General features: G+C 38.5%; 1 protein-coding gene and 1 long non-coding RNA gene across 2 annotated transcripts; both read left to right on the forward strand.

Moving 5' to 3' along the window:
• The first annotated feature begins 26,985 nt into the window (after window positions 1-26,985).
• On the forward strand, window positions 26,986-32,429 carry LOC149818668 (uncharacterized). The gene is made up of 4 exons (XM_089985099.1): window positions 26,986-27,497; window positions 29,175-30,627; window positions 30,979-31,673; window positions 31,799-32,429. Exons 1-3 carry the CDS (start codon window positions 27,120-27,122, stop codon window positions 31,218-31,220), a joined length of 2,073 nt encoding a protein of 690 aa, XP_089841225.1. The 5' UTR covers window positions 26,986-27,119; the 3' UTR covers window positions 31,221-31,673; window positions 31,799-32,429.
• Window positions 32,430-54,685: 22,256 nt separating this feature from the next.
• LOC149818669 (uncharacterized) lies at window positions 54,686-60,101 on the forward strand. The gene is made up of 3 exons (XR_016427426.1): window positions 54,686-54,776; window positions 54,876-54,965; window positions 59,932-60,101. It is a non-coding gene; the product is annotated as an uncharacterized LOC149818669 (long non-coding RNA).
• The last annotated feature ends 11,988 nt before the right edge of the window (window positions 60,102-72,089 follow it).

A 72,089-nucleotide genomic window follows, 5' to 3' on the forward strand; every position in this document is an offset into this window, starting at 1 on the left:
TGTTTATATAGGAAGAGAAGAATCATCGAGAAGGGGAGAGGTCGTTGGGGATCGGTGGCTGAGGCTGATGGATACCGATCAAATGGTGGATCGAGCGTGATCGGCCGTTGGAGAAGGTCGTTTGGAGGTTTTCCAAAAAACAAGGCTCTCTCTTAAAAAACTTTCTCAAAAAGGGGTTTTTTTAAACCATTTTTTGTATTTTTCCTTTTTGATTTGATTTTTTTCTTTTTCTTCATATTTTTTGTATTTTTTTTTGTTATTTTTTGAAATAAAATTCTAAAACTATGAGAAAATGAAGGATTTTAAACTATTTTTGCAAGATTTTAAAAATATTTACAAAAGGAGGGCTTTCTGAGAATTCAGGTTTGAATTTTAAAAATTTCTTCAAAAAAATGGGTTTGGATCCGGATTTTGAGGAAATATTCAAATTTTTAACCTCGAATCGAGAAATATAGGGGAGTGGATCCGAATAGACACCGGATCGATTGTCTGAACCTTTCAAAAATTCTTTTTTTTTTAACATTGAATAACGAGGCTCAAATTTGGATTTTTACAATGGATCTGAAATTGAGTTAGATATAGAAAATGGATTTAATTCCAGTAAATCCGAGAAATAAACTCGAATTTTGAGTAAAAATGACTCAATTTACTCAGAAAAATGGGGGCCAAGGGCAAAAAGGGAATATTTATCAATTTTTGAAAATTTTGGGGTGTTCACAGGGATATGCTCCACAGGGGGAGAATCTTGTGTATAAGTTACAGAAATCTCTGTATAGCTTGAAATAGTCACCACGAAATTGGTATCACAAACTCTCTAATGCTCTTGAAAGTTTCGGGTTTAAACAGTCTCATGCAGACCATTCGCTCTTTACTTATGATAAATGTCATGTCTTTGTGACAGTTTTAATATATGTGGATGACCTTGTCATCATAGGTACCAGTTCGGAAGAAATTGATAAGTTGAAGTTACATCTCTCTCGGCTATTTCACATGAAAGACTTAGGAGCTTTAAAGTATTTTTGGGGCATTGAGGTTGCTCGCTTAGATAAGGGAATTTACTTGTCTCAACAGAAGTATGCCTTGGATATTATAAGCGAGATGGGCCTTCTTGGTGCCAAACCCGCCTCTTTTCCCATGGAGCAAAAACACGGACTAAGTCCAGAACAGGGGAACCTTATACATAATCCTCTTTTTTATCGTCGTCTAGTTGGACGATTGATATATTTAAGTATCACACAATCGGATATACAATTTGCAGTACATGTTCTGAGTCGGTTCATGCAGCAACCGAGACTCCCACACTTTCAAGTTGCCCTTCAAGTGGTTCGGTACTTGAAGTCACAATTATCCGAACAAGGTATTTTACTGCAAAGCAATAATTCTCTTCATCTTACTGCATTCTATGACTCAGATTGGGCAGCCTGCCACAAACGCGGTGCTCCTTAAGCGGGTATTGTATATTCTTGGGTCCTACTCCTATCTCTTGAAAAACGAAGAAACAAACCACGGTTTCTCATTCGTTCGCTGAGTCAGAATATCGTGCCATGGCAAATGCTATGTGTGAGGTGGTCTGGCTTAAATTATTATTGAAAAATCTATGTGTTGTGCACACACAACCAGTCACTATATTTTGTGATAATCAAGTAGCTCTACATATTATCGCAAATCTGGTATATCATGAATGCACCAAACATATTGATATTGATTGTCATGTAGTGCGAGAAAAGTTGGCACAAGACATTATTCAGACATGCTATATTTGTAGTCAAGATCAATAGCAGACATTTTCACCAAGGCGTTAGGAAAGGAAGCTTTTGTTCATCTTCTCGACAAACTAGGTGTGTGCAATCTCCATGCACCTGTTTAAAGGGGAGTGTTAAGAGCAACGACTTATTTAGAATTTTGAACGTCATAGAGTACGGGTATATCAGAAGTTCAAATTTGTTATCAGAAGTTTGACTTATTAAGAGTTCTAAAGTTTGACTGGTTGGTTATTTTTATCATTATCAGAAGTCGTTGCTTATCTTATCAGAAAACATGTGGTGCTATCAGAAGTCGTTATCCTTATCAAAAAATGTGTGGTGCTGCAAGAGTTTAAGACGTGTGGTGCCTTGTAATTTTATTATAAATACCTGTGTGTAGAAGTCAGTTGTATCAAGTTCTTTTCTCTTTTCAATAATATATTCAATTTCTATATTCTTGCTCCTCTTCTCTTTGTGAGTCATTTTTCACACACCCAGCACAAAAAACACTAAGAAAAATGCTAAAACGCCCGTGTTTTAGTACAAATCGTTGTTAAAGTGGCAAATAGCACATTTTTGCCCTATTTTTGCATATTTTTTGTAGTCGTCCATCATGCCCTATAATGGACGGCCACATGCATTTCGTTGATAGTTGCACATCTAAGGGTTGCACAGTTACCATTCACTCCTCACTTAGATAGGTGTATGCACATGCACATGTATCATATCATGCATTTTTAGTATCAAACATATAACAATAATGTAAACAAGCATTTCAAATAGATACACAAAATAGTGAGTATAAATAATATAAATACTCGTTAATCTACTTACATAGACTTCAATATTGTCAATCTTATTTTGCTTTGTCTGTAATGGAGCTATTTCTTGATCTGCCTCATTGTGGGTTATGTGGATGTGAAACAAAGTTGAACAAATCCATATTAAAGCACTTTTATTTTTGGATAAGCAAGCGTGGGTTAGGCGTACCCAGAAGGAAGCCAATCTGGTGGCTTATCCTTCTAGAATTTATCACCACCTAAGTGTTAGAGAGAACAATCTAAATAACCAATCCAGATCTATTATCAAGAACCGTCCAGAAGATCAAGCCAATGAGGAAGTCCACACACACAAGAAGACCAATAAGGAAAGACTTGAAGGCTAAGAAAGAGATGACGTCTTGCCCTCTCAAAATAAAGGAAAGTCCTATCGGGACTCTTTGTCATGTGGGATTCACAAGGCGAGTCCTTTTGAAACTCTTGACATAAGTGATTGAGTTGCCTTTGGTCTCTATTGAGTCATGAAATATAGAAACTCTTGTAAAACATTGTAAATACATCAATAGAGACGTCCTCACCGTGTGAGTTTAGGATCATCAAGATCTGAACCACGTAAATCTTTTGTGTTATCCTGTGATTATGATTCATGTGATCTGTCTTGTATTATGCTCGTTTATGGTATCAATGCTCACACCTGGGCATGATAGTATCCTCAGTGTCTTCAAGCACAAGTTTAGAGCTAAGTTTTTGTATACCTACTCCATCTACTTTGCAATATTTTTAAGTACAAAGTCGTCGGCGACAACTACTTGATGTGGGAATCTCAATTCATCCCACTATTGATCTCATACAATCTATATAGATATATTGATGGATCAAAATTATGCCCAGTTAAGCACATCATTCAAGATAGAAAGAAAAATCTTAATTCAGATTTTGTTACATGGCAACCCCAAGACCAACATCTTCTCAACTGACTTATTTCCTCATTAACTAAACTTATTCACACAGGTTATCGGTCGGAGAACCTTATATGAGCTATGAGCAGCATTGAAAGTGACTTATGCTGCCCACACTCAATCGAGAGTGTTACAGTTAAAAGATAAAAACATTGATAAGTGGTTACAAAAAGCCAAGTCTATCATTCAACAACTTGTCATGGCTGACAAACCTATTTTAGATGAAGATTTTATCATGTTTATTTTTTGAACTCTTCTCTCTAAGTATGTTTCCTTTAGGGTCTCTATCCACTTGCTCAGACCCTATTTCAATAAGTCAACTTCATAGCCTTTTTTTTTATCAAAATAAGCTCATATTATTGAATCAATTGGAAGTAGTAATGATGTCACAACATAAGCAAAATTCAATCAGCATTCAAACAACAATTTTGGTCATGGACATGGTAGAAATTTTTAGCAAGGTGGTTGATTTAGAGATTGTGGTTGTAGGCACCAAGGTGAATTGTTCTTCAATCAACAGTGCAATCAGGTTGTCACTTGTTAGTATTGTGAAATACCCGACCACCCAACTTCAAAGAGAGAACCCTTCTTCTGATTCTTCACCTATGATCTACCATGCATCAACATATAACTATTTAGGTGAAGGATGGTTTCTGGATTCAGACACCTCTTATCATATGATACTAGATTTAAACTCTATGTTCCTTCACTCTGACTATCAAGGCGGCGACATTATCAAAGTTGGTAATGGGACATGTTTTCATATCTTACATATTGGTGATTCTATATTCTCTAATGCTGGAACTAATTTTTTTTTACGAGATATACTACATGTTTGTTAGATTAGTAAGCAACTATTATCTATTCAATGATTCATTAAAGATAACAATGTTATATTTGAGTTTCACCCATCTTATTGTTGTGTTAAGGATCTGGAAATGAGAAAAGAAATGCTTCGAGGAACTACCAAAAATAGGTTGTACCACATCAACCTCAACCCTAGTAAGGAGGCTCATGTATTAGAAAAAACTACTACATTTCAATGACATTATCCGTTGGTTCACAAGACACTAAGAATCGTCCAGCAAGTTATTTCTAAAGTTAGTTTATCTTTTATTAATCAAGTTGATTGTAAAGTGTGTGATGCTTGTCAAAGAGGAAAATGTCTTAAACTGCATTTTATTGATAGTTTGCATGAGATTTCTAAATTATTAGATTTAATATTTGATTATGTGTAGGGGCCTACCCCAACTTTTGGTACACAAGGTTTTAGATATTGCATTTTAAACTTATGAAAAACAAACCTGATGTGGCTGATATATTTTAAAAGTTTAAAATGCATGTTAAAAATATTGTTAACACCAAAATCAAGTTTTTTTCTAAACGGATAGTGGTGGAGAATTCAAGGGCTTTGACTCATTTCTAAAGGCCTCTAGGATTAGACATCATATTTCATGTCCTCACACCCAAAGAGCAAAATAGGACAACAGATCGAAAGCATTGACGCATTGTCGAAACTAGCCTCTCTCTTATGGTTCACGCTCATATACCTATTCAGTTTTAGCCTTATGATTTCTCAAACTCAGTCTACCAAATCAATTGTCCGCCTACACCCAACCTAGGTCAGAAGTCCCCTCTTAAAATCCTATTCAAGGAAAAACCGAATTACACCTTTCTAAAAGTTTTTGGATGTGTCTGTTATCCCTATCTCAAACTTTACTGACAACACAAATTTGATTCTAAAGAATCCCATCATGTATTCCTTGGTTATAGTCATAATCACCATGGTTACCTTTGCCTAAATTTCAGCAACCAAATGGTCATTATGTCTCGCCATGTTATTTTTGACAAAGTTTCCTTTCCTTTTAAAACTAATGAGTCTTTTCCTAACCTAGTTCGTCACCCCAACCAATTCATGTTCCAATTGCTATTGCCTCTCCTCTCTCTCTGACTTATGTGGCCTTTGAACCTCCCCCTGTCATATTGGTTCCCTCTTCCTCTTTGAGTGTGTCACCCTCCTCTCCCTCTTTCAGCATTAATCATGTTGTTGACTTGGGGACCCCACCTTTACCAATGCCTTAAATGTCCTCTCTTCCTCCTCCTCCTCCTCCTCCCCCTCAATGCACTCACCATATGGTTATACATGCCCAAGATGGAACCCTCAAACCAAGATTTTTCCAAGCCATCAAACATCTCTTATCTATTACTCCTTTCTGAAATATTTACCAATATTGAAATTACTACCTTTAAACAAGCTTAGTCTTAACCTCATTGGTGTGATGCTATGCAAACTGAGTTTTTGACCCTACTTAAGAATGACACGTGGACTCTTGTTCCTCCTGATTCATCCCAGAATCTTATTGGGTGCAAATGGATCTATTACATTAAACAAAAAGTTGATGGTTCTCTTGAGTAATATAAAACCTGACTAGTTGCTAAAGAATTTTATTAGGAAGAAGGGATTGACTACTTTGAAACTTTTAGTCCTCTCATCAAACCACAGAATATTCAGGCCATTCTCTCAATTGTTCTTAGTCAGTAATGGCTTATTCACCAACTTCATGTTCATAATGTCTTCTGGCATGGGTTCATTAATGAAGAAGTCAATATGGAGCAGCCATCTGGGTTTTATGATCCCTACTTTTCTCATCATGTATGCAAGCTTAATCGAGCTTTATGGTCTTAAATAGGCCCTCATGTGCATGGTACCAGCGATACTCTTTTGTCAAATGAGTTTATGAAATCATGGACAGATGCTTTCTCTCTTTATTTTGCGAAAACTACAATCCATTGTTTATATTCTGGTGTATGGTGATGATATACTTGTAACAGGAAGCCCTTTTTTGTTTGTTGAAGTTCTTATTCAGCACCTTAGTCAGAGTTTTGCATTCAAGGATCATAAGCCCCTTCACTAATTTTTTGGTATTAAAGTTGTTACACCTAGGATGGTCTCTTACTCTCATAACGCAAATATGTTTTTGATATTTTACACGAGACGTCTATGCTTAGGGCCAAGCTGATCAACACCCCTATGACACCTTATAGTCTGCTAACTTCTGATGGGTTATCCCTTCATGATCTTATACTTTATCGCAATATAGTAGGTGCTCTCCAATATGTGACACTTCTAGACTTGACCTAGCCTTTGTAGTAAAACAGGCATGTCAATATATGCACCAACCCACCACTGATCATTGGGGCACCGTGAAGTGTATTTTACGTTATCTCAAAGAGACTATTTATTATAGATTGCTAATTTGACCTTCCAAGTCAACCTCTCTTACAGTGTTTTAGTGTTTTCTGTTGATGATTGGGTTAGTTTTTTGGATGATCAAAAATCTATGTCTGGTTATGCAGTCTTCTTTGGTCTCAATATTATCTCCTAGAGTTTTAAGAAACATGTTGTGGCCCACTCCAGCGTAGAGGCCAAATATCGAGAATTGGGCTAATGCTGATATAGAAATTGTGGGTTCACTCTATTTCGAGAGCTTGGTGTTTATGCTTGTCCTCCACCAACTCTCTAGTGCAACAATGTCTCTGCCACTATCTTACTGCCAATCCCATTCTATAAAGTCGAAGCAAACACATCTAAATCAATGTTCACTTTGTTCATGATCATATTGCAAAAGGCAAACTTCAAGTTTCTCATATTTCATCATCATATCAGCTCACTGATGTGCTTACCAAACTACTTTCTGCTCCACGGTTCTAATATTTATGCACCAAACTCAACGTCTGTCATGGACCATTGTGTTTGAAGGGGGATGTTAGCGTACACAATCCAAATAACCAATCCATATCTATTCTCAAGAACCATCCAAAAGATCAAGTGAATAAGAAAGTCCACACACACAAGAAATACAACAAGGAAAGACTTAAGGCCAAGAAAGAGATGACGCCTTGCCCTCTCACAGGGAGAGTCCTATTGGGATTCTTGCCATACATGATTCACAGGGAGAGTCCATTTGGAACTTTTGTCATATGTGATTGAGTTGTCTTTGGTGTCTATTGAGTCATGCAATATAGAAACTCTTGTAAAACATTATAAATACATCAATAAAGACATCCTCACTTGTGAGAGTTTTTGGTGAGTTATCCAGTGGACGTAGGATCATCAAGATCTGAACCAAGTAAATATTTTGTGTTATCATATGATGTGATTTGTGTGATCTGTCTCATATTATGCTCGATTACTAAGACCCCTAACTTGATTAGGTTGGATGGTAGTTGACGCTTTTATTTAGATGTCCATATACATTCCAATTGATTAAAACTACTGAAAACATTCAATTTGTCCATATCAACCATTCTTCATTTGTATCTTCCTTCACGGTCTCAATTAAACATATTCACTACATCCTTCTATGAATTCTCTATTATGATGTGATTGCAGGAACAATCTCTAAGATTCTCTCTCCACCATTTTCACTCTCTAACTATAACCTCTTTCTGATTCAATATGCAACCTGGTTTTAACCTCACTATTTCTCAATGTGTATCCCAATCTCTAACTATGATAAAAACAGCTAAATACTACCCATCTTGAGGGTGGGAGATGCCATGCCACCTATTGGCATACAACATTTCAAATGCACAGGATGGCTTGAACTTTTTATGGAATAGAGAATGGAAAAGAGTCTCACACATTTTCTCATTATGGCTTATATATGAACCTTATATATAGTACATCATGAGATCCCTTGAATAGAGGGATGAAAAAGAAAGCAAACCCCTTGATTGTAGGGATACCACAACCAGAAAGATAATTGCAACAACTTCTATCTATATCACACACATTTGTAACATTTAAGATAATGACATACATGGAACACAATCCATGCATATCGTTAATTGTGATACTCCCCCTCAAATTGGGGGGTGCAGGTCCATAATGCCCAACTTGGTTATGAGAAATTGGAATTGATCCCTTTCAAGTGCTTTAGTAAAGAAGTCAGCTAATTGTATATGAGTGGGTACATGAGCGGTGGATATGATTCTTGCTTGAACTTTTTCTCAGATAATATGATAGTCCAATTCAATATCTTTGGTACGTTCATGGAATACTTGATTGGCTGCAATATGAATGGTAGCTTGATTATCACAATACAACTTCATGGGTGGTCGGTGATCATATCCAAGATCGGCCAAAAGTGCTCGCAACCATACCAATTCACAAGTGATGGCAGCTATCGAGCAATATTTTTCTCCAGCTGTTGAACAAGAAATTGTATGTTGTTTCTTTTTCTTCCATGATATTGGCCTTTATCCTAAAGGGGTAAGATATCCAATAACAGAGCATTGGGTCATGGGAAAATTGGCTCAATCTGAATCACAATAAGCAGTGAGCTGAAGTGCACTATTGGAGGGAAACAAAATACCTTTGTTTGGTGACAATTTTAAGTAATATAAGACTAGAATCGCTGGTTCATAATGAGGTACTTAAGGTTCTTGCATGAATTGGCTTAGAATGTGAACCGAATAAACAATGTAGGGTCCTATCACTATTAGATAAATGAGTCTACCAACAAGGTGGTGATAACATGTGAGCTCATTAAAAAGTTCTCCCATGTCTGTTGTAAGTCGTAACTTTTGATTCATGGAAAAGTCCACAGGTTTGTCCCCTAGGAGACCTGCATCTTTTAGTATATCAAGAGTATACCTTCTTTGGCTCAAGAAAATCCTTGGGGGGGAGTTGGATACTTTTATGCCTAAAAAGTATTTTAAGCACCCTAAGTCCTTGAAGTGGAACTTCGAATTGAGATACACCTTAAGGAAAGAAATACCTTGTGTATCATTGTTTGTGATCATGATGTCATCGACATAAACCAGGATAGCTATGATATTTGATCCAATCCTTCTAGTGAAAAGTGTCTAATCCACTTAGGACTATTTAAAATTGGTCTCCTTAAGGGTAGATATCAATTTGTTGAACAAATTCTTGGAAGATTGCTTGAGGCCATATATTGATTTGTTCAAATGATATACTTGATACTCCCCCTTACTCAGGAGTTCGGGTGCAAATTTCATATAAACCTCTTCATGGAGGTCTTCATGAAGAAAGGCATTACTGACATCTAATTGATAGAGAACCCAATTATTGATTTATGCAAAAGCCAATAAGCACCGCATAGTAGTAAGTTTGGCGATTGGGGCAAAGGTTTTGTGATAATCAAAACCTTCTATCTATGTATAATAATGTGCTACTAAGCGGGGTTTGTAGCACTCAATAGATCCATTTGCCCAGTGTTTCACCTTATAGATCCATTTGCAGCCTATGGGTCATTTGTTGGGAGGTAATGAAATTATGCTACATGTATTGTTGTCTTTCAAAGCCTTTAGCTCATAAGACATGGAGTCACTCTAATAAGAATGCTTAACCGCCTTATTGAAATTGCAGGGTTCAATGTCAGATAGGACAACAGATAGAAAGGCCACATGTGAGTGAGAAAAATGTGAAATGGGTAAAAAAATGGATGTGGGGTAAGGTGTATCAGTTGAGTGGTAACTAACAGTAAGGCTGGTGTGGGCATGGTGGAGACTGAAGAGCATACATAGTCAATCAAGTAAAGAGGCTTAGTGTGGGTTCTGGTGGACTGATGAAGAGTATGGGGAATGTCTTCTGAAGCCAAAGTTGTTCATCGACTATGGGTTGAGGAATAACAATTCTATTGAGTTTTTCATTTTGTTTTTGTTCTTGGAAAGGAAAATGATCCTCATGAAATATGACGTCTTGACTTGTAAAAATTGAATGAGTTTCAAGATCATAGAGATGATATCCCCCTTTATCAATTAGGTACCCAACAAACATACATTTTCTAGACTTAGAAAAAAAAATTGTTTGGCACTTTGATCATGGGCATAACATAGGCATCCAAAAACACGAAGATGTTGGTACTTGTGTTTGGTTTGAAAAAGGACTTCAGAGGGACTCTTGTTTTGTAAAATTGGTGTGGGTATCCGATTGATGAGATAAGTGGTTGTGAGAATGCATTCACCACAAAAAGAAATTGGTAAATGATTTTGAAATTGTGACACATGAGCAACTTTGAGAAGATATTCTTGTTTACGCTCGACTCTGCCATTCTGTTGGGGTGTTCCCACAAAGGTCCATTGGTGTTCAATTCTATTTTGATGAAAAATATTTGAGTGTTATGAGCCATGAATTCGGCACCATTATCATTGTGTATTTATTGAACCTGTCACTTGAATTGAGTTTGGACCATGGCACACAACTTGATTAAGAAAAAAATTTATATTTATATCTCATCAGGTATACCCATGTGCACCATAAAAATCATCAACAAGAGTCAACAAGTAATGTGCACCAGTTTGAGATGCAGTGACATAACCACCCCAAATATCACAATAAATTAATGTAAAAGGTTCAAAACTACTACTACTACTTATAGGAAATGGTGGATGAGTTTGCTTTGCACGATGGCAAGCATCAAACAATTTATTAAATTAACATAAATCACTGCTAAATTCTTTGGTAGTAGAAAGGGTACGCTCATGAGATGTTCTTTGGTATTATAAAGGGTACACTCATGAGATGGATGGTCGAGTTGCATATGCCAAATTTGAGGATCAAGATGGTGATGTGATGCATGGAAGGCTTGATGGTGTAGTTGCAGTGGTTCGAGGTCGTATAGCCCATCACAAAGCCTACCTGCTCCAATCAGCTTCTTTATTGTAAAGTCCTAAAAGACACAAAAGTTGAAGAAGAAAAATGCAACACAATTCAAGCTTTGGGTTAGTTTTCCAATTGATAACAAATTGTATTGGAAACAAGGGACATGAAGGACATTATTGAGGATAATTTCTTGTGATATCTAAATTTTTCCTATGTGGTAGTTAACCAAAACATCTTGGTCGTTTTATAGTTTTACTGGTTTGGGTTTCTCAATGAAGGTAATATCAAACAAGTCTAAATGATGGGTCATGTGGTCTAATGTCCTAGTGTCAACAATTCAAGAGTTTATGAAATGGGAGAGGTTATGAGACACGTTACCTGCAAAATTTGTCGAAGATCGTTTAGCATCCATATTGATTAGTGAAACATTCCACTTGAGTTGATCCTCTGTTAACTGTAAGATGATGGACCCTGAGTTCGGGTCCTAACAGTGGTATTAGGGCATCGTTCTTGAGAACCACACCGATCAGCCAACTATATTGGACAATGCAGTAAGGGCCCACACCCTTTATAATTTTTGTACAGGTTCGATTCGATGTTTGTATTTATCTTCTAAATCATACTTTATTCAGTTGCATCTGATTTTTATCATGTGTGGAGTTAGATCAGACACAACACTCATCTACCCTGAGTTTGGAGAATTTGGTTGTTTCACATCTCCTAGGATGTTTTCATGTCATTTAGAGCTGGAGGACAGTCCTAGCAACTCAATAGTCGTGTGGTTGAGTTTTTTATAGCCCGCACCAAGTTTGGATTCGTATTCGGGTGTAGCCTAGACACTTTTGAGAGGGTCTGACCAACCCAGGTGCTCGACAATTGTCCTGATACGTGTTTGCTTTGTGTATAGGAGCCACGCCTACCCAGTCGTGTGCACGCGCGGTGCTGCCAATACCGTTTATTGATCTCTACCTTGTTAGTTTGGTGTCTCTTCATCAAGGGCCCATGCCCATCTTGAATTCAATTCTGATCTGACACTTCATGGTGTCTTATCCATCACAGCCAGCAGTGACTTAGTCGTCATCTACAACTTTGAGATTAGATTATATGTTTTTAGCTCTTCCAAATTAAACTTAGAATCATTCGAATCCGGCCTTTGGTGACCCCTATCCGACTTTAAGAAGTCAAGCCAAATTTTTGCATGTTCTTGGGAAGGATTGGTACAGGCATGCATCTAAGTTTGGCTTTCAAAATTTTATCCTAGCCCTCTATCAATCCCAAAAAATCTCAAAAAATTATCATAGTTATCTCTACTTATCCTAGACCAAACCTAATTTATAGATCAAAAAAATCAAATATGGATCTATAAATATCCCCTTTTTACCGAAACTTGTTAAATCCATCATTAGATTCTGATGAACTAACATTTATTAAATTTCAAAAAAAAAATCCTAGGCTTGATCCTAAGCTCTAAAATCTTGAAGTTTTACCCTAAGAGTGTACATCTGTTATCTTTCAAACCCAATTTACAAATCTCAAAAATTCTTCTAGATCGTTAAGATCTGGTTCAATCTTTAGAACCTACCAAAACCTAGAAAGTTGACTGAACTTCTAATGCCCTGACCCATTACATAAATAAATGAATTTTGACCTTATAAAACCCTGAAAAGTTCCCAAAAAATATTTTTACATAGTTGATACCTCATATCAGATGACCAAACCCAAAGCCCCCCTAAAACCCTAACCTACCCCTCTGCACCAATCGAACTTCATACCAACAGCGTCTTTTCCGACAGGCAGGCAGCACTTGACTTGGAGGGTGCAAACAAGATGGATTCATTATGATGCAAGATAGATGATTCAATTAACAAGTAGAACAATAGAGTGACAACAGGCCCTCGTTGTCTCCTAGAGTCATTAGGCAACTTGTTTTGGTGGTTGGGTTTGCTTTGTATCACAATAAATGAGCTATCTCGGGAGCTCCATAGAAAAGCGAATGAATGTGCTCGAAAGGCCCATGAGTTGTTGCAAACACGAACCAGTGATGAATTTAGAACCGTGGAATTAGAGATTCTATGAGATGTTACATGGAAACTTCAATGTGTGCAGATGTGCACCAGTCTTTCCAGCAGACCATGAAGTCAAAAATCCTAGAGGAAGTCGAGTCGAATATAACGACATTGTACGGTGAGCTCAAGGGCAGACTCTGATGCAACCTCCAATCGGGGCCACCCAAAGAGGTTAACCATCAAGCTGAGCCACTGAGATTGGCTCTTCCTTTCCCTCCTTGTTCTTCCTCACAATTTATAATGCCCCAAAATTTTAACCTAAAAATATGTATTTTTTTTAAACACAGCAAAAAACATTTAACTTATTTTGGGTAAAAACTTCAGGTGGGTTACAAGTATTCAAACACATCACCATTCATCTATAAATTAATTTAAAATGTTCATCAAATAAATAAATTGTTTGTATAATCACTCTTAAATTTGTTAATCAATTAATCAAAATAAAGTCCTCAGGATTCAAATAGTTGGTTCACATGGCACCATCGCATCATCACGCAAGCACTCCAACTTGTTCACTAATTACCTATATATGTATAAAATATAGGGTTTAGACTTCAGCCAGTATCAATAAGAAATACACTAACAGAGCATGCATATATAGTAATAAACATACTTGAATTCAACATTAATTCAGAACAGGCACATGGATAATTACAACAGTTAAACTCAAGTAACGTATTGTCTGAACATGTCATTAATTAAACATCAATATCATTCATAGCATACTTCCAACACAGATATAACATGAATGAAACTGCATAATAGAAAAGTGTATCTACTCAACTAATGCATTGTTTATCTTGCTTATCAGTGGGTACTCGAAGGGTATCTCACGAACACAGACAAGACTACTCAGTAGTTTATTATGCTATGTATTGAGTCAGGTGCCCACAAGAGCCGTTCACGACTGAGAGAAGCTCCCCCAATGGTGCAAACCAAACAGTATGGATCCTATACTTAATAGGGTGAATTGAATAAGATAGTTGGATGTTCCTTAGAAAAAAAGATAGTTGGATGGTTCCTGCACTTGATTGGGTAACCTACACAAAAGATTAAGAGGCAGTTAAAGCAAAAAAAAAAAAAGTAGATCCACACAGGGCAACAACCTATACATTTGCCAAGTACCATAAAAATTTGTCACTCTTTGATATTGAAAAAAAAAATTATTTGTCACTCTCAGAGAAAAAAAGAACCCGTTTGGTTCCACCGAACTCAAAGTTGAGTACCACACTTTGAACAGTCAAAGAGTTATCACTTCTCACTAGTAGCTGGACTTTGGCAGCAAGCAACTAGCATCGAAGCACACCAACATCGTCGACAGCCTGACAGCCTTCAACCACCCTCAGTAGCAACAAGCTTTGGTGTGCCTACAGTCTACTTCATAACTCACTACACACACACAGTCTCACCTACTGACATACATTCGATGGTGTTGAAAGTCCGAGCAAGTTAGGAAGATTTCAAACACTCTGAGCCCAATCACCAAATAGGATGGCCACGATGTGGGCATGAGCAAAAACGCTCATGTTCAGCTTCCTGCATCAAGGGGGTGTTGAAATTCTTACTCCAGAAAGACAAATTTTGTTTGGTTTTCCTTATGAAAACTAGAAAAAAGTGTTCTTAGTATAAAGTGTGGTTGTTTCCTAACACTAAGCAACTCATGATGTGTTGTACGCATTTGGGTCAAGCACGTCAAACTACATATCCAATCGTGCACTTAACTTCATTCTTCTTGGTGCTTCCGACTGTCCAAGTCAAGATTTTCTTCCCTGCATGTTGTAAGGCTTAGTACAAAACTGGCTGAGCCCAACCAATATATAATCATAATCCTTGGACTACAAAACTGGCTGAGCCCAACCGGCAGAAAACTAGAAAATCTGACACGTCTAGCCAATCAACTTTTTTTGTTGGCAGTTTTGCCCTTTTGTCACCTAAAAGATCAGGTGATTTGGTCAAAACCACTTTGACTGGTGGTCCTAGTGCCTGATTTTTTCAGGTGAGAAACTAGAAAAGTGGTGTCGACCAAGGTGCCTAAGTTTTTAGGGGACAAAAGGGTAAATTTATCAAAAACTGCTGATTGGTCACATTTTGTTATATTTTTTAGTTTGGAGCCAATCTCAGTATTGTACCCAATAGCTAGTACCATCTAAGTCAATTTCAGTTAAAATAATAACAAACACTAATTGTAAAATAAAAAAGTTTGTTATTTGAATCTATTAGAGCTGTTGGGTTGGGTACCGGGTCCGCCCATGATGGGCGAGATCCGAACCCGGCCCACCACTTAAGGAGGGGACGGTTTTAGAAACCGATGCCTCCCTTCTTTTTTGGGCTCTCTCTCTCATTTTGAATACACAGAGAAGAAGTGCAAAAGAGGAAAATGGTTGTGCACATTTTTGCTGTGCAAAAGAAGAGAAAGTGTTGTTCACATTTGTTGTGTGCAAAAGAAGAGAAAGTATTGTTCACATTTGCTGTGTGCAAAAGAGCGAAAGTGTTGTGCACATTTTGCTGTGCAAAAGAGGAAAACGTTGTGCACATTTGCTGTGTAAAAGAGGCAACCAGCTGTGCACATTTGCTGTGTAAAAGAGGGAAACGGTTGTGCACATTTGCTGTGTGTGTACACAGTAGTTAAATGTGCACAATAGAAGAAAGAAGAAGCAACGGTGATAGTGAATCAGTGGGCATTTGGTCTGTGGATAATCGTCCTCTCCAAGTGAGAGCACGAACTCGTTGAGCAAAGCAAGCATCATCGATCCGCTGTTCTTTTTGCTTCCACAACAAACTGAAAGGTATGTATTCATATCTCTACATTGGTATCAGAGCAACAGGTTTTAGATGCTCGTTTTTGCTTGCGAATTTATTTTTTTGTTGATTCATGAAGAGGAACAAAAGAGGCATGGGCTGGGCATGAGCCAGCCCAACATGATGGGTCTGACCTGCAGTCAGAAGGGCTGCTAAATGCTGCAGCACAGGCCTGGTTTTGGACCAAATGCTGCAGCACAGGCCGCAGGCCTGCCCAGGACCTGTGGCGGCAATGGCTGCAATTTTTTTCTCAGCCTGCAGCATATGCCACAGGCTCAGTCCAACCTTACCCGGCCCTGTGGCACAGGCCGCAAGCTTTCTCATCTGACCTGACCTGGTTTTGCGGGTCAAACCGCAGACTTGTTTGCTCCTGGCCCTGCGGCATAGGCCGCCGGCTTAGCCCGGCATGACCGGCCTTGCGGCAAAGGCCGCAGGCCGAGTTCTTGGAACTGCAATGCGGGCTGGAAATTTTTTTTGAACCTTAGAAGGGCTAGGGTCCTTGTGGGTCGAGGCATTTTAGCTAAATGGTTGGAGCCACAAATGAGTCGGGCATTCATGAATCCATTTTTTATTATTTATTATATATTTTATTCATGTATGTGAATGAATATGATATAATCATATTGATTATACGATAAATTTTTAAGTACTTTGGAAGTACTTACTCTATGTTTTTTTTAAACAGTCATAATACAGTTTAGATAAATATAATTATCTTAGGGAAAGTGGGAGATGATTGTGAACATAGTGAGCTTTCGATTCCACGCCCTGTGAAAATTATATGTTATCTAATCGTGTGATTATGACTGCATATAGATGTGCTAATGATTAGATCATAACATGCTTGAATAACATTTTTTGCGCATTGTTTTATTCTTATCTGAAAGGACATGGCTGCACCAAGTAAATCAATAATGGACTTGGCACGAATTGAAAAACTGAATGGTGATAATTATGATATATGGCATAGAAAGATTCAGTTTACACTGGAGGAGGCTGAGGCCTTGGAGGCTCTCAACCATACTGTGGAACGACCTGAAATTGGTACTGGGGCACAATCTCGTAAGGATATGAAAACCTATGAGAAATGGAAGCGCATGAATACTGTTGCGCGTGTCACCATGCTATGTTCTATGCAGGATGACATCATGTGCCAATTTGAGCATTATAAGACTGCTCAACAGATGTGGATGACCCTTAAAAATAAGTTTGGGGGAACATCAGCCACAAAACTAAGGAGGCTGACCATCAGGTTCGATTCATACAGAAAATCCCCTCAGCACACCATGAGCCAGCATCTCAGGGAGATGGCAAACATGATTAGAGAGCTCAATAGTGCAGGGCATACTCTTACAGATGAACAACAGGTCCAGGTTGTGATTCGTTCTCTGCCACACAGTTGGGAACATATGAAAATTAATATGACTCATAACGAAAGTATTAAGACTTTCGATGATATCGCCCATCATGTAGAACTGGAAAATGATCACCTTGAAGCGACTCAACAATCTGGCATGAGGGCATATGTGGCAGAAAGTTCGAAAGAGAAAAAAATCTTTTAAGAAGAAATTCTATGGACCAAGAAGGTTCAAGAAGGGTAATAAGAAGGGACAAGACAAAGAGCAAGAAAAGAAGCCTTATCAGCGCTCTGGGAAGCGTGGAAGCAAGAAAAATAAGGCAAATGCAAAATGCTTTAAGTGTGGCAATTTGGGTCACTATGCTCGTGAATGTCATGAGCAGGAGAAGGTACATTCTCTTATGACTCCTATTTTTTGTACAAATGTTTGTAGTTGTGCACTAATTATTGAATCTAATCCTATGTGGATTGTAGACTCAGGAGCCACTGACCATGTGACCAAAGACCGCACAAACTTCGTCGAATATAGGAAGATGTCATCTGGTTTGAAGTGGTTGTTCCTGGAGAATAACACTAGAGCAGAAGTCAAAGGAATCGGGACTTGCAAATTGGATTTGCGAGGAAGACAATCTCTATTATTATATGATGTTTTGCATGTTCCAGAGATTCGACGAAATTTAATTTCAGTTTCTGCTTTGTCTATGTTAAACTATAAACTTGTGTTTGGGGATGTCAATGTTGACATCATTTGTGGACAAACTTCAGTTGCTTCTGGTTTCTTGATGAATGGTTTCTATGTGTTGGACACAGAACTTATTAATTTGAATGTTAATGATGAATGTTTTTCACTTGTTTCAACTGCTAATAATATGAATGTGGATGTATCTGTATGGCATGCTCAGCTTGGACATATAGGGCAAAAGAGAATGGATAGGCTTGCACGAGAGGGTCTTTTGGGATCCCATGCGAAGATTGAAATGCCTATATGTGAGCATTGTCTTGCTGGAAAAGCAACTCGATTACCTTTTGGAAAGGCAATTAGAGCAACCTATCCTCTTCAATTAATTCATTCAGATATATGTGGGCCAATGAATGTGGCAACGAGGCATGGAGCTTCATATTTCATCACTTTTATTGATGATTATACACGATTTAGCCATGTGTATTTAATTACGCATAAATCTAAAGTATTGGATTGCTTTAGATCTTTTATGAACATGGTAGAGAATCAACTTGATCGTAGGATCAAGGCTTTGAGAACAGATCGTGGACGTGAATATCTATCCGAACAATTCAAGGGATTGTGTGATGATAAAGGGATAGATAGACAATTAACTACTCCTCGAACTCCGCAACAAAATGGTGTTGCAGAAAGGAGGAATAGGACCCTCTTAGAGATGGTCAGGTCCATGATGGCGCAGGCAAATTTACCTATTTCCTTTTGGGGTGATTGCTTATTAACTGCCGCTCATGTATTAAATCGTGTACCATCTAAATCTATTTCTTTAACTCCCTATGAATTGTGGAAAGGCAGAAAGCCAGAATTGGCTTATCTCAGACCCTGGGGGTCTGCTGCATATGTCCATAATCTTTCCCATCAATATGGAAAATTGGGTCCTAGGGGAAAGAAGTGTATCTTTATAAGATACTGTGAACATTCAAAAGGATATGTATTCTTAGGAGAGAATACTGATGGGAGTATTTCTGAAATAGATTCTAGAGATGCCACATTTATTGAAAGTGAATTTCCTAAAAGGGGAGAGATAGAGCGTCACTTCCAGTTCTATGAATTGGATGATGAAGATCAATCTAAAGAGATTGATCATCATGTTTCAGAGACACAAGAGGATGTGTCTATACCACTATTGGATAGTGGGAGTAACACTCAAGTGGATATTGATTTTGATGATGATCTGACAACTCGAAAGAGTCTGAGGAAGAGAATTTCTCGTCGGAGATTCCAAATCGAAGGGGAAGCCTTTGTGGTTTTGCTCCAAGATGATAATATACCTAAGAGTGTTAGAGATGCTCTATCTTGTCCTAAAAGGAATGAATGGCACAAGGCAATGGAAGACGAAATGAAATCCATGGCATCCAACGAGGTCTGGGATCTTGTTAATCTTCCAAAAGGAAGAAAACCTATTGGGAGCAAATGGGTTCTCAATATTAAAAGAAATGTTGATGGATCTATCGAGCGATATAAAGCTCGTTTGGTTGCTAAAGGATACACACAGATGGCAGGGATAGACTATGATGAAACATTCTCACCTGTGGTCAAATTGACCTCTATTCGCCTTTTGTTAGCCATAGTGTCACATATGGATTTAGAATTACATTAGATGGACGTTAAAACTGCATTCCTTAATGGAAAACTTGATGAAGAAATATATATGGAACAACCCGAGGGGTTTGTTACTGCTGGTTTTGAGCGCAAAGTGTGCAAGCTCAAACGATCCATTTATGGATTAAAGCAGTCATCCAGACAGTGGTATTTAAGGTTTCATGAAACTATCATGAGCAATAACTTTGCTATGATCGATGAGGACCATTGTGTTTATCTTAAGCGTCAAGGTCCAAAATTTGTGATTCTAACTCTATATGTGGATGATATTTTATTGGCTAGTAATCATTTGGAGTTTCTAAAAACCATTAAAGAATGGTTGTCCATTCATTTTGAAATGAAAGACATGGGTGAAGCATGCTTTATGCTGGGCATAGAGATAAAAAGAGACCGTTCAAAAAGACTTCTTTCTCTTTCACAAGAGTCATATATAAAGAAGGTCTTAGAACGATTTCATATGCAAGATAGTAAACCCATAGATACTCCTGTTGCAAAAGGGAATGATTTAAGTCTTAAGATGTGTCCAAAGGAATCTAAAGAAATAGAAGCTATGTCTAAAGTCCCTTACTCCAGTGCAGTAGGCAGCCTTATGTACCTTATGATGTGCACCCGACCTGACATATGTTATGCAGTAGGGTTGGTGAGTAGATATCAAATTAATCCAGGACAAGACCATTGGAAGGTTGTCAAGAGGATTATGAGATATCTTAAAGGCACATCGGATTCAGTTCTTTGTTACCATGGTGGTAACATGCGTGTGGTAGGCTATACTGACGCAGATTGGGGTGGGGACCCTGATGAGCGTAAGTCTACGTCTGGCTATGTGTTCTTGATGAACAATAGAGCTATATCTTGGTGTAGCAAGAAGCAGACGTGTGTAGCCTTGTCTAAATGGAAGCTGAATTTGTTGCAGGATCGTTCGCAGTGCAGGAATGTGTTTGGTTAAGGAGATTCATCAAACATTTGAGACTCTCTTCTGAAGCAAAACTGCCAGTGACTTTATTTTGTGATAATCAAGCGGCAATTGCGTTTGCTAAGGATCCCAAGTTTCACAATAGAACCAAACATATTGATACGAGATGCAAGTATATGCGCGATATTGTATCTAAAGGCAAGGTTGCCTTGGCATATGTTAATACCCAAGATATGTTGGCAAATCCCTTTACTAAGCCAATCAATAGGGATTCTTATGTTAAACATGTAAAATCTATGGGTATTTGTAAGATTTGATATGCTAATGTTATTCATATTTTCTTTCTATGATCATTGTATAGCATGTTGCACATCTATATGAGTATGCTACCAGGTTTGAGATAAATCTTCTCACACGGATTTATCGCCTCAGACGCTGCTTGTGGGCGGGCTGAGATGAGATGTAACAAAATCCAGGATTGCTGAATTAAGAAGCATGACGGATTTTGGGGATATCATGTGATAATAACTCAAAAGAGTGGGAGTACAATGAGTTATGATATCCGCCATATATACGTATATGGGATGCATCTCCCTAACCGGGTTAGGATGAGGTCTTGTGTATATTTAACTATATGGAGAGACCGACCTTGATATCTAAATATCAAGGGTAACCTGGTTGACCAGATCTGAGGACTTGGATAGACATTGCATGGGAATGTGCATCCTGAAGGACTCAAGTTAGTTTCTCGGGGAGGAACTGAACTAATAAAGATCTGTACGGCAAAGAATTTATGGTGTATGCATACACTCACTGAAGTGAGAAAGTCTTGCTGTAGTACGTGAGTCATACCACGTATGTCGCACCATGACTATAAGTCGACCACAAAAAGAAAATGAAGAATGATCCCTGCTTCTTCATTGTGTGAGTCCTTAATATATATATATATAGAGAGAGAGAGAGATATATATTGATGTCCTTATTGACTTTTAACCTTATTTGAAGAATAAAGATGAGTGTTGCTACTTTAGCATGTTGCTTAAGGCCATGTAGGATTCGGTCTAAAAGAACATGTCTGGGAAAGCAACTTATCTTGATTCAAAGAATAAGAGTTAGAAAGGAAGATCATTTGACATTTTCATATTATGCACATGTTAAAAGCTAGCTTATTTTTCCGCATCCTGGGGATGTTTTGGGTTTATGATGAAACATGTGGCATAATGAAAGGCCTTGTCTAGCATAGCTTAGCACTATAATATGTGCAGAGAGATTCAGTATGCTAGAATATGAAAAATGTATTTGATCTAGGACGCAGTGAGCTTCTTACTTGGCTTGTGCAGGTATAGCTTGTGTTATCTTATTGTTTGCAGGTTTAGACTATTATGTTACACTAACCGGAACATAATATGTCTCCACTCCCTAAGCTCACGGGTCGCACGGTCCATTTGCCAGTATGAATACCTGATGTTATTCACCATATGAACACCTTTGGTGTTCTTTCTTCTTATATCTCTTCCCATCATGTGCGAGTGGGAGAATGTTGGGTTGGGTACCGGGTCCGCCCATGATGGACGAGATCCGAACCCGGCCCACCACTTAAGGAGGGGACGGTTTTAGAAACCGATGCCTCCCTTCTTTTTTGGGCTCTCTCTCTCATTTTGAATACACAGAGAAGAAGTGCAAAAGAGGAAAACGGCTGTGCACATTTTTGCTGTGCAAAAGAAGAGAAAGTGCTGTTCACATTTGCTGTGTGCAAAAGAAGAGAAAGTGTTGTTCACATTTGCTGTGTGCAAAAGAGAGAAAGTGTTGTGCAAATTTTGTTGTGCAAAAGAGGAAAACGCTGTGCACATTTGCTGTGTAAAAGAGGGAACCGGCTGTGCACATTTGCTGTGTAAAAGAGGGAAACGGCTGTGCACATTTGCTGTGTGTGTACACAATAGTTAAATGTGCACAATAGAAGAAAGAAGAATTGAATCAGTGGGCATTTGGTCTGTGGATAATCGTCCTCTCCAAGTGAGAGCACGAACTCGTTGAGCAAAGCAAGCATCATTGATCCGCTGTTCTTTTCGCTTCCGCAACAAACTGAAAGGTATGTATTCATATCTCTACAAGAGCAAAAATTTCATTTAACTTGCATCAACACAAATTCCAAAATAAATAAATAAACTTCTTATTATATGAAGCATCACTACATAGCGAGCATGCAGCCAGCTTGACAGCTGCCATCTTGGCACTTCTTGAGATGGGTATCGTAATGAGGGAAAATGCATGCCTCTCTCTCTCTCTCTCTCTCTCTCTCTCTCTCTCTATATATATATATATATATATATATATATATATATATATATATATATATATATATATATATATATATATATATATATATATATATATATATATACATGCCACTGTAATAATTCTATAGTACCCACAAGAGCTTCACACATTTGGTATGGGTGACTCGTGAAAGTCACCAAGCTGAAGAGATTATAAGTGCAAAACCCATCTGTACACTTCCTTTTCCTTTGAGTTGAAGCTGGGTTTACTTCCTAGTGAGCAAGGCGGCACTGAGTGGATACACCAATGAGCTCACAATTGAGTGAGGTGGTCTTCCAGCTAACCAAAAAAGTTTCTATCATGCTTTTATTAACAGAAAGACAAAACCTAATCAAAGTGAATTCATAGGCTACAAATTTGATTAACTTAGGGATTGACCCAATATGCTTAATGATGGATAAAATGGAGGCTAGTATAACTACAGAAGTTTCTTTAGGGGGAAAAGTATAACTACCAAAGTTAACAAATTGAAAGAGAGATGCTATAAGATGAAGAAAAAAACAACACAGATGAGATAGCGAATAAATGAAAGGGAGAAATTTAGTGATTTATTACCACAGAAGGGTGGACACAAAAAAGTAATGATGAGACCATTCCAAATAAAGTAACTATATCTTGATATATGTTGTTTGGTGTTTTTGAAGTCTTCCTGATTGCCCACACATTCCAAACTCAAATAGACCAAAACTCAGAATTGCAGCCTGTCAATCTGAAAGGATAATTACATTAAAATTACATCTTAATCCAATATTTTATCATCTCATTTCTTGTGTAATGGCAAACCTAGCATAAGTGTTTAACAAGAACAAAAGAGTGGACCAACATCATGCAGTAATTCAGCTTTTATATGTCTAGTTGGCATCTTTTTTTCTTCTCTGATAGTTATGATAACAATGCATTTCATGGTTGAATTTTTTAGATACCATACAGGAGTTGTTCTTTGACGGTACACAATGCTTTGGGTTGGAGGACAAAGTTTGCACGTCGCCTGACTTCCTAAAATACTTCTCTTCTTTCTTAGACATGCCCTTCTGGTTGGTGTATGTGCTTTCTCAATTATATTTTTTTCCTTTTATTCTTTCAATGTGCTACTCCATGGATTTGTAATGTATATAAACTTATTAGAGTTCCTTTATCTCTTTTCGTGAGAAAAATGAATGCTTCAAGCTTTTTTTAGTGCACCTTTCTTTTATCAGCAATATAGGGGATTTTGCTTCCCCCCCCCCCCCCCCTGCCTGTCCTTCATCAACATAAAGAAAGATCCACATCAAGCATTGTAAATTTTTTATCTCTCAAAGAAGACAAATTGGGAGGTTTATCTTTCCAATACAATGTCTCTTGTACTTTAATAAAGCATCTAAAATGATGCATATAACTAAATACGGATGAGCAAATGAGATCATCCAATTGGGTGCTTTTAAGGATGTAAACTTTTTGAATTTGGATTGGATGTGACCAATATCATATTCGACTAATTGGATGTTGCCTAAACAGATTTGGATTAGGATTCGGATGGTGAAAAGATCATACCAGGTACACTTTATTTACATGTAAATGGATTTGAATATTCATGAAATTCTGACATTTGTCAAATATGGTTACAAAAAATCAAAACCATATTGGCATATGATTATAATTGGATATAGTTTTGGCTTACCAAATGCAACTAAACAGAATCGAATTCGGTTGCATATCGGATAAAATCTGATTCATTGATATCCCTAGGTGCAGTTTTTGAGAATTTGATCAGTGATAAAATGTTCCATTCACAGCCTTCATGAAATGTCTTCATGGCAGCACACCATGGTCCAATTCAAGCACACATATGAGTCCTTGAAGCTCTTAAATGTCCACTGCAATTTCCTATAGTTTGATTTCAGGGTAAAGATAGTCATGCACAAACAACTTGGATTTGGTTTGGTTGTAGATGTCACTGGATCCAGCCTAATTGAATTTTGATTCAATACAAAAAGCTAGTAACTAATTTGGATCTTAGTAGCTATTTAAGCTAATCAGACCATATTCAGCTTGAATGCAGGCCTTTCTGAATATGATTGTGTGAGATATATATTAAAAAAAATCTATCTATTTGGGTTCTAATTTGGATCCATTTTTGGATATAAATGCAAAAGCTCTAAACCGAATAAATTTTTTATTAATGATTAGATGAATACAAAGAAGCTAGAAACAAAAGAGTAAAAAGCTTGAAAGAAAAATAGATACTGCTAATTGATTCTTTAACTAATGGCTTCCTCTTTGGGTTTTTTTCTTCTCTGTTAAGTGGTAATGTGGTAATGATTAATTTACAAGGGTGCCCAAAATGTATCACTTTTCTAATTTTTGTTACTTATTAATAATATAAATAGGTCATTTGACACAAATATTAAGGCTTCTCTTTTTTTTTTTTTTGGGGGGGGGGGGGGGGGGGGGGGCTAGGCCAAGGGAAAACCCCTAATCACCAACCTCACCTTGGCAGACTGCTAGTTGGTAAAACTCTTGAGGTCCTCCCTGCCTACCGGGAAGTACACCCCAGTTTTAGCTTTAGGATAAGGGACTCTCCCCATGGATTTCAAACTCATGATATCCCTTCAACTTGATGGCATCAACAAGTCATCCCTACCGCATGAGCAAAGCCCTTGTGAGCTCCTAGGTTGTCATCCAAACAAAAATGGTGAGCTCCTAGGTTGTCATCCAAACAAAATAGATTTGGATCCTAAGTTGTTCAGATAATTCAGATTTGGGTTAGATCCATTTTGATATATATCCTGTTTTGACCATAATTTTTTATCATGATATTTATTTAAGGTTATTTTTGGTGTGTTGAAAAGCTTATGATGTCCTCTTTAATTTTTCTTTTGAGTGTAAAAGCTTTAAAAATATAATCTTATAAGTCAAAATTTTACTTGAAGTCGATCTAGTAGTTTTAGATAAGAGAGAAAGAAAGAGAGTTTCTTCATTGTATGTTCATTAAAGAAGGGAAGAGAAAGTTGTGGAGAGAGAGAAATTATAAATAGTAACTCATTAGTTTTTTGAAAAAATTAAAATGTTCTATGTAAGACTTTCAAAACACTATGCAAATACCCGTATAAAATTTTAATTACATTCTTAACTCATATGACAAATGTCAGTAAAGAAAAGTTATAATCCAATTTTTTGCACATGATACCTTTGCTTTTGTTTTTATAATATTTAGGAAATAAGATTAAGGAGAGAGAGAGAAAGAGCATTATAAATGCCAACTCATTAGTTTTTGAAAAAATCATAATTTATCATTTAAGTTTTTTGTTTTTGAAAGCTCTATATAAATGACCATACACAATTTAATTACATTATCAAATCACATGTCAAAAATGCTTGGGTGGTGGGTATTGAGAGGGAGATGTTAATATAAAAGTTAGGGAATGACATTGATGGAAGAATATATTGCAAGTCCTTGACAGCTCTTATAATATCATTGCTGACTCATCCAGTAGAAATGCATTACTCCTTATCAATCAACAACTATAAAGAGCTAATGGATTAAGAGATTATGCATGAATTGTTTTGGATTTCTTAGATTCCAAGTTGTTTAGGTTGAGAAGGTATTGCAGTTCCATTTGGAAAGATAGAGCCTTGAATTGATTTTGAGAGGGTTAGACATGTGATGCACTGATTATTTGGTTCTTATTAACGAATCGGTAGGGTTCTGCCCATCCTCATTTCTATTATTCACAAAAAATAAAAAAGATTAAGAGAGGGTAGGAGGCTTTTAGGATTAGGGTAGGATAGGATTTAGGGTTAGAATTAGGAGATAAAATTTAGGATTGTGGATTTAGGAAAAACTCTGTTCTCAACCTTTTATTTTATCGAGTCCAATTGCTCAAACTCATACGGGATCTAGATTCAACTCTTAATGAATCGGATCATGAGTTGGATTCGGACTGGTTGCTTAATTTTCATACTCGGATTAGGATCTACTGTGATCCGACCCGTTTGCACGTCTGACGCGAAAATCACATGGACGTGCGCCTAATTTTGGAATTCGGACGCATATAAACAACTCGTTTCCGCAGAAAACCCTAGCCGTCTTCATTTTTGTTTTGTTTAGAGAGGGGAAGAAGAAACTCTAGATCCCCCCCCCCCCATTTCTTTTTTCCCTTTGTGTTCTGATAAAAACCCTAGTCTTCCGTGGCTTCCTTCGCTCTTCTCCGCCAATGCAGGGCGAATCCGAGCCCATGGGCGAGTTGTCAGGCCCCGAATTGGAGGTCTCTCCGATCAAACGCCAGAAAATTCTAACCCCGTCCTCGCCGAAGACTCCTTGGAAGGGGAAAAATAAAATGGAGGATGTGGATCCGGAGTCGAGGGAGAGTCCCTCGTGCATTTGTGGGATCTGCTTCTCAGAAGACGGGAAGGCGATCCGGGGTGTGATCGATTGCTGCGACCACTACTTCTGCTTCGTTTGCATAATGGAGTGGGCGAAGGTCGAGTCGAGGTGCCCTATGTGCAAGCAGCGGTTTGCTTCGATCTGGCGTCCGGCGAAGCCCAGTAATTGCCTCCAGGAACGGCTTGTCGTTGTTCCTGTTCGCGACCAGGTTGGAAATCTTATTTTCCCTGTTCTGGATTTTGCTAGATTATGTTTGTCTTGGATCTGAGAGGCGGGAGTTGATTTTCGTGCTGATGTTTTTTAATGAATGGCTCGATCATACTTTGTGAATGTGCGCTTGATGTCGAAGGTTGAGAGTTATATAGATGTCTTTCTTGTTTTAATTTGATGTGTTGGTATCGTTTGATGGATAATTTGAAGGTTGAGAGTAATGTTTTCCTCTGGTTTTCTGTTCATCATTATTGTCAGACTCTTATTTGCTCAACATTCTGAAATGTGCTTTCTGTACCCATCTAACTCCTTAGAGGTTTCTGTCTTCTCGAAGTAGCTTCAGTGTTCAATCTGTATCATGTCACCCTTTAGGAAATGCATTCTCAAGCTTCATATTACACGGCCGAACCCAACTTCTCTCCACCCATGCATATATGCGTGTCCGCAATATGTTAGCATCGTCAATGGTCCCATCTTCTATGCATTCTCTCTGAAATATTCTGGTGAATTTTTGTTCCATGCTCTGAGACCCAGGAGAGAGAGAGAGAGAGGGTCTGCTCGGGCTTGGCTTGTTTACTGCCAGGGTCTGCTCAGGCTTGGCTCGCATGATCTTGAGCCAGATGAGCTGAACCCAAGCTGGATCATTAAAAAAAAAATCATGTTTTTAACATGCCCATAAAGAGATTTGGAGCCACGACCTACTGGATAAATCACAATTAACCTGCCAGTTGAACAACCCTGCTGTTTTTAACATGTAAGATACATATATTTTATATGAACTTATTTAAAACGGGCCTAAACGAGCGGAGTTGAACCGAACTCGTGTTGATGCTCAACTTGTTATGCTTAACAAGCAGCTCATGGCTCGGCTTGCCAACTACACAACCAGATCATGAACGGGCTCAGATGAGCTTAACTGAGTCAAGCCACAAGCTGCTTGGTTCGTTTACCAGCCCTAAGTTGCAAATGGGCTGGGATCACCAATGGGTTCTGATGCACTTGACCCTATTAAGGCTCCTTTATGCTGGGATTGGTCATGGAACACTGACTTATTGGACATTGCGAAGCCCTATTCTTGATGCTTGTCATATCTGGAATTTGTGATTGTCCCTTAATGCTATTTCTACGTGTTTTTTGTGTTTTTCCCATGGTTCATATTGATTTTTTATTCAAAACGGAAGTTACTTTTAGACCTCTTCAATGCATGTGCACTTCCTTTTTTTTTTCTGTTTAGTTATTTGTGATTGAAAAAGTCAACATGGCTTGCTTCTGGCACCATATGTCTGTTTTTTCTGTAACAAACCACTACTGGGAAAAAGAATTATCTCATATGTCCTAAGTGGACATGTGGTTTTATATGCAAGAAAATTTTAGTTAACCAAAAAGAAATTGCAGTTGCACTTCATTTGCATCACATCAATCCCTGTATGGCCTTGTAACATACTGCGCTGCTGTTGGCTCAATAACATTCAGGATAGGAGATGCTTGTTTCTGAAATGCTGGGGGTGTATGGCAGTAAATCACCCTAGGCTGCCAAATTCTGAGCTTGTCTCTGATATTCCATCTTCTAGACTGAGGGAATCCTCTTTACCTCATAAAGGTCTGGAAAATGGAGATAATAGGATTTGGTGATAGTTTTGTATGATATGTGGTTGATATAGTTGACTTCTTGCAGGCCTGCCAACCTCTTGGAGATGATGGGGCTGGAAGTATTGATCGATATGCAGATATTCGCTGTACTATATGCAAGGGCTCTGATAATGAAAGTGTTCTTTTACTTTGTGACCTCTGTGATGCTGCTGCTCATACATATTGTGTTGGTTTGGGGGCCACCGTCCCTGAGGGAGACTGGTACTGCCATGATTGTACCATCTCAAGGAATGAACTCTCTAACATTGATGCAAATTCTGACAGCTTTATCAGGCATTTGTCCACCGATGTTGAAGCACTGGATGCGGCTCAGGAACATGTTTCAATTTCTCAAATAGTGCAGGAAGAGCCCATAAATCAAGCATTGGATAGATCATCTAGTCAACCTGAACAAAGTAACCACATTGAGAATGGTTGGACAACTAGGAGGAAGACCACCACTAGGAAACAATTGCAAGATACTTCTTATCGTCAAAGACAAACATCACCTCCAGTCATTACTGATCTGCACACGATAGCTTCTTTCCCCAGATCACATAATACTGAACAAGGGGCAAGAACATTGTCCCACTGTCGAAGTCTGCAGAATCACATTAGGACTTTGCGTGAGAATTGGAATGCGTTACGAACTGGATCGTTAAGTTTCTCATCTAGATGCTTTGAGACTGAGTCGACCGAGAACTTTAGAGGGAAACACAGAAGTGATTTAAATATTTGTAAGCGCTTAAATAAAGACATGGATACTATGGGTGTTCAGAATGTGGTTTCTGATGCAATAATTTCTGGTGGTGAGACAACATCTAGAAGTATGCATGATGTTGATCGAGCCTGGAAAATGATGGAAATTGCAAAGTCTTTACAGGGTGGTCCACTGCCTAATAATGCCTTTAAAGGTAATTCTTCAAAGGGATCAAAAAGAAAACAGTCTGATGGCTTAATAACAAAAGATAAGCCACCCGCATCTAAGAAATTGATGACTTGTCCCGTGGAGAATGGGACTCGTGCTGTCGATAGCAGTGTTAGCAAATACTTAGCCAAAAGTTTGGAGTCTGACAAGTACAAATTAAATAAGAATGCTCATGTAAATGAAGAAGTGACTCCATCTTGCTCAGATGTACCTATGGGTTATTGTGCCTCCTCTGATAGCCATGCTGTAGTTGAGGTGGTCGGTAGTGCAAGGAACTATGGAAAAGATTCAAATTCATGGTTACGTGATTCAAAATTACCAAATGTTCACGTTGGGAATCTAGACCTTCATGATCGATTGACTTCACCATTTGTTTTAAGCTTAGGTTCTAATGAGCTTAAGCCTAAGCTATCTTCTGGCAGGAAAACAGAAGTGTGCAACAATTCCAAGGCTCTAGGGGCTAATCAAGTTAAAGATGAATGTGCAGTGAAAAAGTATAAGAGTGATAAATGCCACATTCAGTCACTGGTTAAACTCAATTTGAAGTTGTTGACTAAAGGAAGGCAACTAGGTATGAAAACTTCTATTTCCCTTATCATTCTTTGCCATGGTCTATGTTACGTTCATGCTGGTGCATACTGCTATTAAACCGAACTCCAGTTGCAGTATTCTAAGAATTGAGCTAATCTTTTTCTTCATAAAACTTCAAACTTCAAAGATATGGAAAAGATTATAAAAATGTTTCATTGTTCAGCTTTTCACCATGCCATGAACATTTAATAGGATAGTTATGAAAATGTTTCATTGTTTCATATAGCAAGGGAAGGGAAATTTGAGACACTCATGGATATGCAGCATTTAATAGGATAGTTATTATTTCAAAATTTAATATGTATGTCCTTAAGTGGTTTGCTATTTTCAGGGGCTGACAGATTTAAGGAGGTTGGTAGGATTGCTACTCACACCATCTTGGCAGCTTGTGGACTAGAGCATTCAAAATCTAATGTCCATCCATTTACAAAATTAAATTGTAATCATGCTAGAAAGCAGCAGACAATATCTTCCTCTCTAATGCCAGATTGCTGCAGAGAATGCTTCAACCATTTTATAACAGACATTGTTAGTGCTGTTATTTCTGAAAAAGCACATCAGTCCTCCGCATGAAATGCAGTTGCAACTGCCAGTGGCTGGATTTCTTCCTTTTCTTATGGCTCAGATATGAACTTTTTCTTGTGACGGGGCATTGGAAAGTGCTGGACAATTTCGTAATCCAACTTAAATGAAGACAACCTAACCCAATCTATCACATGCCTGAGTGAAGAATCAATATTATTTTGGAATCTTCTTGAGCCCTGAGCAACCTAGATATCAACTTCAAAAACTTCTATTGTATGAGTGCAGCCTAAAGTTGCTTGGTCATCTTTCTGTCAAAACAAAGCTATCCAAGATGGTCAAGTTCCCTCACCTGCTGGTTTGAAATCTCACACTGTACAGTCTGTGCTTCCAAGCTTCACAGTCTCAGAATACAATCAAGGTAATGATATGCAGGTGACACATAAATTGGAAACACATATGCTACAGTTAGGAAGATAAGCATCCTTCAGAAATGGGAAAAAGGTAAATGGTTACTAAAAAAAAGTTTTTTTGGATAAAATACTGTTTTTTCTACTAAAAAAGTTCTTTATTGCTTGTGTTTTGCATGATACTATATGGCTCTGATAAATGTTTGATATGATTGCCAGCATGCTTTAAGGATGCAAACTGCAACCTTTCTCTTTTCAGTTTAAGTGATAGAATATGCCATACGGGGATGGTTTGGACATTTTCTCAAGGATTCATGTTGGATACTTTCTTGACTGTTGTATTACAAGATGAGTTTCCTCTGCTCCCTTTTTGGGATAGAAGATGATTATCTAGAGATCTTATTGGCCCCCTTTTGTGACCCCCAATCAAGTACATGCTGTATAAAGACAGTTCAAGGAGGTTGGATAATCTTTTGAGAAGATACTGCTTCTTACTTTTCCAAGAGCATGGAAAGAAGGTTTGGAGCAGCTACTATTGGTTCCTAGTGCTATTGATATTCTTCCTGCCATTATTGTTTGCATTTATTGGTTGCTTTGGCTATGTCAAGATGCTGTGGTAATTAACTGAGAGAAGACCAGTTAACTCTATGGTACTTGTATGAAATAAATGGTCTGTATCTGTAACTGTCTATACTTGTCTTGGCTGGATTCATGAATCAACTAGCAACTTAACCAAGTCATGTTGAATCTTTTATATTTATTCTTGTATTTTTGTATGGTCATGCATTGGCTTGCCCTTAGTCAAATCTGTTGACTCCACTGAATCATGAATTAGAGATTCTGTTTCTCAACGTGCATGTAATGAACACCTTTATTTTCTGCCTATTTTTTCCTTATTATTTCTATTCATGCTATACAAATAGTTATATGATACTGGATTTTCTTTTTATTAGACGACTTTTGGATTTTATTTTTAATAAGTATTCTATTTTTCCTTTTAGTTAAATAAAGTAGAAAGGGGAATCAGGAATGTGACTCAGCTGAGTTGGTGACTTGCTGTAGTTATTCCATATGGATTAATCGTGGCCAATCAAATATCTGGTCCCTAGTTTGCAACCATGCAAGGCACATTGCTTCTAAACTGTGTTGCATCCAACAAACGGATAACATTCCTCAATTTCCAAAGTGTTCATATGAAGTATTTCATGGTTTATGTCAAGTTTCATTATGCCAATTTCTTTTTATTTACATGATAATTGCAGAGATGAACATACATTTTGGTTTTATTTTTTATTAGTGAAAAATAGATTTTCAATTTTCTTGCTTTAGTATTCTATGATCTGCATATTCTTTCCTTGTGGTTTTCAATTTTGCAACAGACTGAAATTTATGTAGTTTTCTGTATATAGACCAAGGTTGTCTCTATCATTACTTTTGGGGCTTACGATACGATACACACTCGTATCTTGATACGTGTGTGTATCGTACCGGTAGATACACTTTTGTATCGTGGGATACAAGGTGTATCGTACGATACGGGTGTGACACTTAAAAAGCACCCGAAACTCATTTTTTTTTGTTTTGGGTTTAAAAGGTCTCTTGAGGGCCAAGTTCTCCCTATGGGTTAAGGTAAATCTTTATTATGAGAAACTACAAAGTTACTCTCTCGAAAATTAAAGATTTATATTAAGGTAGAAATCAGGCTCCATACTCCAACAAAGATGGCATAAGATGATTCGGCATGGCAATGGCGCACTCAAGTGATGACTGAAAACCGATTGAAAATTGAATGCAACTATTGCCATAATATTTTTGTTTATGTAATATGAAAGTATGAGTCTTGTGGCATGCTCTTAATTGCAATATATTTAATATTTTGCATTGTTCTTGTGAGATATGCGTGCAATATTATATATGATTCTATATTAGTTGATGTTTGATGATGTTTTATGTGGCTCGTAGAGACATAAATGCTTCATATGTGATTTTATGGTTGTATTTTGTGCAATTCATCATTGTTTTATGCGATATGTTTTTTTAGAATTTTTGCTAATTTTTTGTGTTTTTCTTAATTTTTTTTGTATTTTTTAGAAATTTGTTATTAAAAATTTATGATACGATACAATGTTACTATGGGCCCGACCAATACGGGTAACGATATGATACTTACAACCTAAGTCACAGGGACTCGGCAAAGCAGGTGCCGCGTGACGTGTGTGCGCGTGCAGGTGTGGCACTCGGTGCAGTCAACACGACCCTGGGTGCGGTCAACGTACCTAGGGTCATTTTTGTCAATTCTATTGGCCGATTAAAAGGGCCTCCTCTCCTCTTAACGTCTCACAGGGGAGCCCGACGCCACCTCCTCCTCTCTCTCGTCGCAGGTACCCTCTCGCTCTCTTGTTGGGTCGATAGGGGAGGGGTTGAGCCCCCTGCTCCCTCTCACTCTCTTGTTGGGTCGGTAGGGGAGGGGTTGAGCCCCCCTCCCTGCTCCCTCTCGCTCTCTTGTTGGGTTGGCAGGGGAGGGGCCGAGCCCCTCCCTGTTTTCGGCAGGGGAGGGGCCAAGCCCTCCACCCTGCTCCCTCTGATTTTAAGGGAGGGGTCAAGCCCCTTTCAAGAAAAAAAATCTTCTAGGAGGTGCTGCCCCCCCCGGACCCCCGCCTTTTGAATGCGCAACAAGACCCGTGACGGGGGGGGCGAACCCCCCAGTAAGGGCAAAAACTCTGAATCAGGCTCCACAACTCATCATTGGACTCGATTTTATAAATCTTGATTGTCTGCATAATTGATTTTAATATAATTTTCTTTGTGTTTTCAGTACAAAAATGATAGACAAAGGGAAAGGACTTTCATCATCTTCGTCCCCGAATGTGAGTTCTGATGCTAGTTTTGTTGATAGTTGTAGTGGGAGTGATGATTTAGGGCCACTATGGGTACATGTAGATAAGCTTGCAAAAACTGGAGAAGGAGGTGGTGGAAACAAGAGATTTCGATGCAAGCTTTGTGAAAGAAATTTTGTTGGGTCTTACACAAGTGTGAAGGCTCATTTGTTGAAGATACCAGGATATGGCATTTCAAGATGCAGAAAAGTTGATGAGGCAATGCGAAAACAATGCAAGAAAATACAAGAAGAATATGAGAAGAGAAAGACAATGAGTGATTTTTGTGCAATTAGTGTGTCATTTTGAAGCCACCAAGAAGATGCTGAAAAAAAAAAAAGTCAATGTAGGAAGTAGAGGAACGATACAAGCATTATTCAATACATATGGAAGGGTGGATATAGCTAGAAAAGTTGGGAGGTATTTTTATTCTAGTTCACTCTCATTTAATGCGGTAAGAAATCCTTATTGGAAGGATTTAGTAACATTCTTGACAAATTATAATTTGAGTGGTTATGTGCCTCCAAACTCAGAAAAAATACGAACAATACTTCTTGTAGAAGAGAGGGCAAATGTGGAGAGGTTGTTGGAGATTAAAAAATATTCATGGGAGCAAAATGGATTTTTTATTGTGTCTGATAGATGGACAGATATTCAAAGGTGTTCACTGATCAATTTTATTGCTTCTTCGCTTAGCAGCCCTGTATTCTTGAAAGCAGTTGACGCATCTGGAGAATATAAAAATGCAGAGTATTTAAAGGGGTTGTTTATAAAAGTGATAAAAGAAGTGAGTGATCAAAATGTTGTACAAATTATTACACACAATGCTCCAATTTGTAAAAGTGCAACGTTGAGTTTGGAGAGTGACTACTCGCATATTTTTTGAACTCCCTGTGTAACACACAGCTTAAATCTGGCCCTAAAGAGCATATGCAACCCCAAAGAAGAAGAAAATTCACAAGCATATGTTTTATGTTTATGGATTGAAGATTTAGAAAGAAATGTCAAAAGCATTAGAAATTTTGTTGTTAACCACCATCGTGCTAATGCTATATTTAGTAGGCATTCTGACTTGAAATTGTTGAAGGTCGTTGAAATACGTTTTGCGTCCATCATTATGATGGTGAAGAGGATTAAAAGAGTGAAGAATGCTTTGGTTAACATGGTGGCTGATGAAAATTGAACATTCTATCGTGCTGATGATGATATCAAGACTCCAGAAATTAAAAAATTCATTCTTGATGATGAGTTTTGTGACATAGTGGTATACTTCCTTCTATTTACGCAACCTATTTGAGAAATGTTAAGAGAAGTTGATAAGGATGAGTCAATGCTTCACAGAGTCTATGAAATGTGGGATAATATGATTGAAAAAATACAAGCTATAGTTTTCAAGCATGAAGAAAAAAATCTTGCATTTGATGATTCGGAATTTTTTAATCATATTCATTCAATTTTAGTTAGAAGATGGGATAAGAGAAGCACTTATTTGTATTGCATGGTACATTCTCTTAATCCAAAATATTATGTAAACAAGTAGTGGACAGGTAGTATTGGTCGTGTCCCTCCAAATTTAGACCCAGAGCTATGAAGACATAAAAATATGTTTACGACAAGACTTTTTCCATAAGCATATCTTCTACATCAAGTCACACAAGAGTTTGAAAAATTTTCATCTTCGAGATTACATGGACCGACATTATTCGCGAGAGAAGAGGATAATATAGATCCTATCACATGGTGGTCAACATTTGGATTAGAAACACATTTTCTCCAACGTCTTGCATTAAGATTGCTATCGCAGCCTGCTAGTTCATCTTATGTGAAATAAATTGGAGCATATATTCTCAAATCCACAACATGAAGAGAAACAAACTCACCAGCAAGTAGGGGTGGCAATCGGGTCTGCGGGTTGGTAGGTTAGCATACCTCAACACGAACCCGACCCATTTATTAAATGGGTCGATTGTGGCAAACACGAACCCGACCCATTTATTAAACGGGTAACATGACACGGTTAACCCGTTTAATAAACGGGTCTGGTCGGGTAAACGGGTTGACCTGCCCGCCCAACCTTAACGGGTTGGCGGGTTGGCACACCCTTAACACGAACCCGACCCGTTTAATAAACTGGTTAGGCGAGTCGACCCGTTTATGACACGAACCCGTTTAAGCCAAACCCAAACCCGGCTAAGAAGCGGGTCGGGTTGGCGGGTCGTGTCAGATTTTGCCACCCCTACCAGCAAGCGTGCAGAGGATTTAGTATATGTTCATTCAAATCTTCGATTACTTTCGCAAACCAATGTTGAATACATGTATTAATTTGCTGTCTTAGTTATTTGATTATTTTTTATTTAAATATACTTGTATTGTATTTAACATTTTCAAATTAGGTTTGTAACGCAGACAAGGAACATCCAAATTTTGGGATGTAAACCCAGAAGAGTGTGACTTCGAGGGAGAGCATGATTTCAACATGACAAACATGAATTTAGCTAAGCCCAATATTTCTTCTAATGATGCATTTGATGATGATGAAGAAAATTATTAGGATCCATTACTTCATCGTCATATACATTGTATGTTATATTTTTGTTATGTAATTTAGTTCTTTTTTGCTTTACTTATTTGATTGATATTTAGGTTGATTTATGTAATTACTTTACTTATTTGATTGATATTTAGGTTGATATATTGCATGCATGATGAATGATATTATTACAATGTTAACTGTTAATTTTTTACATTTTTGCCCTGCCACACCCCCACACCCAAGGTTTTTGAAAGTGCCGCACCCGCACCCATGTGACAGCTTACAACCTTGATATAGACCACAAACCAGGCATCTAATGATTTCATTAACAGCCAGATAGGTAGTCTGATTTAGCAGTTATAATTTGTTTAGATTTATGTAAATTTGGTGTAATATTCCCTAGTTTTTGCTAAGTTGGTTCATACATTTTGCTAAGTGGTTTACATCATGTCATCCATAGTGTTTTGAGTATGTTTTCCTATCCACTAGATTTCTTTCATAATTTCATTAAATCAGTTTTTTTAATTTTTCTGAGATCTACAGCTTTTTATTTGACCACCACAGTTCATTTTGACTTTTAAGTGGTGTCTTTTCTTATTTCAGTCGATCTAGGATATGTGGTCTTTCTTTGGATGTGTTAAGTATAGATCCAGCCGATATTTAATGAACCTTTACATGTTTCCCTCTTATGTTAGAGTTGCAACAGTTACTGCAAGTATATTTTTAGGCTGAAAATGGTGTTTGTGGTTCCTTGTTTTCGCATCTGGAGCGAAATTTTGTCTAGATTCCCCTTATATTGTCATAGGCTTAGTGATCCCAGATTTTCCTTTTTAATACTTTTGATGGCTGTTATTGATGTTAAGCTATGCAAGACAGCCTATATCATGCTCAAGTCATAGTTTCTCAGGTGGTAGCACTTTAATTCTTTGAATGATGACTGCTGGTGATGTTAAGCTATGGGAGAAAACCCATATGATGCTTAAGTCATAGTTACTCTGACAATAATATTTTAATTCTTTGAATGATGACCAGTGTTATCAAAAATGCGCCTTGAAGCGCAAAAGGCGCTCCTCGCCTTGAGGCGCGGTCCTCTGTGCCTCAAGGCACAAGCCTGAGGCGCAATTTTTTTTTACAACAAGATTTCTGAGACATAACCAACAAGATTTTTTTAGGTTAATCTCATATATTTTTCAGTTATTTCAGTTATGTAATCAGTTTTTAGTATATTTTAACTTTTGTTGGTTAATCTCGTATATTTTTCAGTTATTTCAGTTATGTAATTAGTTTCTTAATATATTTTAACTTTTGTTGGTTAATCTCATATATTTTCCAGTTATGTAATCAGTTTTTTAGTTACTTTTATATGTTAATCTCATATTTTTTAGAATAATCTCAGATATTTTAACTTTTGTAGGTTAATCTCATATATTTTCCTGTTATTTCAGTTATGTAATCAGTTTCTTAGTATATTTTAACTTTTGTTGGTTAATCTCATATATTTTCCAGTTATGTAATCAGTTTTTAGTTACTTTTATATGTTAATCTCATATTTTTTAGAATAATCTCATATATTTTAACTTTTGTAGGTTAATCTCAAATATTTTTCAGTTATTTCAATTATGTAATCAGTTTCTTAGTATATTTTAACTTTTGTTGGTTAATCTCATATATTTTCCAGTTATGTAATCAGTTTTTAGTTACATTTATATGTTAATCTCATAATTTTTAGAATAATCTCATATATTTTAACTTTTTTTGGTTAATCTCATATATTTTCCAGTTATTTCAGTTATGTAATTGGTTTCTTAGTATATTTTATCTTTTGTTGGTTAATCTCATATATTTTCCAGTTATGTAATCATTTTTTTAGTTACTTTTATATGTTAATCTCATATTTTTTAGAATAATCTCATATATTTTAACTTTTGTAGGTTAATCTCATATATTTTTCAGTTATTTCAGTTATGTAATCAGTTTTTTAGTATATTTTAACTTTTTTTGGTTAATCTCATATATTTTTCAGTTATGTAATCAGTTTTTAGTTACTTTTATATGTTAATCTCATATTTTTTAGTACTTATTTGAGATTTTCTATTTCTTATTGGTTGTTATTTCATCAATAAAGCATTTCTTTGTTTATTTGTATTTTTAGATATTTTTTGTAATTTTTTAAAGTTTTCAAAAAAAAATATTTGAGGCTTGCGCTTTACGCCTCTAGGCTTATGCCTCGCCGCGGTTTTTGGTGGAGCGCCTCGCCACGCCTCAACGCTTTTCACAACACTGATGATGACTATTGGTGATGTTAGGCTATGGGAGAAAAACCAATATGATGTTTAAGTTATAGTTTCTCTGACAGTAACATTTAATTCTTTGAATGATGACTACTGGTGATGTTAAGCTATGGGAGAAAATCCCATATGAGGCTTAAGTCATAGTTACTCTGACAGTAATGTTTTAATTCTTTGAATGATGACTATTTTTTATGCTAAGCTATGGGCGAAAATCCCATATGATGCTTAAGTCATAGTTACTCTGACAGAAACATTTAATTCTTTGAATGATGACTACTGGTGATGTTAAGCTATGGGAAAAGCAACCCATATAATGCTTAAGTCGTAGTTACTCTGACAGTAATGTTTAATTCTTTGAATGATGACTGCTGGTGATGTTAAGCTGTGGGTGAAAAACCCATATGATGCTCAATGTCTAATTCTTTGAATGATGACTACTGGCGATGTTAAGCTATGGGACAAAAACCCATATATGATGCTTAAGTCATAGTTACTTTGACAGTTAAGTTTTATTCTTTGAATGATGACTACTGGTGATGTTAAGCTATGGAAGAAAAAACCCATATGATGCTTAAGTCATAGTTACTCTGATAGTAATGTTCAATTCTTTGAATGATGACTACTGGTGACGTTAAGCTGTGGGTGAAAACCTTATATGATGCTCAATGTTTAATTCTTTGAATGATTACTTTTGGTGATGTTAAGCTATGGGAGAAAAATCCATATGAGGGATTCAAACACTACCCAAAATTAGATTTCCCATGTTTGAAACAAAGATCTAGGAATGGACTCAATTAGGTATTAGACAAAGGTTAGCAACAAACTGTCTCAGACCATATGTATTCTAACTCATGGAACTTATACAAGTCAGCCAGACCAACAAAGTCCTCCATGGTTTAAATGGGCTTAGTCTGCCTAGTCCATGGAGCAAGACAGCTAATTTTTTTAGCTTTGCTCATGAATTATATGTTTGTTTTTATTTGTTTAGCTTCATCAATTGTATTGAATATGTATTTTTTATTTATAATAATTTTTTCTATTTTTTATTTTTGATTGTTTCCTTTTTCGTGGTCTTGATTAGGCCGACTAGTCCCACCTAGGTGCCGACTAGGCCTTTTTGGAGATTGGTGCCTTGGCGTCGACCACTTAGAGCTCAATGCCTTGCTCTTATCAAGAATATCAATTTAGGGAACTAGGATCTGTATGAAGTTGAGTTTGAGCATGATATTACTAAGAACAAGGATGAGTTTGAGCATGATATTACTAAGAACAAGGATGAGTAAGGAAGTGATGATGATTCTGATGAAGACGTCATTAAGATCGTTAGTAATAGTGTAAACAACCCTCTCCCTTTGTCACACCTTAGCTACCCTTCTTGCCTTCAAACGGTGTGATTGGCTATGAAACAATATTTTTGGTATCTGTTGCAAATGCACAGTCCATGTTTGTAATGTCAATTATTAATAGTGATGTTTGTAAAAATATGATTTCTTCAATGGTTGTTGAATTACTTTATTTAAAGAGACAAAAACACTTGCATCCTTATAAATGGCTTGGTTTAAAGAGGGGAATAAAATGCCTACCACCCGATGGTGCCATGTTAAATTTCCATGTGAGAGCATTATAAGGATGAGATATGGTGTGAGTTTGCTAGCATAAAAAATCATTTTGCCTCTGACATGTCTTTTAGGACTTTTTATTCATAGTTTTTGGATAAGAGTGCTAATTATTGTAACTTTTAGCTCAGCGTCCTATCAAAGCTTTTATAGTAATTGCTGAAATGGAGGAATCTTGATCTTTTAGTTGAAATTATGAGAATTAATGATTTGTTACTTTTGGTTTGTCCAGTATTCTGCCATTTTGTTGTTCACAGTTTTATGTTTTTTATGTGGCTTTTAGTTCTGTAATGATTGCATATGCTTTTGCTGACCGACATTATTCTATTGTTGCTACTCTGGCATGGTACCATTTAATTTTGTTTAGGTTCATAAGAATTGTGGTTTAGCCTTTTGATTTTGTGTGCAACTCTTGTTGTAGTGTAAAGTGAATAAAGTTATGCATAGTATTTTTACTGTGAATCTTTCTTTTCTGCCTCTGGATTTCTTTTCATCTGCACGTGCAACTTTAGTTGATAAATGCTGATTAAGTGACTTTTATTGGAACATCTAAGTTATTCTCATGCCATAGCCATTATTAGACTATCTAGTTGTGGTTGTATTCGGTTTCATCTGGTTTTGGTTCAGTGGTCATTATATTTTTTTGGCGAGCTTGGGTTTCATGATTCCTTCCATTAGTTGCAACAGACATCCTGATGATTTGCAATTTAAGGATAAAAATGGTGGCTGGTAGTTTCATGTTTTGTCATATGGTGTTGATTTGCCATTCAAGTTTGGCCTATCGCCACCAACCAGATTAACCGGATTTTCATTTCCTTTAACACAATTTTTCAAATTTTAGTATATTTTGCCTTTTTAAATGCTTTTAGATTATCTGAGCAATATTTTCGTTTTATCATTATTTTTTATTATTTTTCTTATTTCATTTTATACTTGCATAGGCATACAGCTTTTGGAATATAGTGCCTTCAACGAATAATGCCTGTTTTTTTGGTTTTATGTTTGGATGAAGTATTAATTCTTTATCGGACTCCGTGTTGTAAGCTGGCTCTATCCTTGGTTAATTCATTGAATGATGATTACTAGTGATTCTAAGCTATGGGAGAACACCCAGATGAGGCTTATGTCATAGTTACTCTGACAATGTTATTTCTATAATTTGAAAGAATTTAGCATTCGGTTTTAAGGAGCTATTAAACGACGGTGCCCTGACTTGATTTGGTTAAGGAAACACTATAGACTAGACCTTACAAAAAAAAAATCTCTTATTTTTTTTGGGTTAAAATTTTAGGGTGTTACAATGCTGTCATACACCGATACAAACACCTATTCTGTATAAATTTATTTATCCACGTAAACAACAAATAAATTTATATATTGAAAGGAAAGTAACTAACTCATCAACATTAGAACCTAAGGGCATGAAAACTCAATCCATGATGTAAATAGGATACAATCATATGCAACATTTAATGTATTTACATGTAATCAGGTCTGACCCTTGTCATTCTGTAATTTCTTGTTTACTGGACACACACCAACGAGAAGCAAATCCAATAAAAAGGCAAAAGAAATGCAACTTTATCTATTTTCTCTGCCATTTTTTCTTTATTTCAGAACTCACAACGGAAAGCATATCCAATAAAAATACAAAAAAATTATAAAAAAATTTACTTGGGGTCTCTGTAATGTTGATTTCTCACTGTTAAACACCCACAAACACAAACCCCTTGGTGTTAAACACCCATAAATACAAACGAGAAGCAAATCCAATAAAAAGCCAAAAAGGCAAAAAAAAATGCAACTTCAACTATTTTCTCTGCCATTTTTTCTCTATTTCAGAAAGCACATATAATGAAAAGCAAATCCAATAAAAATGCAAAAAAGGTGTAAAAAAATAGATTGTGGGTCTCTATAATGGTGATTTCTCGGTGTTAAACACCCACAAACACAGATACATGTTAATGAGAGCTAATATCTGATCTGAGGGGCTGCTCTGCGATAGTGCAGGATGACCTGATCGACTGTGCAGCGAGAGGGAATGGAGAAAGAGAGGGAAAACCCTAAATAATGGTTAGGGTTTTAGGCGGTGAGGGAGAGGGAAGGGGAAATAGAGTTGCAGAGCAGGAGCTCGGCAAAAGCTGGATGCAGTGAGAGCTTGACGAAGTGGCAGGGAAGGAGTGTGAGGGCAGAGAGAGAAGGTGCCTCCTGTAAAGTTTGTCATTTTGTTTTATTTAAATACTTAATGCACTGGCCATTGGATTTAAATAAGATTCGATGACCAGCTCTATTGAGTTTCGGTTAAGTATTTAACGATAGCTACATATCTCTCTCTTTCTCTCTCTTTATATATATATATATATATATATATATATATATATATATATATATATATATATATATATATATATATATATATATATATGTGTGTGTGTGTGAAAACTTAACTTATTAGGGCCCATTTCTAGTTCTGCCCTATAGTTTTGAAGTGTTTTATGATATATCTGAACCATTATATGTGTTCATCATGCTTGATTTACTGGAAATCAACTCTTGGATTGTGTTTTTTTAGTGAAAAAATGTGTTTTTATGATTTAGGAAAATTTTGTACCTTGGTGGCCATTGATTTTAGATCACTGAAAAAACCTACATACAAGGCAAATTTTGGTGATCCAAAAGTCTGTTTCTACTAAAAAACTTATAGATCACCTCCATGGTTTTAGGTCTGAGAAAAAATACTGTTTTGAGGCGGCAGAATTAGAAAGTGGGAAGAACCAGTGCATTACCCTTTCTCTCTCACTCATATATATATATATATACACACACACACACACACGGGGCCACTAAAACATGAGAACTGAAAATATGAAATCTAGTGTGAACTTGGCATTTTTTATTTTTGCAACTTTAACTTTGCAGATACGCTCGGTATGATCCAGTTGCTATGGGAGAGAGAGAGAGAGGTGAGTTTGGGAGGTTTTGATGATCTCATGCCTTTGGACTAGATGTTGCATTTGCAAAATTAAATCTTGCTACAAGGTCAAAGATGTGCACTTGCTTGGCAAGGAAAATCTCCACAGTTCTACCATGCAGTTGGTGATGGAAGTCTTTCCCTTAGTCTAGCTAAAAAAATCATATCTTTTTAAAAAAAATCACAACATTTTTTGCATAGTCAAGGGAACACCCCTCCCCCCACCCAATCATCGACCGCACATTCGCTGGCCTTTAATTGGTAAAACCCTTGACGCCCTCCCTGCCCACTGGATAGTTGTGACACTCTGATCTGGGACATTTGGAGTCTAAGTTCGGTTGGTATTACTTTCCAGAGGGAAAGAGTACAAAGTTTACACAGAGAAAACATGACTAAAAAAAATTTATTTTATTTTCATAGTCAACTTTTTTTTTACAATGTTCATCATTCATAACATAATAAAATTCATTACATTTTATTCAATGATAAGGAAAACAAATTATACCAAATGTTTTGCTGAAGAAAGAAAAGTTGTTCACAACCTGATTGGTCTAATGTCTAAAACCTACAGTTGTAATTAAACATGAGGGGGTGAGTCTACAACCCTATAAGAAATAATTATAAGCAAATAACAATTAAACTTACAACTGTAGTGAGTTCTAAGTCTCTAATCTTAGTTTAGTTTTTGACACACCACACAAGTTTGCATATTTTAATTACCCCCATTAACTCTTTCAAATACTCTCTCACAACAAACTATCTCTAGGTCGGTTATACCGGTCATAGCCGTCTATGGGCGTAGCAACCCCGTAGAACACTCTAATTGTACATGTTGGCCAGACAATGAATCATACACTTTCAGTGATCCCCGAACCACCAGGCACTGCAGTGAACCACCACGGGATCCCCACCGGTAGCTAGCCGGAAGGTTAAGCTTTCAATCTCGGTATGGTTCATGTTACATCCTATCCATGAAGGTTATCAACCATCCATGATCTTCCAGAGTCTCAAACCAGTGTAAGTGTAATCATAAGTCATAACTAAGTTCACATATTGAACGACATTTACAAATTCATAATGCACTTGTTTTCTCACGAGTGATGTTGTGACTGATCACACAAATTTCATTCTTAATCTCATGATGACCTTAGGACTCACACCTCTCTTACTTAGCATGCAATGATGTAGTGTCTCTACATCGTTAAATTACTAGCGGCCCACTCTCTGTGGTGGCTGCACTCTCGCTGCGAACCAGGTAGCCCTTGCCACAGGTCGTCACTTCCGGGATTTAAGAGGTCATACATGCTGAACTCAAAATATGCATTCATATAACATGAATGAATTAAATGAGACTCTAATCTAAACTTAGTCTCATCATAATGCATGATATTAATGATCATATAGACATGCTATTGAAATACAATTTATTTCTGTCATGCATGACATATTACAGCTAACATGCATATCACTACAACATGTATATAAATCAACTCATATTGTCAAGCATGGAAGTTATGCATGTCATGGTCTCACCCCAAAATAATCATGCTACTTAATTACAATATTACAATAACAAACAACGTAAAAATGTTTATTTATATCTAAGATTACTTATAATATCTCTTACCTCAAGTGCGAACACTGTACTTTCACCGAAATCAAGTCTCAAGATATTTGGTCATAATACAATATATTCACATTAATATACAATACTTTTTACCAAAAATATCCTTTTTTGAATTTACTCAGTAAACCTCAATTTCTGCATTATTATTTTTACTGAAATAAATAAACTAGTAGATTCCTCTCTACCATACGAGTCCAATGCACCAAATCTCACTTGATTCTGAGTTCGGAGTGCAAAATTATATTCATTTTACTGAAATGGATCTCGAGTATCCAAATGGATATCTTGATACATTTCAGATTTCGGTACCACCTCAGGGTTACCCGATCCATCTGATCTGGATCCAACCCTGTCTGCCAGGGTTCTGACCCATTACCCATCTAGATCCAGAATAGTCTGTCTGACTGGATCCAGAACTACTTATCCAGATCCAGACCCGATTCTAGTATGGGTTTGAGACTGATCCAAACTGATATTGATCAGTCAATCTGGATCCAGAGCAGGTCTAGTTCAACCTGAATCCATACTCAGAATCCAGATCCAAACAAACATGAACTGGTTCAATTCATACCGATTCGGTCTGAACAGACTCACATAACTCAGTTCAGCTTAAAATCGGTTCACCCAGAACCCCTTTTTTTCTGTCTCAGTTCGGTCTGGGTGCGACCCTGACCGACCGGTTCGGTCTTGGTCGCACCCAGGTCGAACTGGTCCCCTTTTTTCTTTTTTTTAAAAGGCTCGGTCTGGGCGTGACCCAGACCGACAAACTCGGTCTGGGCGCGACCCAGACTTGCGGACTCGGTCGGGGTCGCACCCATACCGACCCGGTTCAGTTCGGGTCACCCCGGACCATCCCGATCTCTATTAAAAAGAGTGGAAGGGATTGATCCCCTTTCAATTCCCAGGTGCAGAGGGGTTGGCCCCTGCCAACCTCCTCCATTGCATCCATCCGGGCACAGGCCGACCGTCGGGGCCAACCATCAACATCGGGTGGTCACCGGAGCCGGTCGACCCCCACACCCCCCTCTCTCTCTCCTTCTTTGACATTAATTTTTTTTTTGTTTTCCTGCAACTTGCCGACAGCAATGGCTGTCGGCCCCCTTTTGCTCAGACTAAAAAGAAGAACGAAGAAGACAAGAAGGGTGGAGGCTTACCTCGTCGTCGCCGGTAAGTGTCTCTCTCTCTCTTGATCTCTCTCGATGCAGGGTGAGGGGCTGAGGATAAACCTCGCCCCCCTCTTGCGGATTTTTGGGGTGAGGTTTATCCTCACCCCTTCTCGAACCTTAGAAACGGTTTTTCTCCAATTGGGAAACCGTTTCTTTTTTTTATCGCTTATCCCCTCTGATGACTTTGTCGGAGGGGTTTTTACAATTCTATCTCCCTTAAAAGAAGATCCGTCCTGAATTTTACCTAAAAACAAATATAGAAATTACTCACGAATGTCAGATTCACTCTCCCATGTAGCCTCTGTATTGTTGTGGTGACTTCATCTAACCAATATCAGGGATAACTCTTTGTTTCTTAGCTTTTGTACTTTCGTATCTAGAATCTCTATGGGTTTTTCTCTTATACTTAAGCCATCTTTTATATCTAATACAGTCTCGACTGTATCCAATATGTGGGAGGGATCTGACATATACTTCCGCAACATAGAAACATGAAACACATTGTGAATTCGAGATAAGGAAGGTGGTAGGGCTAAACAGTATGCTGCCTGATCTAATATATTTGGAATTCAACTTTCTTTTTTGACCAAAACACATTACTCCCTTAAACGGAGATATCTTCAAAAATACGTGGTCGCCTTGCTCAAATTCCAACTCACGACGTCTTTGGTCCGCATAACTTTTCTGTCGACTTTGTGCTGTAAGTAGATGCTCTTTAATGAATCTTACTTGGTCTGTCATCCTTTGAACCATCTTGGGCCCTAACAATCTTCTTTTTTCGACCTCATTCCAACACAAGGGAGTTCGACATCGTCGACCATACAATGCCTCAAATGGAGTCATGCCTATATTAGCTTGAAAGTTGTTGTTGTAAGCAAACTCCATCAAAGGTAAAATGTCGTTCCATGAGTTGTTGTACTTTAAAGTACATGCTCGTAGCATGTCCTCCAAGGTCTGAATGGTTCGCTCTGACTGCTCTTCTGACTGAGGGTGAAAAGTTGTGCTCATTTTTAATTGTGTCTTCATTGCTTCTTGAAAACTTTGTCAAAATCGTGATGTTAACTTCAACTCTCTATCTGAAACAATTGAATTAGTTACTCCATGGAGTCTCACAATCTCTCTGATAAACATTTGAGTCAATTGATCACAAGATTGGATTGTCTTACAGGCCAAAAAGTGAGCTGACTAAGTTAGCCTATCGACAATCACCCATACTGAATCTATCCCATTTTTCGTCTTTGGAAGCCCTGAAACAAAGTCCATCGTGATATTCGTTTATTCTACTCAGGTATGGGAAGTGGTTGCAAAAGGTCACCTCGTCGTTGGTGCTCAATTTTTACCTGTTAAACAAATTCAGCAATGTCTCTCTTTATTCCACTCCACCAAAATGTATCTTTTAGATCTCGATACATTTTAGTGCTACTGAATGGCATACCTAGAATGATGTGCATCTTCCAATACTTTATTTCTAAGTTGATCATCCTTGGGAATGCACACTCTGCGATGAAATCTGAGAAGTCTTTGATCATCAACTTTGAATTTTGACTCCTCATTTTCATAAATCTTTCTTTTTATTTTGGCCAATTCTGGGTCTAAGGGTTGTTTTTTCTTAAATAACTCCCACAATTTTGATCTCATGTTGGTTTGCACAAATAGCAATCAACCTGGTAGGCATTGATCTTTTGCTTTCTGATGAGCCATCGAGGAAAATAACTCTCAATCTGCGAGTCTGGCTAGTACTTCTGCCTGTCTGCTAAGAGCTTCAGCGACTACATTCGCTTTACTCGGATGATACTTCAACTCAAAATCAGTCTTTTAAAAATTCCAATGATCTTCTCTGTCTCAAATTCAAATCTCTTTACGAAAACAAATACTTAAGGCTTTGGTGGTCGGTAAAGACCTCAAATTGCTCACCATAGAGATAGTGCCTCCATATCTTAAGAGTGAATACCATCGCTGCTAGCTCCAAATCATGAGTTGAATAGTTGACTTTATGAGTTTTAAGCTAACGAGATGCATAAGCTATCATTTTTCCGTGTTGCATCAGAACACAACTCAATCCTTTGTGGGAGGCATCGCTATAAATAGTGAAACCTCCGGATCCAGAAGGTAAGACCAACACTGGGGCAGTGGTCAAACACTTCTTTATCTCCTGAAAACTCTGCTCACATTTATCGTTTCATTTAAACTTTACGTTCTTCTTTGTGAGTTTTATCATGAGAGCCGTCAACAAAGAAAATCCTTCTACGAATCGTCGATAGTACCCAGCTAATCCCAAGAAGTTGTGAATCTCAGTAGGATTCTTAGGTCTAGACCAGTCGATGACTGCTTCAATCTTCATTTCTTTAGAAACAATGTGTCCAATGAAGGACACTTGTTCTAACCAAAAAGCACACTTAGAGAATTTGACATAGAGTTGATGTTCTCTACGTGTCTGCAAAATTATCCTCAGATGCTCTTCATGTTACTCCTTCGAGGTAGAGTATATGAGGATGTCATCGACAAATACCACCACGAACTTATCCAAATAGGGTCTGAAGACTATATTCATCATATCCATAAAGGCAGCTGGTACGTTAGTCAGACCAAAAGGCATGACCAAGAATTCGTAATGGCCATATCTTGATCTGAATGCTGTCTTAGCCACATCTTCTTTCTTAATCCTCAGTTGATGATAACTCAATCTCAAGTCTTACTTTGAGAAGCATGTCGCTCCTAACAGTTGATCAAACAAATCATCAATTCTCGGCAACAGGTATTTATTTTTTATGGTTACGTCATGACATACACATACGTAATGATCTGTCTTTCTTTTTAACGAATAGGATCAGAGCACCCCAAGGAGATACTAACGGATGAATAAAACCTTTCTCTAATAATTCTTGTAGTTGCTCATTAAGCTCCTTAAGTTTTGCAGGTCACATCTGATAGGGAGCCTTCGAAATGGGCATTGTTCCCGAAACTAGATCGATTTGAAATTCAATCTCACGATCAGGAGGGAGGCCTGGTAAATCTTTTGGAAAAACATCATCATATTCACGAATTATATCTACATCTGATACTGTAAGGTTTTCTTTCTCTTCAGCTTTCATGTAGGCCAGGAATCTCATGCATCTTTTTTTAATATATATATATATATATATATATATATATATATATATATATATATATATATATATATATATATATATATATATTGGCCTTTAGACAAGATATGATAGCTGGCTTGGGTAACTTTCTAATACCCTGATATGTGAAAGTGGAGGTATGGAGGTATTTGAAAGCTGACACACTTTCTTCTACAATCGATAGATGGTCTGACAACCAGTCCATGCCCAGAACAACATCTAGATCTTTGAAGTCGAGTTGTAATAAATTCACAGGCAACTCGCAATCTTTGATTTTTACTACGCAGTTAGAATACACAATATCCACAATGGTGGTTGCTTTTATAGATGTCTCTATTAAGTAAGAATCACTCAAATGAGAAGGTGTCACTGGCAACCGTTTTTCAAAAACTAAAGAAGTGAAACTATGTGTGGCTCCTGAGTCAAATAATACTCGAGCAAGAACACCAGAAATAAGAAGTGTACCTTCAACCACTTCAGGGTTAGCAAGAGCTTCTTAAAGGGCAATCGCATAGGCGTGACCTGGTACTGTCGGCTTCGGCTTTGGTGGGGCGTTGCTTTTTCGGTCAGGTTGTGGGCAATCATTGGCATAATGACCCATCTGCTGGCAGTTGAAATATTTTACGTTCCTCAAGTCACATCTACCTTCGTGCTTCTAGAGACCACAAGTCCTGCAAGCGTTATTCGACTGAGTCGGCTTCTAGATCTTTTGTCGCTTGGCTTGTTGATTGCCCACATTCTTGACTTGTTTACCCTGGTTCTGACCAGGGGTTTGTCCTTCGTACTGCCTCATGTTGTCTCGTTGGAATCTCCCTCTAGGATGAAACTTCATTCGAGAGGATTCTACCACATTGCTACCATTGTGTTGGGCCTTATCTTCAGACTTGGGTTTTTACTTTGCTTGGGGCTTCTCATTTGTCCTCATCTCCCAAAATTCATACCTGGAGGCGTAGTCTATGAGTCGACTATATTTCTTTATTTGCTATGGTCCAACCAACCTCAAAATTTTGGGCCTCAAACCCCTCTCGAACCTTCTACACTTCTCTTTCTCGTTTGCCACTAAAGACTTAGCAAAATGGGAGAAAGAGTTGAAATGAGCGGTATATTGGGCGACCGTCATGTCACCTTGCTTCAACTTCCTCAACTCTTCTTCCTTTTCCACCCTCTGACACTTTAGAAAGAATTGCCTGTAAAATCTTCTCACGAATGTGGACTAAGGCAAGTATGTATCCGGCTTCAAGGTATCTCTGGTGGACCTCCACCAGTGCCCCGCATCACTGGTCAGATTAGATACAACTATCCATACCTTCTGATCCTCTGGACATTGGATGGCATCCAATGCCTTCTCTACTTGCATCAACCAATTCTCTGCCACGACACCATCATGAGTGTCATCAAAGAGCGAAGGTTGCATGTTCTTGAACCTCTCAGCCTATGAGGTGATGTCAGAAATCACTGTCTGAGGTTGATTTTGCTGGGCTCGGGTCGTTTGCAGAAGTTCATACAATATGCGGTTGGTAGTGTATTCTGACGGTATTCTCGTACTTTGACTCATAAGTGATCCTGGTGGAATCTTCATACTTTCTTCTCTACCTTCTCGAGGAGTATATCTCTCTGATGTGTGAGTTGTCGCATGGCTTCTCTGAATCTGTGTCACTTTCGTTATAGGGGATGATGAGGGTGTCATTCGTGATGGTCCACCAAGGATCTCTCTTTTTCGTCTGGCCGCTACCATGTCTTTTGATAGATAAGATGTTCCTCTGCGAGTGGTCTTTGATATTGCAGAGAAATTATCACTTAACATCACAAGGTTCATTGGATTCGTACGAGATTTTATCACATCTCATGCAATATATATAAAATCCTTCATTTCAAAAAGTCTCATATACGCACGAGAAACATCATTAGCAAGCAAAAAGAAAGAACAATGCAATTCAAACAATATGACTCTACTAAGCAAACTAACTAATCCTAATCACTCTTCAATCCATCCGAAGTAGGGCTTGTTCCTTGTACTCTCTTGAGCCTGATGCTGATGTGCCTCAGGAGGAACGTTCAGATCGTACTGAGGCGAAACAAGAGTGTAAGTTTGTGATGAAGATGTGTGGGTAGGTGTGGCAGGAGTGTATGTAGTTGAGGCAGGATCATTAATCAGGTCTTCATCCTCGCCTTTCTCTTCCGAACTTCATGAAATTGCTCGTCCTTGCCCAAACCCTGAGTCGATTTGGTTGGCTTTCGCTGCCTGTCGAGCTGCTTCGGCTGCCTGAAATGCAGTTCTTCGAGTTTCTTGAGATGGAAAGTCTTAGAATGAAGGTGAAATCCTTTGGGTTTTTTCACTCATTGTAGCCGCATAGCGAGCTTGGGACATATGTCGTCCCCCTACGCTGGCCATATGAGACCCTGCCCGAGGCACAAAGTTTGTGTTCAGATATGTTTTTCTTTCGATTCTTCGTCGAGCCGCCATCCGATTTCTTCCCATCCGCTCACGTGCAGACCTCGCTCTCTGACAATTGCACTGGTGATTCCTCCTTCCGTAAGGTGGTGGATGTCGCCTCTGGGTAGTGTAGGGGTAGTTCTGATGGTAAGATTTTCGGTCTTCGATTATGATGTAGATCGGAGGAGGCTGCGGTGTCAGATCTCTAATTACTTGAGTTCTGCTTGTGATGATTCTCGTAACCATTGCCATTGCAGCGAAGAATTCTTCTCTCCCTACCATGGGAGGCTCAGCAGAGTCTTGAGCCCATGGGACTTCGTTGTTTTCTTGTTCGTTAGTCATTCCTAATCATGCAATAATCTAATCACTAATGTGTCTTATTCGAGCAGAGACTTACATATTGTCATTGAATCTTGTTATGAATGATGAACCCTTTTTCTATGTAAACCTGACTTTGATACCACTTTGTAACACCCTGATCTGGGACCTGAGGAGTCTGAGTTTGATTGGTATTACTTCTCAGAGGGAAAGAGTGCAAAGTTTACATAGAGAAAACGTGACTAAAAAAAACTTTTCATTTTATTTTATAGTCAACTTTTTCCTTACAATGTTCATCATTCATAACATAATAAAAGCAATTACATTTTATTCAATGTCAAAGAAAAAAATTATACTAAATGCTCTGCTGAAGAAAGAGAAGTTGCTTACGACCTGATTGGCCAAAGTCTGGAACCTACAGTTATAATTAAACATGAGGGGGTGAGTCTACAACCCAATGAGGAATAATTATAAGCAAATAATAATTAAACTTACAACTGTAGTGGGCTCTAAGCCCTTAATCTTAGTTTAGTTTTCGACATACCACACAAGTTTGTATATTTTAATTACCCCCCATTAACTTTTTCAAACACTCTCTCACAACAAATTATCGCTAGGTCGGTTATACCAGTCATAGTCGTCTATGGGCGTAGCAAACCCGTAGAACACCCCAATCCTCCAGAGTCTCAAACCAGTGTGAGTGTAATCCTAAGTCATAACTAAGTTCACATATTGAACGTCATTTACAAATTCATAATGCACTCATTTTCTCATGAGTGATGTTGTGATTGATCACACAAATTTTATTTTTAATCTCATGATGACCTTAGGACTCACACCTCTCTTACTTAGCATGCAATGATGTAGTGTCTCTACATCGTTAAATCACTGGCGGCTCACTCTCCGTGGTGGCTGCACTCTGGCTGCGAACCATGTAGCCATTGTCACAGGTCGTCACTTCTGAGATTTAAGAGGTCATACATGTTGAACTCAAAATATTCATTCATATAACATGAATGAATTAAATGAGACTCTAATCTAAACTTAGTCTCCTCGTAATGCATGATATTAATGATCATATAGACATGCTATTGAAATACAATTTCTTTCTGTCATGCATGACATATTACAACTAACATGCATATCACTACAACATTTATATAAATCAACTCATAATGTCAAGCATGAAAGTTATGCATGTCATGGTCTTACCCCAAAGCAATCATGCTATTCAATTACAACATTACAGTAAAAACAACGTAAAAATGTTTATTTACATCAAGAATACTTATAATACCCCTGATCTCAAGTGCGAACATTGTGCTTTCACCGAAATCGAGTCTCAAGATGCTCTAACAATTGTATATGATCATAATACAATATATTCACATTAATATGCAATATTTTTTACCAAAAATATCATTTTCTTAATTTACTCAGTAAACCTCAATTTCTGCATCACTGTTTTTACTGAAATAAATAGACTAGTAGATTTCTCTCTACCATACGAGTCCAATGCACCAAATCTCACTCGATTCTGAGTTCGGAGTGCAAAATTTTATTCATTTTACTGAAATAGATCTCGAGTATCCAAATGGATATCTTGATACATTTTAGATTTCGGTACCACCTCAGGGTTACTCGATCCAGATCCATCTGATCTGGATCCAACCCTGTCTGCCAAGGTTCTGACCCATTACCCATTTGGATCCAGAACAGTCTGTCTGACTGGATCCAGAACTACTTGTCCAGATCCAGACCTGATTCTAGTATGGGTTTGAGACTGATCCAAACTGATATTGATCAGTCAATCTGGATCCAGAGCAGGTCTGGATCCATACTCATAATCCAGATCCAAACGAACCTGAACCGGTTCAATTCATACCAGTTCGGCTAAAAATCGGTTCACTCAGAACGCCTTTTTCTGTCTCAGTTCGGTCTGGGTGTGACCCGAACCGACCGGTTCTGACGGGTCGCACCCAGGCCGAACCGGCCCCTTTTTTTTTAAAGGCTCAGTTTGGGCGTGACCCAGACCGGCGGACTCGGTCTGGGTCGCACCCAGACTGACCCGATTCGGTTCGGGTCACGCCGGACCATCCCGGTCTCTAATAAAAAGAGTGAAAGGGGCTAAGCCCTTTCCGATTCCCAGGTGCAGAGGGGTTGGCCCCTGCCGACCTCCTCCACTGCACCCATCCGGGCACGGGCCGGCCATCGGCGTCGGCTGGTCGTCGGAGCTGGTCGACCCCCACGCCCTCCTCTCTCTCTCTCTCTCTCTCTCTCTCTCTTCCTCTCTGACATCAATCTTTTTTTTTCGTTTTCGTGCAACTTGCCGGCAGCAATGGCTTCTGGCATCCTTTTGCTCAGACCGAAAAGAAGAACGAAGAAGAAGACGAGATGGGTGAAGGCTTACCTCGTCGTCGTTGCCGGTAAGTGCCTCTCTCTCTCTCTTGATCTCTCTCGATGCAGGGTGCGGTAGGAGGGCCTGCGTGAGGGTTTTTATAACCCTCACGCAGGGTGAGCCTCACCCCTTCTCGAATCCTCGAAACAGTTTTTCCCTAACTGGGAAACCGTTTCTTTTTTTTTAACGCTTATCCCCTCCGGCGACTTTGCCGGAGGGGGTTTTACAGTAGTACTCGACCTTGCGGCAAGGGATGTCACTCTGGGTTTCAAACTTATGATGCCATCAACTTGGAGACATTCATAAGTTGCCCTACTTGATGAGCTGAGCCCTTGTAGGAAAAAAAAAAGGCACAATTTTGACGTAAATACCACGCCAAATTAATTTTGAAATCATATCCATGGTAATAACACACTCATAAAATAAAGGAAACAATTATTGATAAAAGAGAGAATTGGGCCTCTCACGTTGTGATTAGGGCTGGTAAACTAATTGAGCAGCTCGTGACATAGCTCGATTCGGCACGTCATTAACTTGTTCATGATCGGTTCATATAGCTGCCGCGAGCCACGAGCAGTTCATTTAACTTTAACACCTTAAGCCCAAACCCAAGGTGTTCATCTCGGCTTGCCTCGGGGACCAATTGGGATTTATTGGAGTCAAGGGGCAAGCCCACAAAGTTTTACGTTGTCAGGGCAACGACTGTATGTACGGCAGGCAGAGCAAGCTCAGTTAGCTCTCTGATCTTGGGGCGCGATTTCTCCTTGTAAATATAAAATAAAAAAATGTGAGTTGATTGCTTGAGTTTCACATCCAGGTCCAGCTCGGATAGAATTGGCTTCCATATGTTGCATTGAGATGGAACCATGTTAGTTGGATCTGGATGCTAGGTCCAAACCCAACAAATGGTTCCGGGTCAGGTCCAACCAGTTGACAACGATCCAGTGAAAGCCACGAGCATTCAGAATGGGTATTTTCATAATCTAGAAGGTCAAGGGCTACTGTTGTAAGATCTGACCACCGGAAGCGGATCAGGTCATGCTGAACATGAGCCTTTTTGCTCATGCTGACATCGTGGCCATCCGATTTGCATTTTAAAAAGCTCAAAAGTCAACAAAACTACATGGCATTCATCCAAAATGCAAATAGACGGCCACGATGTCCGCATGAGCAAAAACGCTCATGTTCAGCATGACCTGATCTGCGCCCCTGACCACCACGTCACTTTAAACATCGACCAACAGCCAGTAAGTTCAGCATACATTTCTTTACTCAAATGAACATTACATCTATTCTAATTCTCGAATTATCCCTGTGAAACCTACCTGCTGCCAACTCATGTTTCACCCTGCTGCTCCCTTATCTTAAAAACCAACACCTCCCAAGTCTCCAATCTGTTCTTCCACCAATCTGTTCCAAGCCAAAAATCAGGTTCTCTGGCATATTTCCGAGTTTTCGGGCCGGAATGCCAGGGCAGAGGAGGTGGAGGACGGTAGCTGAAAAATTCGGAAACCAAGTTGGTGATAGGAGCTGGAATTCTGGGGAGCACAGAGTAGGCAAAACTGAGAAGCAAACCCTGGTTTGTGCAGGCTGTTGTCTCAAACATGTTCCAAGAGACATCTTAGGGAGGTATGCCTCATTCGGATCATCAAGTTCCAGCTCCTTGTTTATGCTCTCGAGCTTATTACCAAACTCACATAACTGTTCTGCTAGTGGTAAGTACCACACCTCATGGTGGAAGACCCCAGTGCTTGTACATAACGTAGGATCACGTGAAAAGCACAGGAATAGGAGGCTGAAATCGGACAGTAAAAATTCGGGTATGAAGAGGTGCAATTGGATTACTCGTGGCTGTGGTGAGTGTGTGCATATACAGTTTGCCATTACTCTGATTTGCATGCAGTAGGAATAAACCCTGTTAAACATTCCAGTGGTCCATAGAAGCTTGTGCAACATGAACAGTATGCTTAATTTATAGCACAAATAAATGACTTTAAAAACACAACCAAGTTTGTCAATTCAATGTTTCTAGTTCCTGAATTCAAGCGTTTTTCTAGAAATGTTGGAGTTCATGAACTTGGTCATGATCATGTCATGCCAAACAACGCTTTATATAGGATAACCAATATGGTTATTTATTTTCTCAAGTTAACGAGGAAGTTTAATGAAGCTTTACTGTAACAGATCCAATGTATGTTGCTTTTCATGGCAACCAATGGGGTGTGCCTATTTACTATGACCAATGAGTAGTTTCTTTGTCTATTTAGTGTTTAGTTATGGTTTGGAGACGAGGATTAATTTGACCAATCCAATTCTTAACATTATAGCACAGATTACTATTTGAGATGCTAGTGCTATCAAGCATGCTATCAGTAGAGAGACGTACAGGTATGATTTTTTTGTCACCCTTAGTTGCATTATTTTCTGTTAAGAAAAAAAAGCTTATCATTTAGTTGGGAAGATTTATTGGAAGGTCTAGTTGAATTTCAGAGTTGATTGGGTTCATGGGTATTTTGCCTTCTAGTCACTATGTTAATTAACAACATGCGCAAGGTTGTATGTCTCATTAAAGTTGGAAAACTATGGGTTGCATAATGAATTCATTATTCCAAATAATAGAAATATCTTCTTTTCCTAGATTTTTTTTGACAGAAAATCTTTTCCTAGATTAGTTATAAAAATAACATTTTTGTTCGAACATTCGCAACATGCATAGCCCATAAGGGCTCCACTCATCTGGACAGGGGGCAGATTGTAATGTCATCAAGTTGAAAGGATGTCATGACTTTGAAACCCGTCGTGCACATTCCTTGCTGCATGACTGAAGGTGGCTGTACTCCCTGGTGGGGAAAGGGAACTCCAGGGATGGAGGGCAGTTAGGTGCAGCAGCACACTCAAGGTGTGCAATGTGATTGCACCTGATCTGCCCCCAGGTTTTATGGCAAAAGATGCTGCAGATAAGGTACAAATAAATCGATTGTATATTTGGTGGACAGGAAAAAAAATGGTAACATGCACATGTCCCATTAAAAAATAAAACAATATGTGGTGCATAATGGATTCTTTATTCAAAATAACAGAAATATCATAATTAAAAGAGCCAATGCCTTGTGCAGATTACATTTAGATTCATTATTCTAATTATGCAAGGGAGTATGTTATTGAACTGCAAAGCGTTGTTTTAACTTTCTACAAGGTATTATATCTTTACTGTTCGAATGGAGTATCTTGAATTGTATGTGTTATTTTGAAATTGAATGATATTGGTTTTACAATAGGGATATGTATTTGTTACGTACTGTCTATTATATGTACAATCTAGTTTGAAAACCATAGGTGCAAATTGTATCCACTCAATCTGACTGGTTAGTATTACATGTCATCCTTTTTTCATGTAAAGATATGATTTTTCTAGTCATAAAATATTGGCATATTGTAAGTCTTTGATTTTTGAAGCCTTTTGAAAGCCAACTTACATATTGCAAAAACATGATCCAAAAACTGTTTTTTTTTACTGAAGAAACTATGTAGATCTCATTTATGAGGTTAGATTTACAAAATATTTGTAAAAAATAGTAGTTTCTACTAGATTACAAGTACAAATGATTGCAGCAAATTTACATCGATTCCAATGATCCTCATCCTAAATATTACAAAAGCAGAAGAAATTCTTCTCATCTGTTTTGATAGTCTCATTGAAAATTTGTTTGCCCATTCTCTATATAGATTAAAAAAAAAGAGTGTTACTTACATGACATTAATTTTTTCACAAACCGATAAGTTGCCATTTATAATTCCCTCTCTATGTCTTAATTGTCATGATAAAATCATACTAATCCCATTTATTTATTACATGAATATTGTTTTAAAAACTTCCATTTGCAATAACCTACCTGTTTCGAAAGGATAGCTTATGATTTTGCATCAAATTTAGTTTTGAAAACTATGCATAATTCAATTTTATTCATTTAAGACTAATTGTTGTGGGGGTTGTTTACGTTTTATCAAGACTGGTCTATAAAAGTCATTTGGAATAGAGTTGAAACTATCCTAACATGAGAAGCTTGCCTAAAAATTTCAGCTTGTGGCTTGCTTCAAAATTTGCCTTCATGGGTAAATTTTTTTCCTTTTTATGTTTTATTATTATGGTATATATAACTCTCTCTTTTCTTTTTAATGTGGTAACTAAATTTTCCCTTTTTATTTTTTGTTCATTCGTTGGATAATTGGATAATTAAGTTAAGACAATCTTTTATGTAGTGGTATTCATGTGTTTTAGTTCTTTTACTTGCATGTATTAAATTAAACATATAGCAAGTTATATAAAAACAACATACATTCTAGCAATAATAATGGTGAAATAAATTCTAGTTGCGAGGTGGCAAGCATCGTCACAATGGATTGCGTTGGGCCAAGCGCACATGGACCTATAAGGGTTGTTAGACTAGGGAAAGTTATAGATTCAACAACGTAATTTGAATCATATGAGGTCTAGGCCCATTCTAAAATGCTCCAAAAAAGTTATGGTTAATGCCGTGCATTTTGCATGCTTGAGCGAAAATGTTCCACGCTAGTAAAGATGTTATTTTTTAATTAAAAATAAAAAAAATCTCTTTACGGGCACTAGTGTTGGTACTGAGATGTTTATTAGTGCAAATTTAACATCAATAAAGTCAATGTTTACTGGCGCGACCATTTTGCACTAGCAAAGGCTATACCGACAGGACCTACTATGGCACACTTACTGACATAATGACAACACAGTAAATATCTTTACTGGCTCTTTCCCTGTCTTTACCCGGGTGATTTATGCACCAGTAAAGGTGAAATTTTTTGTAGTGCTCTCTCTCTCTCATGCATCTTCATTGTTTATTTTGTGAGTAGAACTCCCATTCACACACTAATTAAGTCAATTTTTTTGTTGTATCAACTGCTTTATACATTTTGTGAGGTTCAATAGAGTGAAATCTAATGCAAGAGTGTCACTTTGACAGGGGGTGCATCTTAGGTCTTAAACTAGAATTGGTTTGGATGGCAACCAATCAGGACGCAGATGTCGATCCAACAATGACTGATGCTAAGACACTCCGAGGTCGAGGCAACAAAAATAACATGTAAAACCATGCTAAACCAAATACTTGATCGTTAAGAATCAAATCCCACATCCGGTCCATTAAATTTTGATTTTTTTTTTTTTAAATGGAATCAGCACTGAACAAATCAGTTGCACCCACATCTTGTTGTGCATGGGTAAAGCCAATCTAGTTTATGTGTGAAATTGTCTTTATCTTGCAAGGGCCTATGCCCGGTTGGAGTAGGCAATGGCTGAAAACATGATCCACGTTTATTGCGAATATCACGGTCACAAATATTGATAATATTTGAAAATATCATGATTTCATTGAGATATTATCAGAGGACAATATCATACTAAAGAAACATGAAACATTTAAAATATCTCATATTTTGAAAAGTATAGTGTTTTCTTTTATATAGGCCAAGGGAAGGAGGCTGTGATCATGTGCAGAGGCACATTGCATTTGTGCAATGTGAGTGCACCTGATCCCAATTCGTTCTAAAGGGAGTACAATCCTTTAGAAGAGGAACAACATAAGTCTTTGTGTGTGTGTGTGTGCGCGCACGCATCCGCATGTGTATGTTTGCGCACGTTCGAATTCAGAAGCTAGGAATGCTGAAAATGATTTGCATGCCATCTGGAGTGTACAAAATGGCTTACAAAATAGCTTTATGATTATACTGTTGCATTTTAAAAGTCTGCAAATTTGCCAAATTGTCCAGTTTCCATTTTGCTTAATTTGCTAAATACTCTGGTTCTCATGCTCAGTTTCACAGCTGCAGCTGAACAAATGTACAATATTGGATGACTAATGGATGTTTATTAAGCTAAGAAAAGTTAAAAGGATCAATTCCAAACCAAATACTTTTGCAGTTTTGCTAACCTAATTTGTGGATGGATTTTTCATATTTAAAAATGTTTGACTTTAAGCAACACCTCACGATATCATTATCATGATCCCACTATATTATTGCATCGTGGACACCCCAATTTTGACCCATTTGGATATTGAGTAAATTGAATCTTGGATTGGATTTCTCAAATAGGTTGTTTTGGGTCTAAAATAGAGAAAAATTGACTTGCAATGTCATTTTAACCTACAAGATGGCATTATTGACTTTTTTACTAAAAAAATTAAATATTTTAGAATGTATTACCTTTCAAATAAAAATAAATTTGAGTTAAAATGGATGCTCCTAGAGAGATTTATGGCCGAAACAGTAAGGCCCATTTAAGACAGACCTTGATTTTCATTGGGCGCCACTTAGAATGCATTTTTGGCCTATCAAACTATGTTTTTGTGAGATTAAAATAAAAGTTATAGATAAAAACATGTTATCTGTCAAATAAAATAAAAAACATGTTTTTGTATATCCTTAATATCTCAGCGATCCAACAACGAAATCTGAAGATTTTTATTGCGTTAGAACTCTGGGATTCTGATCTATGTTACTTGTTTTGGGTGGAGGATCAGAAAACCCCTCTAAGGGGTTAGAGGGGTCAGAATCTTCAATCAAAAGCTGAAATATAGGAACTTGGGTTCGCCGATTTATAGGACTACATCTTCGTATTTTTGCATTTTCTCCCTCTTTGTATGTCCTCTCCCAACGTACCATATATCGTTGGAAAGCTCGTAATCTTCTTCATCTTTTCTCTATTGGATTTTTTTAAAGTATTTTCAGTTTTCTGAAAACAGCTGCTAAATAGATAATGTTTGGTGGAAAGATTTCCCGAGTTTTGTTCAGACAATGTCAGTTTTATGAGACATATGTACCTTATCTTATATCATACATCTGTAAAATTTGGTGTGTTGAAAAGGTATTTTAATCTACTTTATTCGTCATGTGGAATATTTTTTTTAAAAAAGCTCTGTATCTATTCTAAATCTGTATGTAACACCCCGATCTGGGACCTCAGGAGTCTGAGTTCGGTTGGTATTACTTCCCAGAGGGAAGAGTGCAAAGCTTACACAGAGAAAACGTGACTAAAAAAAAAACTTTTTATTTCATTCTCATAAATCAACTTTTTCCTTACAATTGTTCATCATTCATAATAAAATAAAGCAAATACATTTTATTCAATGACAAGGAAGTAAAAGATATCAATGCTCTGCTGAAGAAGAAGAAGTGGCTCACAAGTGAATGAGCTAATGTCTGAAACCTACAGTTGTAATTAAACAAAAATGGGGGTGAGTCTACAACCCAGTAAGAAATAATCATAAGTAAATAAACAACAATTTACAACTGTAGTGGGCTCTAAGCCCCTACTCTTATTTTAATTCTCGATACACCATACATGTTTGTATATTTTAATTTCCCCCATTATCATTCTCAAATACTCTCTTTCACACAACTATTTCTAGGTTGGCTATACCGGTAATAGTCATCTATGGGCGTAGCAACCCTGTAGAACACCCCAATTCTACATGTTGGCCAAACAATGAATCATACACTCTCGGTGGTCCCCAGACCACCAGACACTGCAGTAAACCACCACGGGGACCCCACCGGTATCTAGCCGGGAGGTCAAGCTCTCAATCTCGGCATGGTTCGTGCTATATCCTAAACATGATGGTTATCAACCATCCATGATCCTCTAGAGTCTCAAACCAGTGTGAGTGAAATCCTAAATCATAACTAAATTCACACATTTAACAATATTCTCACATTCAAAGTTCACTCGTTCTCTCACGAGTGGTGTCATGACAAATCACAACAATCTCATTCTTAATCTCATGGTGACATTAGGACTCACACTTCTCTCACTTAGCATGCAATGATGTAGTGTCTCTATATCGTTAAATCACCGGCGGCCCACTCTCCATGGTGACTGCACTCTGGCCGCGAACCAGGTAGCCCTTGCCACAGGTCGCCACTTTCGGGATTTAAGGGGTCATGCATGCTGATCTCAAAGTATCTATTCACACGTGAATAGATTAAATGGGACTCTAAACTAAACATAGTCTCATCACAATGCCTGATATTTAGCAATCATATAAACATGCAATCACAATTCGAATTTCTTTTCATCATGCATGACATATCAAAACTAACTTGCATATCACATCAACAAGTACATAAATCAGCTCTAAACGCCAAGCATGGAATTTATGCATGTCATGGTCTCTCAAAACTATCATGCTAATCAATAACAATATAATAACAACCAACGTAAAAAAATGTTTATTTACATCTAAGATTACTTATAATATCTCTTACCTCAAATGCTGACATTGTGCTCTCTCCGAAATCGAGCCTCACGAAGCTCTAACACTAGGTTCTGGTCATTAAAGTAATATACTTTAATCAGTTCACAAACTTCTTACCAAATTACCAAAATGCCCTTCCCGAATCTTATTCAAGAAACCATGGTTCTTACATTTCTAGTTTGACTGAATTTCATAGACTATTGGATTCCCCTTATTAATACGAATCAAACGCACCAAACCTCACTCGATTCCGAGTTCGGAGTGCGAAGATATGCCCATTTTACTAAAATGGATCCCACGGATCCAAATGGATCTCTTGGTACATTTCGGATTTCGGGCCACTTCGAGACTACTTTCTGATCCAATTTTGATCTAAATCCAAACCCTGTCTGTTTGGATTCAGATCCTTTTATAACTCGATCCAAAACTGCTTGACTGGATCCAGAAAGTCTGATTGGGTACGAACTGGATCCATTCTATTCTAACTGGATCCAGGACAGATTGACTGGATCTGGACCTGCTTGACTAGATCCTGGACAACATGATTGGATCCAGATCTGTCTAACTGGCTCCAGGGTATTCTAACTGGATCCAGAACCGGATCCATGCTCTCTTACTGGATCTAGGACTGTCAGACTGGATCCGAATCTGTCTGTCTGGACCCAAAGCATTCAAACTGGATCCAGACCTGTCTGACTGGATCCGGGACAGTCTGACTGGATCCAGTTCTGATTGTTTGAGTCTAGACCCGAGACTGATCCAATTGGATCCAGAACTGTCCCAATCCAATCAGACCCGGTTTGGATCAAACCGGTTCGATCCAACCCAACATGGTATGAACCGGTTTCCCCCAAACTGGTTTGGGTCTGAACCGGTTCAACCAAACTGGTTTGGGTCTGAACCGGTTCGACCCGAACCGGTTCACCCAAGTCAATATTTTTTTTTCAACTCATCTCGGTTCGGTCTGGGAGTGACCCGGACCGACTCGGTTCGGTCTGGGTCGCACCCAGGCCGAACCGGCCTCTCTCAGATTTTTTTTTTTTTTAAAAAGGCTCGGTCTGGGTGCGACCCAGACCGGTGGGCTCGGTCTGGGTCGCACCCAGACCGACCCGGTTCGGTCAGGGTGCCCGGACCGAACCGGTCCCCCTTTTAAAAAGCCGAAAGGGGCAAAGCCCCTTTCGATTACACAGAGGGGCGACCACCGGCCGACCCTCCCCTCTGAAACCACGGGGCCATCGGCCGGCGGCCGATGCCGGTCTCCCCCTGCCGACAGGGAGATCGGCCACCGGCGTCGGCCGGCTGGCCGATCCCCATCTCTCTCTCTCTCTCTCTCTCTCTCTCTCTCTCTCTCTCTCTCTCTCTCTCTCTCTCTCTGTGTGTGTTTTTTTCTTTTACTGCAACTCGCCGGCAGCCATGGTTGCCGGCCCTCCGAGCTCCAAATAGGAAAGAAGAAGAAGAAGAAGAAGATGGGGGAAGGTGGCTTACGTCGCCGTCGCCGTTGTCAGGTAAGTCTTCCTCTCTCTCTCGCTCCCCCTTCACTCTCTGCCTCTCTCCCTCTGTCGCTCGTTTGGTGCGGTGGAGGGAGGCTGCGTGAGGGTTTTTATAACCCTCACGCAGGGTGAGGATAACCCTCACCCCTGCGGATCTTGGGGGTGAGGCTTATCCTCCCCCCTCCCGTTACGCGGTTTCCCCTTTGGGGAAACCGCAATTTCCATAAATTTTTTTTTTAGTGCTTATCCCCTCTAGCGACTCTGTCGGAGGGGGGTTTTACAATTCTACCCCCCTTAAAAGAAGATTCGTCCCGAATCTTACCTGGAAACAAATGTGGAAATTGCTCGCGGATATCAGATTCACGCTCCCAAGTAGCCTCCTTATTGCTGTGATGGCTCCATCTAACCAATATGAGAGATAACTCCTTGTTTCTGAGCTTTTGCACTTTCGTGTCCAGGATTTCGATGGGCTTTTCTCTCATACTCTAATCATCTTGTAAATCTAATATAGTCTCGACAGTATCCAATATATCTGGAGTTCAACTTTCCTCTTCGACCAAAACGCATTACTGCCTTAAACGACGATATCTTTAAAAACACGTGATCAATTTGCTCAAATTCCAACTCACGATGTCGTTTATCCGCATAACTCTTCTGTCGACTTTGTGCTGTGAGAAGACGTTCTCGAATGAATCTCACTTGGTCTGCCATTCGCTGAACCATCTCCGGCCCTAACAAACTCCTTTCTCTGACTTCATCCCAACACAAAGGAGTTCAACATCGTCGACCATACAATGACTCAAATGGAGCCATGCCTATACTTGCTTGAAAGCTGTTGTTGTAGGCAAACTTCATTAATGACAAAATATCATTCCACGAGTCGTTATACTCCAAACTACATGCATGAAGCATGTCTTCAAGGGTCTGAATGGTTCGCTCTGACTGACCATCTGACTGAGGGTGAAAAGTTGTACTCATTTTTAATTGTGTCCCCATAGCTTCTTGAAAACTTTGCCAAAATCGCGATGTGAACTTCGAGTCTCTATCTGAGACAATTGAATCTGGTACTCCATGAAGTCTCACAATCTCTCTAATAAACAATTGAGCCAGTTGGTCACACGAGTGAGTTGTCTTACAAACTAAAAAGTGAGCTGACTTAGTTAGCCTGTCGACAATCACCCATACTGAATCCATCCCATTCTTCGTCTTTGGAAGCCTCGAAACGAAGTCCATTGATATATCCGCCCATTTCCACTCGGGTATGGGAAGTGGTTGCAAAAGACCACCTGGTCTTTGGTGCTCAATTTTCACCTGCTGACATACTAGACATTTGCTAACAAACTCAGCAATGTCTTTCTTCATACCATTCCACCAAAACGTATCTTTCAGATCTCGATACATTTTGGTGCTACCGGGATGGATGGCATATCTAGAATTATGTGCCTCTTCCATCAACAGATTTCTAAGTTGATCATCCTTGGGAATGCACACTCTCTGACGATATCTAAGAAGTCCTTGATCATCAATATTGAATTCTGATTCTACACTTTCTGAGATCTTCTTCCTTAATTGCATAAATTTTGGGTCTAAGAGTTGCTTTTCCTTAATTTGATCCCACAATTCTGACTTCAATGTGGTTTGCACAAATAATAATCAACCTGGTAAGCATTGAGCTTCTGCCTTTTGATGAGCCACCGAGGAAAATAACTCTCAGTTTGCAATTCTAGCTAGAGCTCCTGCCTTTCTGCTAAGAGCATCAGCGACTATATTTGCCTTACCCAGATGATATTTTAGCTCGAAATCATAATCTTTCAGAAATTCCAACAATCTCCTTTGTCTCAAGTTCAAATCTTTCTGAGAAAACATGTACTTAAGGCTTTGATGGTCAGTAAAGACCTCAAATTGCTCGCCATAGAGATAGTGCCTCCATATCTTAAGGACAAAAACCACCGTTGCTAGCTCCAGATCATGTGTCAGATAGTTGATTTCATGAGTTTTGAGCTGACGAGATACATAAGCTATCACTTTTTCGTGTTGTATCAGAACACAACTCAATCCTTTGTGAGAGGCATCGCTATAAATAGTGAAACCTCCAGATCCAGAAGGTAAGACCAACACTGGAGCAGTGGTCAAACACTTCTTTATCTCCTGAAAACTTTGCTCACATTTCTCATTTTACTCGAACTTTACATCTTTCTTTGTGAGCTTCGTCATAGGAGCCGCTAACAACGAAAATCCTTCAACGAATCTCCGATAGTACCCAGCTAACCCCAAAAAGCTGCGAATCTCCGTAGGATTCTTGGGTCTTGACCAATTGGTGACTGCTTCAATCTTTGCAGGGTCTACCATAATCCCGTCTTTAGAAACAATGTGTCCAAGAAAGAACACTTGTTCTAACCAAAAAGCACACTTAGAGAATTTGGCATAGAGCTTATGTTCTCTAAGTGTCTGCAAAACAATCCTCAGATGCTCTTCATGTTGCTCCTTCGAGGTAGAGTATATGAGGATGTCATCGACGAATACCACGATAAACTTGTTCAAATAAGGTCTGAACACTCTATTCATCATGTCCATGAAGGCAGCTGGTGCGTTGGTCAGACCAAAAGGCATGACCATAAATTCATAATGGTCATATTTTGATCTGAATGTTGTCTTGGCCACATCTTCCTTCTTAATCCTCAATTGATGATAACCTGATCTCAAATCCAACTTCAAGAAGCATGCCACTCCTTGCAGTTGATCGAATAAATCATCAGTTCTAGGCTATGGGTATTTATTCTTTATGGTTACTGCATTCAATTGACGATAGTCTATACACATACGCAGTGATCCGTCTTTTTTCTTCACGAACAAAATTAGAGCACACCAAGGAGATATTGAAGGTCGAATAAATCCTTTCTCCAATAACTCCTGTATTTGCTCCTTGAGTTCCGCAGGGCCCATCTGATAGGGAGCCTTCGAAATGGGTGTTGTTCCTGGAACTAGATCGATTTGGAACTCAGTCTCCCGATCAGGAGGGAGACCTGAAAGATCTTCTGGAAAGGCATCATCATATTCACGGACTATGTCTACATCTGATATGGTGAAGTCTTCTTTTTCTTCGGTTTTCACGTACGGCAGGAATCTCATGCATCCCTTTGACACTTTGGAAAGAACTTTGTAACACCCCGATCTGGGACCTCAGGAGTCCGAGTTCGGTTGGTATTACTTCCCAAAGGGAAGAGTGCAAAGCTTACACAGAGAAAACGTGGCTGAAAAAAAAACTTTTTATTTCATTCTCATAAATCAACTTTTTCCTTACAATTGTTCATCATTCATAATAAAATAAAGCAAATACATTTTATTTAATGACAAAGAAGTAAAAGATACCAATGCTCTGCTGAAGAAGAAGAAGTGGCTCACAAGTGAATGAGCTAATGCCTGGAACCTACAGTTGTAATTAAACAAAAATGGGGGTGAGTCTACAACCCAGTAAGAAATAATCATAAGTAAATAAACAACAATTTACAACTGTAGTGGGCTCTAAGCTCCTACTCTTATTTTAATTCTCGATACACCATACATGTTTGTATATTTTAATTTCCCCATTATCATTCTCAAATACTCTCTTTCACACAACTATTTCTAGGTTGGCTATACCGGTAATAGTCATCTATGGGCGTAGCAACCCTGTAGAACACCCCAATTCTACATGTTGGCCAAACAATGAACCATACACTCTCGGTGGTCCCCAGACCACCAGACACTGCAGTGAACCACCACGGGGACCCCACCGGTAGCTAGCCGGGAGGTCAAGCTCTCAATCTCGGCATGGTTCGTGCTATATCCTAAACATGATGGTTATCAACCATCCATGATCCTCTAGAGTCTCAAACCAGTGTGAGTGAAATCCTAAATCATAACTAAATTCACACATTTAACAATATTCTCACATTCAAAGTTCACTCGTTCTCTCACGAGTGGTGTCATGACAAATCACAACAATCTCATTCTTAATCTCATGGTGACATTAGGACTCACACTTCTCTCACTTAGCATGCAATGATGTAGTGTCTCTATATCGTTAAATCACCGGCGGCCCACTCTCCATGGTGACTGCACTCTGGCCGCGAACCAGGTAGCCCTTGCCACAGGTCGCCACTTTCGGGATTTAAGGGGTCATGCATGCTGATCTCAAAGTATCTATTCACACGTTAATAGATTAAATGGGACTCTAAACTAAACATAGTCTCATCACAATGCCTGATATTTAGCAATCATATAAACATGCAATTACAATTCGAATTTCTTTTCATCATGCATGACATATCAAAACTAACTTGCATATCACATCAACAAGTATATAAATCAACTCTAAACGCCAAGCATGAAATTTATGCATGTCATGGTCTCTCAAAACTGTCATGCTAATCAATAACAATATAATAACAACCAACGTAAAAAAATATTTATTTACATCTAAGATTACTTATAATATCCCTTACCTCAAATGCTGACACTGTGCTCTCTCCGAAATCGAGCCTCACGAAGCTCTAACACTAGGTTCTGGTCATTAAAGTAATATACTTTAATCAGTTCACAAACTTCTTACCAAATTACCAAAATGCCCTTCCCGAATCTTATTCAAGAAACCACGGTTTCTACATTTCTAGTTTGACTGAATTTGATAATCTATTGGATTCCCCTCTTTAATACGAATCCAACGCACCAAATCTCACTCGATTCCGAGTTCGGAGTGCGAAGATATGCCCATTTTACTGAAATGGATCCCACGAATCCAAATGGATCTCTTGGTACATTTCGGATTTCGGGCCACTTCGAGACTACTTTCTGATCCAATTTTGATCTGGATCCAAACCCTGTATGTTTGGATTCAGATCCTTTTATAACTGGATCCAAAACTGCTTGACTGGATCCAGAAAGTCTGATTGGGTCCGAACCGGATCCATTCTATTCTGACTGGATCCAGACTAGTTTGACTGGATCCAGGACAGATTGACTGTATCTGGACCTGCTTGACTAGATCCTGGACAACATGATTGGATCCAGATCTGTCTAACTAGCTCCAGGGTATTCTAACTGGATCCAGAACCGGATCCATGCTCTCTTAGTGGATCTAGGACTGTCAGACTGGATCTGAATCTGTCTGTCTGGACCCAAAGCATTCAGACTGGATCCAGACCTGTCTGACTGGATCCGGGACAGTCTGACTGGATCCAGTTCTGATTGTCTGAGTCTAGACCCGAGACTGATCCAATTGGATCCAGAACTGTCCCAATCCAATCAAACCCGGTTTGGATCAAACCGGTTCGATCCAACCCAACATGGTCTGAACCGGTTTCCCCCAAACTGGTTTGGGTATGAACCGGTTCGACCCGAATCGGTCCACTCAAACTGGTTTGGGTCTGAACCGGTTCGACCCGAACCGGTTCACCCAAGTCAATATTTTTTTCAACTCGTCTCGGTTCGGTCTGGGTGCGACCCGGTTCGGTCTGGGTCGCACCCAGGCCGAACCGTCCTCTCTCAGATTTTTTTTTTTTTTTAAAAGGCTCGGTCTAGGTGCGACCCAGACCGGTGGGCTCAGTCTGGGTCGCACCCAGACCGACCCGGTTCGGTCCGGGTGCCCGGACCGAACCGGTCCCCCTTTTAAAAAGCCGAAAGGGGCAAAGCCCCTTTCGATTACACAGAGGGGCGGCCACCGGCCGACCCTCCCCTCTGAAACCACGGGGCCATCGGCCGGCGGCCGATGCCGGTCTCCCCCTGCCGATAGGGAGATCGGCCACCGGCGTCGGCCGGCTCGCCGATCTCTCTCTCTCTCTCTCTCTCTCTCTCTCTCTCTCTCTCTCTCTCTCTCTCTCTCTCTCTCTCTCTCTGTTTTTTTTCTTTTACTGCAACTCGCCGGCAGCCATGGCTGCCGGCCCTCCGAGCTCCAAATAGGAAAGAAGAAGAAGAAGAAGATGAGGGAAGGTGGCTTACCTCGCCGCCGCCGCCGCCGTCGCCGTCGTCAGGTAAGTCTTCCTCTCTCTCGCTCCCCCTTCACTCTCTGCCTCTCTCCCTCTGCCGCTCGTTTGGTGCGGTGGAGGGAGGTTGCATGAGGGTTTTTATAACCCTCACGCAGGGTGAGGATAACCCTCACCCCCGGGGATCTTGGGGGTGAGGCTTATCCTCCCCCCTCCCGTTACGCGGTTTCCCCTTTGAGGAAACCGCAATTTCCATAAAAAAATTTTTTTTTTAGTGCTTATCCCCTCCGGCGACTCTGCCGGAGGGGGGTTTTACACTGTAGTCCAACCGTAGGATCTTGATTTTCTATCCTAAAAAATTTCAGAAAAAATGAGCTTTCTAGTGGCATATCTCCCTCATCGAAACTCAATTTTCAACGTTTCATATACTGTTAGAAATCTCTCTGTCTGATCTTCAACTTCTCTGTTGTCCACATTTCTTGAAAACATTGTTCTCATTCTCAAATCTAGGCTAAAATAGAGAACATAGGTGCAGTCCCTTGATTGAAATTTTTGGCGGAAAGTTCATTTCAGGGATTAGTATCCTTATGATCCGAGATATGTAGTCTGATACTTTGGTCCAGATTGCTACTTTTCTAATTTGTTGGTATCTTTTGTGAGTTCCCAAATAAGAAAAGGGTCTTAAGGGTTAGATCTCGGAACCCAATATATTTTGGGTTTCAAGTCCGTTTCTCCTTTGTTCATATTCATATTTATGTGAAATCTGACCCATTAGAAAGTTGGGCTAATTCTTTGTGTGACCTATTTAGGTTTCAAACTTAGATATCTAGATCTCAAAAGCTTAGCTCCATTGCAATATTAGAAATTTAAAGACCCTAGGCTAGTTTTTTCTTTGAGTGATTGCATGTTTGTTAGTTTGGATCTTTACAATTTGGACCTAGAAATCTTTATTGGAGCATTGCATGTAGAACTATGATTTAAAATTGGACCCCCACTAAGTTTTTATGAATCATTTTGGTTGATGATTTTTGGTTACTCCTCTTGATTTATCCTCTCTATTAGGACTTTGATTGTAGAGCCCTTCATTTTCTTGTGTGGATCTTTTTCAAAAACCAATCTATTCCTGCAATTGTTGGCAGCGGTTCAGGTGAGGAGATACGAAGAGCGTGTTCCAAGCTAATGGAGAGAAAGCTCCAACGCCATATGGGTTCTCTGGATTATTTTTTTTAAAAAATGTTGGGTCGTTGTAGGTGATGATGTTGTGGCAGCAGTGAAAGGACTTCTTTGCCAAGGGTAAGATTGTCAAGAATGTGAATTCAACTTTGATTTATCTTATTTTTAAAATTCCAAATGTTGAACTCAAGGACTTTCGCCCAATTGCTCTTTGCAATTTTTTATATAAAATTATTTCAAAAGT

This window comes from Nuphar pumila, chromosome 13, assembly GCF_984573655.1.
Source record: "Nuphar pumila chromosome 13, dmNupPumi1.hap1.1, whole genome shotgun sequence".
Lineage (NCBI taxonomy): Eukaryota > Viridiplantae > Streptophyta > Magnoliopsida > Nymphaeales > Nymphaeaceae > Nuphar > Nuphar pumila.

Bases quoted from the DNA above. Each gene is read 5' to 3' on its own strand.
- LOC149818668 (XM_089985099.1), top strand. From the start codon at position 27,120: ATGCAGGGCGAATCCGAGCCCATGGGCGAGTTGTCAGGCCCCGAATTG. The intron at 27,498-29,174 runs GTTGGAAATCTT...GACTTCTTGCAG, and splicing joins TTGTTCCTGTTCGCGACCAG to GCCTGCCAACCTCTTGGAGA. The intron at 30,628-30,978 runs GTATGAAAACTT...TGCTATTTTCAG, and splicing joins GACTAAAGGAAGGCAACTAG to GGGCTGACAGATTTAAGGAG.